The sequence below is a fragment of the Dermacentor variabilis genome, chromosome 6 (assembly GCF_050947875.1).
Source record: "Dermacentor variabilis isolate Ectoservices chromosome 6, ASM5094787v1, whole genome shotgun sequence".
Taxonomy (NCBI): Eukaryota; Metazoa; Arthropoda; class Arachnida; order Ixodida; family Ixodidae; genus Dermacentor; species Dermacentor variabilis.
The window spans coordinates 41463818-41535906 of NC_134573.1; the positions used below are offsets into that span (position 1 = coordinate 41463818).

The 72089-nt window shown below is 46.7% G+C and overlaps 1 protein-coding gene across 1 annotated transcript; it reads left to right on the plus strand.

Moving 5' to 3' along the window:
* Positions 1 to 4155: 4155 nt before the first annotated feature.
* On the plus strand, positions 4156 to 59897 carry LOC142584759 (glutathione S-transferase Mu 1-like). Its single transcript, XM_075694992.1, has 4 exons — positions 4156 to 5085; positions 19415 to 19628; positions 55891 to 56082; positions 59553 to 59897. The coding sequence occupies exons 1-4, from the start codon at positions 4988 to 4990 to the stop codon at positions 59742 to 59744; spliced, it is 696 nt and encodes a 231-aa protein (XP_075551107.1). The 5' UTR covers positions 4156 to 4987; the 3' UTR covers positions 59745 to 59897.
* Positions 59898 to 72089: the final 12192 nt, after the last annotated feature.

A 72089-nucleotide genomic window follows, 5' to 3' on the forward strand; every position in this document is an offset into this window, starting at 1 on the left:
GGAGCGCACATGTAACCAGCAAACTGAAGCCTCAGGAGAGCACCTGAAGTTATATGAAAGCAGGCGGCGCAGGATATCCGGGGCACCCAAGCGGTAGCGGGGGGCTCAAAGCTCGAAGCAGGGCGGCCCGTGGGTTGGGGCCGCAGAGGCCGAGACGTGCCAGGGGGTGCTCGCATAATAAATTTGCTGTCCGCTATCATGGACAGCCGATCTTATACTCCCTTGGAACGCGCAGGCCTCTGAGAGCCCCAACGCACGGACCAGTCCGGGTTCTAGCTTTATGTCCCCGTTGCCGCTTTGGTGTCCTGGAGGCGCCGCCAATAATGCGAAATAATAACACTTCGTTTTAATTAGCAACAAACACGGTTGAATAAATATAATTGCGTCGAGCCACCAACTTGTGGTGCTAACTTCACTACCGCTCCGACAATTCTGCCAGCACGCCTAGGGACAAGCGCATGCAACACGCGCTAAGAAACTCCTCCGTGCCTAGGCACAGTCGTATATTCAAGGAGCAAAAGTCCCCACATTTCCTCTCTCACAACGTCCGTCGTCCCGGAAGTGCCATGCCCCGCTGTACTTACTAGCAATTGGAAATACGCTACTCGGCTCTACTCGGAGGAGGTAACCTCGGCACCGCCCGGCCGCGCACCGCGAGCGGCGCTAGTAGCAGTGGGGCCCCCACCGCAAGACTCAAGTACCACATCGCGGATCAGTCGTCCGAGCGCGGCGAAGACCCCGCCGATGGGGAATTGCTCCCGGCCAGCAGTCCAGCGGCAGGAGGCCGATCAGCAGCCTTACCCCGCTAGTGGTTATGAGCCATCAGCCAAGCTGCCGATCGAAGGCCTGCTGCCAAACACCGATTGTAAACAATAATACCGCCTCTGGGCGCAAAACTCCGCTACGGCCGCGAGCAGGGAACGCTTATGAGGGCCGGCCGATGGAAAAGTGCGCGGCGGAATAGGTAAACCTGGCCTTTTCGATGAAACAGCGAGGAACGAAGCGGCCAACAAAGAGGAGTGCCTCGAGTCGGCTCAAGACATTCGAGGCACCAGATGGTGCGGTGAGCATAAATGTCTCCGCAATGGACGAAGTCTTTGGTGATACGTCGGGCTAGCGGCAGCAGGCACTTGGGATCCCAAGGCCGGCACGTTCGAATATACAATCTCGCCACGGTGGAGTCAGTGCCTCTAAGACACACCCGCACAACAGAGCATTCGAGTGGTCCTCCAGCCAGATCCGCCACGTCGACCTCAGCTTGCAGCACGTACGCCCGCACGTGCACCACGCTACGGGGAAGTACCTGTGGATGTTCTTTGTTGAGACAAGGGGTCGCTGTGCAAACTTAGTCACGCAAACGCAAATCATCGGCAGTTGCATAGACCTCCTGCAAACGAAGTAAGTCGTAGTCGCCCTGCTGGAGGTGCAAGGAGAGGTCTGCTTGACACCGCCGCAACGAATGCGTGTTCCACTCAAGCACGCTTGGCCGCTGGCAATCGTGCCTAGCTGGGATGTTACCCAAGGTGGCTCTGCTGAGCTGGATGCCCACCTGCCTGGAGGCAGACTGAGCACAACCTGTTATCGGCTGGCAGCAGGTCAGCAACAGCCCCCAGAAGGAGCCTTAGGCTAGTGGTCGCAGAGTGCTGCTCAGAAGTGTGGCTAGGCGACGCCATAGTAGTCGGGGACTGGGGGTGCGCCTGGCCGCTGTGGGGGGCCACTTTGCGCCCTAGCTTCTGACCGCGCTGGGTTACTTTCGACGAGCTGATTTTGGCGAAGCCGGTGGCCACAGTTGCATAGCCGGGGTGCGCCACCGTCCCCAGTGCATGGACCACCGAAGTGGTAGAGGAGGCTTGTGTCTTGTTGGAAGCACACATATGTGAGCCGATGTGGGCATGTGGGTCGACGCTGTAGCCTTTATCGTTGGTATATGCCTCTGAGCCTGCGGCAGTGCTCAATCAAGCACTTCGGCTTGGCTGTGCACTGGTGATACCTCGCAGGATGACCACCACAACGCAGGCACGGCTCCGCCCATTTGCACCCCGCACGCCACGTGGCTATAACGACCGCACCGCCGGCACTGCAAGGGCCATGGCCACGACGGGCGCCAATACAAAGGCAACTAGAAATGGAGGATGCAGGCTGGGGGCCTTAGGGCGGCGAAGCGCAGGGTCAGAGCGCGACGGTTCCGCTTCAGCGCCGTCACCGGCAAGCCCGAGGTACCTACGACCAATCGCATCTAGCCGGAGGTCACCGTCAATGCCATGCACCGTGTCCGTGCTCTAGCAACGGTTTGAAGGGAGGCGACCATTGACAGCTATCCCGGCGAGCTCGATCATATCCAGCAGGATCTCTAGCCGCGCGGATGCTGCGGCATTAACTGCCACAATGCTGGCCGCTGGCGTTAGTTTCCTCGACTCCAGGCAGCGCGGAGAGTGCTTCCGCAGTGGCGAGGCAAGAGGTTGGGTGAAATCAAGCTGCCGTGGATGCTGCTGAAAGATGCCGGCTTGAAGTGGACCGTGCCAGCGCGCCAGCTCCTGTGGTCCCAGCAGCAAGAGTAACAGCTGGTGGGCGGGAACCAGCGTTGGCAGCAGGCCCCCTGGTAGCAGCCATCGTTGCAGCAGCTGGTCCCGAGTGGTGTGCGGCAGAGAGCACACCAGCAGCGATCCCTTCTCGTGTTGATGCGAGCAGGCGGCGTTTCTGCTTGCGTTAGATGACGTTTTTGCAGATCTCTTCATCCTGGAGCTCCGTGGCAGGCGGGCTGCTCTGGTTCTGCTTTGTATTGTCCGTGCCGTCGTTGGAATGTTCTACAGAGTCAGCGGCCGACATCACGGCATTTCCGTAGATGGGCGGCACCGGAGGGGGCAATGATTCGTCAGGACCTGTCCCCGCTAGCTTTCGCGGGGCCTCGTCATCGCTGCATGACTCGCTCGAGTGCGAGCGCTTGCGTTAAGGCGAGGTGTTTATCGTGTCATTATCGTCATCCGAATCCAGGATGGGAGCGCTCCTTAGCTCGCTGGCTTCCACAGCTGGGAAAGCGCTAACGGTAGCACTCACGATGGCGGTGGTAGCTACAGAGTTCGTAGAAGTATGGGAGTGCTCGGCGTCTCACGGCAGTGCAAGAACCGACGCCGCAGCAGGTGTGATCAGCGAAGCAGCGTATGTAGTGGCGTCTGCGGCCGCGTTGCGAAAGTTGGCATACAGTGGTGCAGGTAGGCACTCAGTCGGTCAAGGCTTTGTTGACCTTTTTACGTGGCAGTGGCCTCTTAGAAAGACTACAATGAGCCCGTCGCTTTTTAACGCGATAGCGTTAACGAGCTCGTGTCGCAGAAAAGCCGGTGTCGTCGGCGTCGGTGTCGGCGTCCGCGTCCGCGGCGTTGGCCGTGAGCAATAAATCACGGCAGGCACTTCATAAATAAAAAAGCAACTTCCCAGATGGGCTGGGTGGGAATCGAACCAGGGTCTCCGGAGTGTGAGACGGAGACGTTACCACTGAGCCACGAGATTTTTTTTTTCTTTATTGCCTGTTTGCAGCACAAACCAAGAACACATTCAAATGCTAAAACATGTCAACCACACTTTGGCTAACATTATATATTAAAATCGCTTCAGCTTGATCAGTTCATCAAGAATAGCCACCCACTCGGGAGGCTCACTCTGGGCACGATATATTTCCCGAATATACGCGACACTTTCGATGAAGTTTATTCTCGCCTGACGGGTATCGACATCCGAGTGTCGCACTGCCATTCTCGTTTTCCACAGACTGTGGAGGCCAAGGAGCATAAACATATCGTACGGAACTCCTCCTTCGTTATCGGTTGGCAAATATCGAATACCAAGAGGTGTAATCGGTAGTTCTTTCTATGCTACAAAGCGGTACAAAAGCGCCTCTAGTGAACGCGGTGTTGCCTTAGAAACGAGCTGTTTCTAAGGCTCAGGCGTGCGTCGCTTGCTCAGGCGCACATTTCGTTGTCGCGCCGAACGCTGCGTTGCTCGACGCTCACCGCGTCCGGTGCGGGGCGCGTAGTCGCTGCGCCGTAGCCCATTGTCTTACACCCCTTGGCGGGTCGACGGGAACGCTGTCGCGTTCCGCTCTTGAAGGCGAAGCTTAAGCGTCCTCCAATTTTTTTTCACGCCTTTTTTTGTACCCGCTCTTTCCGTCTTCCCCGTTCCCTTCCCCCAATGCACGGTAGCGAATCGGAGGCTTTCACTCCTTTTAACCTCCCTGCCTTTCTCTCATTTGGATCTCTCTCTCTCTTTCTCTCTCAGTCGTGGCAGGCGTCCCTCGTTTCTCGGTCTCGTCGGCCACCGACGCTGCCGGAGCATACTGCGGCATCGTCCAGCTACTCGCGTCGACCGCGGGTGACCCGCCCGAACGTTTGGGCCAGTTGGCGGCCGCGCAACGCCGTCGTGTGTACGCCTGGTGTTGAAGCATGTCGTCGCACTTGGCAATCATGTGCCGAATAGACCACGGGGACGCGACGCTCTCGGAGCGCTTGTGCTGCGATGAACGCGTGCCTGACCGCCATGCTCCTTCGTGTGTGGGGGCGGACGTGTTCGGCTCCACAGTTTTGGCAGAAGGGATGGCGCTAAGTTAGCCCAGGTGTCGCTCGAAGTTAAAACAACAGTATACGTTTGGTCGACTGTATTCCACCACTTCGCAGTCCGAAGAGTGCGGTGAAAACACTGCGCACAGACAGAGCGAGGACGCGACTGGCATTGCGGAAAGGAACGCGAAACAGCAGAGCAGGTTCTGGCGTGACCTCTTCCATCGGTGGCTCAAACAAGACTGTAACGGCTCTCCATACGGACTTTCTGTGACGGTGCCTGCAGAAAGGCGCGTGGGGCCGCTTCCGCCGATCGCTGAAAAGGGGGTGAGCACCCGAGCGCGGCGTTGACAGTCAACGCAACGGGCGTCGGTTACAGTTTTCATCTCGCGCGGAATATTTGCAAAAACCGACGTGACCGCGCCAGCGAGACGGCAGTTATGGCGCCAAAAGTGCTCGGCTACTGGGACATCCGAGGCCTCGGCGAGCCCATCCGCTACTTGCTGGCTCACGCCGGAGTCCCCTACGAGGACAGGAGGTAAGGTACACATGGATGTTTATGGCTTTCTCATTTCGTAGTGGCAGCTGGGAGTGCTTTGTGCTTCGCGCGTTCCTCGCCCGCTTCTCTGCGAACCTGTCGTGAGGTTTGAAACGCTGACGATGTACGCATCGATCATTTCGGAGTGTCATTCTATCTGTGTGTTTTGCGCGATTTTACCATTTTATTGCGTGGTTTCCTGTTTCTCATTTTGCATTCTTCTTTATGGGCTATATGGGCACTTTACCCGCCCCTCCACGCAATAATATTCTCATGTATACCGTGATAGTATTAAAAATAAATTAATTAATAAAAATAACTCGCACCGTGCAGGCGCATAGCCGGAAGCTTTTGAGCAGATTGTGATCCACCACGATGCTGTTTAGGCACACACGTAGCTTCTCTTAAATGAGTACTAAGGATGGCTATCAAGTTCAGCTGCAGTAGCGTTTATCTATAAATCTGATCAGCTCACTCGTATCATTGGCCGAGGATTGACATCCATGACAACAGACAAATACTAATTTACGGAACCTCATTGCATGAAGGCTCTCTAAATAAATACGTGTGGCTAAAGCCTTTGAAGTTACTGAAACATTTTCTGGCGACGTCACGCATTTTGAGAACATCGAATTCGGTTCAGGGAAGTGCGTATATAAAAACGTTACATTCTATTCAAAATGAACCAAGGCAACCTCTTGGGGAGGTCGAGCAACTATTTCCTCGACAATACGGCGTCACTGCAAGTTAATACAATGAATGTCATGACGTCAAACTGATGTACCGGCGCTACGGTTTGCGCCCGCATTTGAAGAAAGGGAAGCCTAGCTTTCGTGTTTTTTTTCTAGTAATCAATGTTCTCGCTCCTAAGAATGAAACATTGTTCTGGAGAACATCTTACCAAGCTAAACTGTCTTATGCACACATTCTTTTTAGTATCCCTAAAAGTACAATTCACGAGACGTACCGAAGTGTGGAATCCCTTCGGAGGTCGAGGTTGACGTTGTTCAGCGGAGCACAAAGTCATACCGAGCATCAGAACGCCTCGGCTTCGCGGAAACAGCGAGCGGTGCTGTGAGATGCCGCTAGGTCCAAGAAGAAATCACACATTAGCTACGTCATATAGTTCGCCTTCTGACATACCATGATCAGGGCTATGCTGCGCGCAAATATGCTGCATGCATGAAGTCTCAGAGACGAAATTTTGTAGGGAACCTCAATTTACAGGTTTTTCACCCACTAGCCGCCATAGAAATTCTATTCATTCCAGATGAATGACACTGGGTTCACTGTAGACCGGTCCTAACGTTTCTGCTTGTTGCAAATTCTCTGACCGTACTGCCGTGTCATAGGCAAGCGTATGTCACCGCCGAACTGCGTGTCAGGGAATAACGGCCCATTCCCAGTTGCAAGTGCCCAGTGCGCCAAGTTGGCGTGAAAGACGGTCATTGTAAAACTGACGCATGTCGAATGGCACGTACTCTCTGACGCAAGTTGGCGTCAAGGAGATTCGTCGAAGATTGCCACATGCCCCGAGTTACATACCCGGTGACCCAAGTTGGTCAGGCGATTGGTTTGGAACCCGATTCCCTCAGTAAAGGTGCCGGATATTATTGCTTTGCCCATTTAAAAGTTGTTTTTTTTGTCGATAGAAGAAGAAGTTTATTTTATTTACCACATAAGTACACTGATTTAACCATGACAATCCGGATAATCGCCACAGACTACACCAACGATAGGAGCCTACCATGAAATTTAGTCTACGACCCAAAATTCAGCGCAGCTGTGCCAGCCTCCTGCACAGATTTAGGCTGGGGGTGGCGTTTATGCACGGGTAGGTGCACCTCATGCAATGCACCCCGTCACCAGTCTGTGAACTGTACAATATGAAAGATACTATAGATCATGTGGCTGTGTGACTGCCCTCAGTACGCGGAAGAGCGTCAAAAATTGAAGAATGTCTTTACGCCCCTCGGCAACCCACCTCTGTCGGAGGCCCTTGGTCAGACGTTAAATCGAGTTTTAAGGTTATCCAGGCCTTACTTGATTTTTGAAAAGCACGGGCCTGTACTGTAGGCTTCAAGTTGTCCAAAGAGCTTACCATATGCTTTACATCTTTCCTTAACATCATCACCCATCATTCGGCTTTCTTCCCTCTTTCTTTCCCTCTTCCCCTTCCCCCAACGCGGAGTGCCTCGTTAGAGGAATTGACCTCAGGCCGACCTCTCCCCATTTCGTATCATTAAACCTTTCTCTCACTCTATGTCATGGATTATTCAGTGATCCAAGTTGGCGGGGAAGAGACTAGGCATGAACATAATAAAAACATACAGCAAACTGAGTGAAGTTTCCAAAGAAGGCTAATACCCTTAATACTCAAACACATTGAACTCCAGTTGACATCTGCGTAATGCGAAACACTCAAGGTTTATTTAGAGAATGACTCTTATGAATCAGATTACTGTTCTGTAGCGAACGGCAAATGCTTTTGCGGCCTGTTGCGAACTGAGGCGGAGGGTTGCACATGGGGTTGTTCATTGTGGTTGTGATACCTAGTGTATGAAGTTGGCGTTGGGACGATTACTTCAAGAGCAGCACATAACCAGTGGCACTTACCCAGGTCTTTCGCGACCGAGCCACGAAAACGTTGAGATGGTTGTTACAAAAAACTGGGTTGAACTCATCAAGAATGCTGCGCATTAACAGATGTATTGAAGGCTGTACATGAGAACGTCCTATTGGGACTTAGCGTGGAGTCTGCTTACCTTCTGCCGCCAAGGTTCTGCGACCAACTTTCGAGCATCACGTTGTGCTTTAGCTCAAGGGCACTCCGTATTCCCGTCTAGTTTCTTACCTTGCCATACTTATGCGTATAACGACAGAAAAAGAATAAACTTTAAGTGAAGGGATAGCTTAGTGCCTTAAGCAGGGGGTGGACAATGTTAACCACATGCGCAGCAGGCTTTCGCCTTGATGGTTTACAGGAGTCCAACATGTGGCCGAACTTTTACAGCGAAGCTGTATATGGCTAAGGCAAATCCGTCGTCCGCGAACAACCCGCGAATATGTCGTCAGCGAGCAACCCGCGAGCTGACTGATTCATGCCCCTCGGCGCAACCGCGCGAACACGCTCATGTCACTGCTCACGCGTTTGTCGTCGTTGTCTTCTTCCTCAGCTGGCTCCGTTGCCGCTCATCATTCCATCGTAGAATTTCATCTTATTCTGTCGTCATAATGGGGAGGTCACCGACCCGCAATACATGTTCTTGCTGGCGGCTCTCAACGTCAGGTCGCTGCGTCTGCACGCAGCGAGCGTGGTCCACGACGCCCTGCCCCGACGGGTATTGCTCTTGTCTCTCCGAGACGTGGTCCAATTTCTTCGTTCTTGTCGACGGCTACACCGGCATCGCGTGCGCCCGTCGAGTTCCCTCGTGAGCTCGCGGAGTTGCGATATACGTGAGGAACGACGTAGCCGCCTCCATGAGGCCGTACGACGTTTCGTCCACCACCCAAGAACTACAAAGCGTGGCGTTATGTGCCGACGTGTGTGCCGTGAAGACCAGTGATCGGACGGTTGTTGCCACCATGTACGTTCAACCTGCCTCTTCCAAGCACGACACAGAGGACTTTATGAACGACCACTTTGGATGGCTCCTCCATCCCACCTATGACAATGAAACTCGAGTCCTCGTCGTTGGCGACTTCAACGTGGACGTTTCGCGGCCAGATGGCAATTGGCTGCCCTCGTTCATGCTTGAACGGTTCGGGCTACAGTGCTGCACTTATCCCAATGTGCCAACGACCACGAGGTGCTCGTGTTTGGACTTAGCATTCGGCAAGAACCTGTCTATCGTCGTCACCGAACCCTTGGCCGTCTACGATATCGACCAGAAAGATATAACATGCGTGAAATAATAAACAACACAAGAATATTTATGTATCTCTGTGCTGTACATTTTGATATACCATCTATTTAGCTTCGCTAGTCATCCACCTTCACAGAGTGGAATGGCTGCCGTATTTTTTTTTCATTGTGAAGAAGACGCCCGTATGGATGCCGAAAAGTACGGTTATTATTAGTGTTTGTGTTCGGCGTCCATTTGATCTTTGACTACGATTAATGGCGACATGATCGACGAGTTCTCGTCACACTTGACGTCAGAATACAACAGATTGTCTGGTTATTCGTCACTGGCGACGATGTGCCAATATCTAGTTTGGCCTAGGTTATGGATATATATCTCTTACTCTCCACAGTGCAAAGTCGTCGATGCTGATAAAAGTTCTCCATGCCATCTGTTGGTTCTTTGTGTCACTACATTTAGAAATCATCCTATTTGGTACAGGAAGTACTCAAGATACGTGCAGTAACAGAATGTTTAACTGGGCTAGTTGATTTACTTGTATCTTGAAACTGTAGAAGCGCATAAAGACGAGAAACGAAGAGAATGGACAGGACGAAGCGCTTTCTCAAAAGCACTTTCTCTCAAATTTGTGAGAAAGTGCTTCGTACTGTCCACTCTCTTCGTTTCTTGTCTGCTTTTGCAGTTTCAAGATGCAAGATATATGTAAAATTATGTTTTTTGACTGCATTGTATTTCATTTTTAAGGAAGCACAGAGACAGCTAAGACAGCATGAAATGGGGACAGTTCGCGAGGCAATATTTGCTACCTTTTGTTTTCAAATGAAGTGCTTTTGCGTGTGTCATGCGCCTGTTCAATTTTTTTTTCGCGGCAAGAGAATGTAGCTGCACAATTGATTTTCTTACGTTAGCGCAAGCTCTTCGGCCCAGTTGGCGTGTGATGAACTTGAAGAAAGGGGATACCAGCGAAACACAAAAGACGCGCACACAAGGAAAAGGCGTTAGACACGGCCGGACGCTGGGCTTTCAACTGTACTTTATTGAAATTTACACTGCCGCAACATAGCCCCCGACGCATGCGCATTTTCAACTCCTCCCAAGACACGTACATAGATTACACCTCGAAGATGCATTACCACGGGAAACATGGCTATGTGCGGCAGTGTAAATTTCAATAAAGTACAGTTGAAAGCCCAGCGTCCGGCCGTGTCTAACGCCTTTTCCTTGTGTGCGCGTCCTTTGTGTTTCGCTGGTACTCCCTTTATTCAAGTTATTTGCTTAGTCGTACAAAAGATATGCACATAACTGCGACGTTATCTGACCACAGTCACAAGAAGACGCAAAGTGTGCTTTTATTGTTTTTTTTTATTTTCCATATCGTTTCTCGTGCCTCAACGGCGTTCGCTTATCGCCTGGAGACCGTCGCATACGGTTTTTGTTAAATGATTTTAGACGGCCCCTTAGTGTGACGGAGCTACTTAGAGAAGAGACCACAAACACAAGTGATAAGCTTCCGACTGGCACTTAAGCTTTCGCGCGTCGAGGGCTTTATCTCGCATGGGCGAGTTTGCAGACACCTGACATTGTTGGTGACGGTGATAAGAGGACATCGGAACGCGAACTTATGCTGGAGGACGGGACGCGGTCGCAGTCCGTGCAAGGGAAATCATTGCAGTGGTGACAAAATGCTTAACCCTTTACTGCACAATTTTTTGTTTCCTCGAAATATTATTCATGGAGTTGTAAAGAAGCATAAAAGTAGCTCTACTCCCATGGAAACTAATTTTAGCGAATTTCTGTGGTTTGAACTTCCAGAAAAAGGGTATGTTGCGTATTTGCAACAACGTGCAGATAAAAAAAAAAGTTGGAGAAGAAACATAGACTTAGTGCGATTCATACTCAGATGTTTATTTGCACGTGACAATCATTGGTGCACCTATGATTTAGCGTGGAACGAAAATAAGCAATTTTACTTGCTTATGCAGCACAGGTGGTTCCCATACTTCGTGCAGTGCGTCATGCAGATTCCCGTGCAGCCAGGAAACAATGCAGCGTTTTCGCGTTATTGTCAAAATTTAGAACATAGAAGCACAGACCTAAGGCTGTGCCCGTTGCGACACGACACGGCAGCGTACGGATGCGCCACTTCCTTTTGAAGAAAAAAAAATTACAGCTGACAACATCTTGCACACATGTTGAATGTGTATTGGACTTACACTTGTGGTTGTCATCACTCCTCGAAAGGTCACTGCCTTCACTATCAGGAGGAATTGCTCGGCCATAAAAGCATTTGGGAGCCATTTCGCTTTTGCGAAGCAAATAAACGATATATGTACATGTTGTTGCATTTTCGCAACATCGCAAGGTTCCGTCACCCGGAACAAACTATTCCGAGATAATGTTTTTTTAATCTACAGAGTCAGGAGGATGTGGAGCTCAGCGTAAGAATTTTTTTTTTACACTTTGTCTTATGGAGAAATAGATTTACAATTGGCAAAACTTACCTGTATCACTGCTCGCAGGCGCGCGCAGCCTCTGGCATGTTTGTTTTGCTAGAAGATGCGAAGGATGAGCGCACACGGCATCACAAGGCGGCGCGTTTTTTAGACGAATGTTCCGGAAATGCATCAACTTGTACAGACAGCTACAAACGGACTTTGCTTCTGTTTTTAAAGCCGTTCATCGGAATGTTGCGTAAATGCAACAAAGTGCAGTAAAGGGTTAAACACCGCAATACAAGTGCTCAGTTGTTTTAGGCTCTCGATACAGGGTAGGCAGTTTGAAGGTTAACTTTTCGGATAAACGTATTTATGAATGTCGCACCATTTTAATACCCGCTGGAAAATTTTTTTAATGCAGTGGCATGTTCCACGTGTGACAGCGAGAATTGGCGAATTTGTCTAGAGAGTTTGAAGGCACTGCGTCATTTAACTTCCATCAAGCACACAAGCTTCACAACATACACATCAAACACAGTTGCTTGGACAGTTCATTTCGAACCCTGTTTGTTCTCTCAGTACAGCAGCCCGGTGTTGCACGTTCTAGACCACGGACTATCTAGTGACTCAGGTTGGTTTGACAGACAGACAGACAGACAGACAGACAGACAGACAGACAGACAGACAGACAGACAGACAGACAGACAGACAGACAGACGGACGGACGGACGGACGGACGGACGGACGGACGGACGGACGGACAGACGGACAGACAGACAGACAGACAGACAGACAGACAGACAGACAGACAGACAGACAGACAGACAGACAGTTGCACTTCCCTCTTCCCGCGTTATTATTGCCATTGGCGATGTGCGAGACTACCGATTGCTTGCATAGTGATTTCTGCAACAGGGGCAAGACGAACCGTTTTATCGCGCCGTATATAACCCAGCTTCTTTTTACGCCGCCCTGCTATGTCACAGGAGAGTTGCTCCGCAATCTATGCCTCGCAGTGCTGCGTGCGTAATCAGGTAGATTTAAATAATTTAAGGCCAATTATTTCAGTTTACTTGGCCGTTTTGAAGTTCTGAAACACAAAACTGAGCTTCTACAATTCTCTTCCATTGTGTAATATAAACATGCTCCGTAGAGTTTACAACTAAGAAGTTGGCGATTGCTTCAATTTTTCTTGCAAATGATACCCATCTGGCACGGCTTGTCACCAGCTCGTCGTCAGCGCGAAGTCGTCAACGGGGAATACAAGCCGGTTGGTCGTTCCGTACTCAAGCGAACACAGTGAAGGTGTCAGAGTCGGGAGAAGGAAAAAATATATTTGTCGACTGACAACGATACACAAATAAAAAAGAAAGGACAGAAAAAACGCTAACACACATGCACCCTAATAGATCAATGATGACAAGAAAAATACAACGAGCGATTACCAGTTGATATAAAAGCTAACACTAACACTAAATCAGAGTTTAAAATAAAAGAAATGATAGCATACAGATGGCCGGGCACCAGAAGCAGAATGCCTACAAACCGTGTAATCGAGGGCAGAACTTTCCCGAAGAACGCTGGCGCGCCGATCTCATTGAGGTGGATGCGAATGCTGTGCTGGGTTTCCCGGGAGTCTAGATCTGACGACTTCCCTCGAGTAGGTTGAGGTTACTTGAGAGGAACTACCGTGAGCTTCATTGAAGACGTTGGTTTGTCGTCTCTTACGTCAACTAGTCACTCGAAGTTCACACGCGGCTAGCTGGCCCAGGCGGTACTGGAGGACACTAGCCCCTCGACTGTTTCTGATCAGATTGTAGGATCGGCTTCTAGACTGCCTGGCTGGGACAAAAACCTGGGTTTAAATAACTTCTGCTTTCCCTAGTTCCCTGGGTCAGGGAAGGGCAGATATTGGTGACTATCCAGTCAAGTTCACCCAATTATATCATGACCTCTCCCAACTCGTGGTTGCGCCCCTTTTAATTAGGGGCGAAGAAACGGGTGATTCTCCGCCGCTGTTAGAGATCGCGCCCTTTCATTGCACCACACAGACACATACGCATACCCTTGAGTCTATGAACCCGCCGTGGTTGCTAAGTGGCGATGGTGTTGGGCTGCTGAGCACGAGGTCGCGGGATCGAATCCCGGCCACGGCGGCCGCATTTCGATGGGGGCGAAATGCGAAAACACCCGTGTGCTTAGATTTAGGTGCACGTTAAAGAACCCCAGGTGGTCAAAATTTCCGGAGTCCTCCACTACGGCGTGCCTCATAATCAGAAAGTGGTTTTGGCACGTAAAACCCCAAATATTATTATTATTGAGTCTATGACAGACCTCTATTGTACGTTGACAAACACAGGAGAAACAACGACAGCCAGCCATATGGCGCCATACCCTCTGATAACACATACAATGTTAGCAATTCGTGGACCCACGGGATTGCACAAAGACACCAAATATTTCGGGTTATTCGCAACCTCTTTCATATTAGCAACCTTCTCAATGCACGCGTGGGACAGAGAATGCACAGGGGTCCCTACAGGAGACTCTCGGGACGTCATGGTCGCGTCAACAATAACAACCAAAATCTCTAACCCGCTTTCGACATTTTCAGCCGCTTGCCCGAGTGGCCAGCAATACCAGTCTTGCTCGCCGGTTCTTGCTCCCACCACTTTTGGCACCCGTTGATCGGTGCTGATTCGAACAATGCCGCCCCGTGGCAGTATCTTATCCCTTAATTATTCTTTAGTGACGTCATTCGAGTAACCTTTGTGGGCTTTAAAAAAAGTCTTCGAAGTAAAAAGAAACACACACGCAGTACACCACGTTATTGCATTGCGCAACACGGACTCCCATATGCGCGGGACCTTCACAGTTTCACATCGAAGCCGTTAAGGGAAGTTTCGGATCAATTTTCGTGCGGCGTTATCAAACGCCGACGGCGGGGTTCAGCGGCGTGATCGGTATCAAATGTCAGTAAGCAGCCAGCAACGCAGGCTACGGCGACGCTTCGAATTTCTTTTGAAATGTAATTATCAATGGCGGTAAAATCAACGTTACCTTAAGTATACTTCCCTCGAACAGACAATTTTTTCTGCGATGTTAATTTTGAACAGCAGTCCGTAAGTTTTACTTTTCACGTCGCGTTTCTGCAATGCCTTGATTTGGGCGAGTTGCTTCATCTTGACAGTGTTTTTGAAACAGTGCTTTGGAAGAGGACGAAAACTACAGATACGGCACGATGGGCACTCAACTTTCACTTAGACGTTAATCCAACTGACCGGCTATTATAATGCGCACTAGGCATATGAGGCACAAATCATCATACAAAACATTGCACAAGTCTATCGGTTCACGTATCGAGATACCTGGAAAGAAATTATACTGCTTTTCGTGCAGCGCCTAAGATGGACAGCTGGCACACTTATCGCCTGCTTAAATGATAACATTCGGTTATTTCACGTTTCGCCTCAGTTTTTCCCTTGCTTAAAGATTGTGCTGGCAAGCACAAGTATACATGTCGACTTTTTGCAGTGTCGAACCAAGTGGCTTCCGTATCCTTTTCGAATGTCATTGTTGTGCTGTCTTGCCCTTTTGTGGAAGCACTTGCCGGTCTTCGCAAGATAAACGCCTCCATATTTCGTACAGAACGTTTGACACGGATCCGATGTATATAGCCGGTTGATTAGTCTAACATTGTGTGCGTTTCCTGTCCTTTTAGAGATTACACACTTTCGATAACTTTCGAAGTGTGGGAGACACTAAAATTACATTTGGTCGGTTTCTAAATCTTTTTGATATTGTGTAAAACCTTATGGAAGTATGAGATCACATGCAGAGGTCTTTGTTTAAATTCTTTTGCATGGCGCTTCCTTCCCCATGTGAAATTTTGAAGTAACGTTTCACTAACAGACGAGGTTACAGACGCTGGAAAACCTGCAAAGTTAAATGTTTCATCTGGGCTGGATAGACTAGGCTCAATCTTGTGATGACTTGACTTTTTTATAACTTCCTGAAGGCCTGTGGTGGTTATGCTCCTTTTTATCATTTTAGAGTGTGCACTATCGAAAGGTAGACCAGTTTTATTTCATTTTAGATCTTATCTCCAGCACACGTGGCCATCTGATCAGAAGTAAGTGTTTAGATATAGAAATTGAATAAAATTATCTTCCGGTATTTCATATGTACACCTGATCACACGAGAAAGGTTAGAGAGCAATTTAAAACAGTCAGCTACAGCACCGATCGAGCTAAAGTGAGACATAGACATGGTGAGCTATTAAGGAATATAAATAATCGTCGACGTACCTATAGACCAGAATAATTCATTTGCGGGTTAGGTTTGCAATAACGTGGTTTTGAAAGGATGCTAAAAAATGTAACATGATATGGGGGTTATTGGTCAACCATTGGGCAGGTTGCTGCACTTTAAATACAATAAGAACCAGGGTGACTAATACCAGTCGAAACAGGTAAAATTGCAATACAGCTATAAATCTGTCTTAGTTCATGACACTAATTCCTGAAATTGTTCTTCGCCCAATTCATAATTTTTTTTTATAAACAGCACGCAGAATGCCTTCACACGTCACAGAATAATGTAAGTCATCAACGTATAGTGAAAGTCACGTGGTGATGGCTCCCGGATAATCTTTTAGTTGTGTAATAAGACTGTCACAGCACTTCTCCACGAACGGGTCATCAGTCGGTAATCACTTGAAGCGTCCTACTTTAAGCTGCCGCGACACGTTTTCTAAGACGATCACGCGCAAAAAGTAATCTGGTTGAGGGTTTTTGACATGAAGAATACCTCTAGGGGATACGATTCAGCTGATTTTTCTCACTTTTTCAGAGTCCATTTACATGCTTTTGAACCATTTGAGAGCTGTTTTCTTTGGTTGCTTTGTGTTAGAAATGGTCGCCTTAAAGTTCTTTTTGATTGCTGCATTAGCCTTCATATTGTTAAGTGGAAACGCAGTAGGTAAAATAGTTACATGTTGTACTTACAACGGTAGCAAGCACTGGCAAATATTATTATTAATATTATTTCTTGCGAAAACATATATACACTTAACAGGAACGGGAAAGTGAGCAGCAGACTCGCAACGGCCCCTGAAAGGGGCTCAACGCCTGCCTACTCTTCAGAAGGGAGGTGGGTGGCCAACATGGAAGTCCAATGTCAAGCATGGCACGTCGTCGTCATCAGATCAGGCAGTAGCCACTTGTGGCTGCGTCCCATTAAATAAAAGAGTCGACATCATCGTCTTCGAGTAGTATGCAGCAATATGCATCATGTTTCCTGGTAGTCCCACAAATCCCACTTTATCCGCTGAGGGGAAAGCCAGTTTTTGTACTTCAAAGGTGCATTGATTTTCTTAAACAGACGTCTTGGCGCTGTTTTACATTAATCTTTCATCAGTACGAAGCCCACTGCATCACTTATGACGTGTTCACGATGGCGTTTTTCAGCTGTCACATATGTTTCTTGATAGTGCTTGAAGCTGATGTCTCCTCATGCCAGACTTGCAACAGCATTTCGCGTCTTTCTCGAGGACCTTACTTACGGCACCCGAAGACAAGCATATACCCAGATGGCCATTGTATTCGCTTGAGAACTTTTCGCCGGCTCTTTAGGTAACGTGAGCGTGGTACGCTGCAATAAGAACTATGTCGTCATTACGGCTGTCTTTATGTAGTACCTCAACTTTATCTTGTCTTAGCTTAGGTCATTGTCTTTTTTCAGAGAGAGAGAGAGATAAAACTTTGTTATGTCCTTGATGGGGTTCAGGGGTGGCGGGGGTCGGGAGACTAACCCCCAATCCCCCCTTCCTCAGACGGCGGCCAGTCCTTGCTTTCTGGCGGCGTCTTCGGCCATCCGGACGGCCCAGAGCTGCTCCTCTGGGTCCAAGCTGAGCAGCAATGTCTCCCACTGCTCGGCCGTAGTTATGCGTGTGTTAGTGTGGGAGGTGTTGGTGGGTGAGGCTTTGGGGCATTGCCAGATAATATGATCGAGGTCAGCGCGGGCCTCGCACGCTTTGCAGAGTGGAGAGTATGCATCGGGGTACATGCGGTTGTAAAGCACGGGGTTCGGAAAGGTGCGTGTCTGAAGGAGTCGCCAAGTGGTAGATTGAGACTTATTCAGTGTTTTGTGTGCTGGGGGGTAGCGTAACCGCTCCCTGCGGTAGTGAAGGAGAATTTCTCTCAACGTGACCATTCGGTCCCGCGCGTGACCGCGATGCAGAACAGAGGGCTGGTCGGGATCGGAAGACGCAGGAGAAGGATGATGCGCCCGGTGTGCGAGAGCTCGGGCGGCATCGTGGGCGGCTTCGTTTCCAGCCAGACCCGAGTGACCAGGGGCCCAGATGATCTGCACGCGGCGTTGCCTTGAGGGAGGAGTGCCAGAGAGAATCTTCTGTGCTTGGGGTGCTATCAGTCCTCTTGTGAAGTTACGAATGGCCGTTTTTGAATCGCTTATGATGCAGTGTGCATTGGTAGCCGCGTAAGCCAAAGCGATGGCCGTTTCTTCTCCTACTTCGGGTTGCGTGGTGAATATTGATGCGGCCGCGGCGAGGCGGTACTGCGAACCCGCTACTGCGACGACCGCCATGGCATTTTGGTTGGGGTATTCTGCTGCGTCGACGTAGGTTACGTCAGCGGCACAAACACAAACACCTTCAGATACCTTCAGCAAGTCACCACCTTCAGCCAGTCATAGTACACATGATTTCATAGATTTTTTTAAGCAAACAAAACGTGAATAGGTTCAGTGGTACTACTTAGGGAAAGCGGGTGATAAGTGTGTCAGCTGTACACCTTTGGAGTTGCATGAAAAGAACTGGCATTTCTTTCGAGGTATAGAGACACGTGAATCGACTGACTCTCTTTATGTACATACACGCCTACCCCAACTGCAGGGTGGCAAACCGGACGTGCGTCTGGCTAACCTACCCGCTTTTCCTCTCTTCCATTCCTCTCTCTCTCTTTCTGTCGTCAGCACTGCTATCTGCATAGAGTATCTCAGCTTTCTCATGGCTTTGCTCGGATTGTTGCCCCCTTCCACCAGCACCTACAGACGCCTTCATCCAGTCAATGTACGCTCGGTTTTTTAAGCAAATGCAACGTGAATTTGGAGAATCGTGCTGCCTAAGGAAAGGAGGTGATAAGTACGTCAGCTGTCCATTTTTGGCGCTGCAGGAGAAAGCAGTGTCATTTCTTTCCACGTATGTACACACGAGAATTGACTGACTGGCCAAATCTTTTGTAGGATAATGTGTGCATCATTTACCTTATTGTATATAAAATGTCCGGTCGTTCGAAATAAACTCTTGGTGAAAGTTCCGCGCCCGTCCTGTCGCATGTGTACTTTTTATTCTCCTCCTTGATGCTGTTTGACGTACTAAGACGCGTTTTACTTTTACCACGAGGGAGGTACTCTATAAAAGACCCAAACATACTAAAATACTGTGGGTGTCGCCTGCATTACGTCTGTACACATTGGATAAATTAAAAACGTTTCGTCTACAAAGTCAATTACATACGTCCACTATCGATATTAAAAGAAATGATGTAATGAAACATTTTGTAAACACTACCTGCTTCACTAAGTACGTTCATGGCATATTGGGCAACTTTTGTGATTTTAAAAGCAAAAAACATTGGTATCTGCAGAAAGCGTCGATATAGTGAAGTATAGGAAAAAATCCAGGCATTCAAAAATATATATATCTGATATGTAGTGATGTGCTTGCAAGATATTCGGCAGATATTCTTCCTCGCACTGAACCTAGCTGACAAACCATAATTTGTAGATGGTCTGCACAACTAGCTGGCAGTCGTACTTAACAATTTGCAGAATTTCCTGCAATACAGTAAGATCCTCATAGAGTAATACAATTTTGATAGCGTAGGTCTTGAACGAATCCGTTCAGTTGAATAAGCGGATACACGTGTTCATCCTGCGTATACCACCTCACTACTTCCTGCGTGCAGAATTTTGCGGCTGGTGCTGCTGCTGCTGTCGCTGTGCAGGTACTCTTACGGCAAAGGCCTGGAGCCCAGTCAAGACGAGTGGCTGGCGGAGAAGCACAAGCTGGATCTTGACTTTCCCGACCTGCCATACCTAATCGACGGCGACGTGCGGATGACGCAGTGCCAGGCCATCCTGCGCTACTTGGGACGTAAGCTAGGCCTGGTACCAAAGGAGGAAAGAACGCTGCAACGGGTTGAAATGCTCGAGCACCAGGTGACGTGGAGAAACCAATCAGGCAAGGCCGAATCATGGCTGTGCTTTTGCCGTTCTGGGTACGAGCTGTATGAGAAACTCGCCAATGCAGGCGACCTTCAAGTGCCAAGGCCTGCATTATGATTAAGGTCTGTTTCACGAGTATATACGCAAAAGACGCACTGGCAAACTAGAAGATATTTATCCCATGTTTATTTCAGACTTGTTGTGGTCGCCTTGACTCTCATGTTTTCATCGACTTCGTACTCATGTTTCAGCATGCAATGTATCGAGGAAGTTATATTTTTGAATAGAAAAAGGTAAATATTAGCATTTGACGGCTTCACAGAAACGCTTCCACTATTTGGGACGTAAAAGATGAGTCGCTTCACCCTTAGACGATATGTCAATGATGGAATATTTCTCTTATTATTTGCCTGCGGCCGAAATGTTGAAAAGGACAGAACATACACCGTCTGTTTAGATTATCTTTCTTGTGTTATTACACCACCTATTGGCAATAATTGTGGAATAGTAGGAAATAAACTTCGCACACAAACGCAAATTTTATCATTTGCTCCACAGAGAGCATCCAACTGACAGGAACTGTGCGGAAGCTGTAGTTTTGAACAGTAGGAAAGAATGTTTCCTGCTGCATTGAATTTTTGTCGGTCTAACTAACCACAACAACGTATAAAACCCCATAAGTTAACTAACTACAAGACGCTGGTGAAGTTTTTGAATTCTACATTTTTCTGAATGTGGAATTGCGATGTGGTGTAACTTTATGTTCGGGCCTATGGCATCGCCTGTGGTGGCCGTGAAAAGCGGCTTAGAAGGGAGGAAGAATCACCTCGAAATTGGGGCAATGCAACTTCCGTTCTTCAGATATATATATATATATATATATATATACAAAAGCAAGTGAAGACGATGCTAGAAGATGACGTTATTCGACCATCTAATAGTCCGTGGGCATCACCTGTAGCTTTAGTGAAGAAGAAGGACGGTAGCCTGCGCTTCTGCGTCGACTATCGGAAGCTCAATCAGGGCACAAAGAAGGACGTTTATCCACTGCCACGTATTGATGATTCCTTGGATAGGTTGCGAAACTCGTGCTACTTTTCCTCAATGGACTTGAAAAGCGGTTATTGGCAGATCGAAGTGGATGAGAGAGACCGTGAGAAAACAGCCTTTGTGACGCCTGATGGACTTTATGAATTTCAGGTACTTCCTTTCGGTTTGTGTTTGGCGCCAGCAACATTTCAGCGTCTAATGGACACTGTGCTCTCCGGACTCAAATGGCAAACATGCCTGGTGTACTTGGATGACGTGATTGTCTTTTCCGCAACGTTCGACGAACACTTACGAAGGCTGAAAACTCTTTTTGAAGCGATACGCTCTGCCGGTCTTACTTTGAAGCCTGAGAAGTGCCATTTTGGTTTTCATGAGCTCCAGTTCCTCGGTCACGTCGTCAGTAGCCAAGGAGTCCGACCTGATCCGGATAAAATTGCCGCCGTCGCTAATTTCCCGATTCCATCAGATAAAAAAGCCGTGCGACGTTTTCTGGGACTCTGTGCATATTACCGGCGATTTATTGCGAATTTCTCGCGTATCGCATGGCCGTTAACACAGCTCACCCGAGAAGATATGCCTTTTACTTGGGGCGAAGACCAGCAGCGGGCATTCCACGAGCTCCGGCAACGCATGCAATCGCCTCCCGTATTAGCACACTTCGATGAGGAAGCCCCGACGATATTGCATACAGACGCTAGTAATGTCGGTCTAGGGGCGGTGCTAGTACAATGGCAGGACGACAGCGAAAAAGTGATTGCTTACGCCAGTAGGACACTATCCTGAGCCGAAGCCAACTACTCCACCACTGAAAAAGAATGCCTCGCAATGGTATGGGCAGTTCTGAAATTTTGTCCGTATTTGTATGGTCGGTCTTTCACCGTCGTTAGTGACCACCATTCCCTCTGCTGGCTCATTAATTTGAAAGATCCTTCCGGCCGGTTCGCACGCTGGAGTCTTCGACTCCAAGAGTTCGACTTTGTTGTTACATACAAGTCGGGAAAACGGCACGCAGACGCCGACTGCCTTTCTCGGTCTCCTGTTGAGCCGGCAGTACAAGACGATGACGACACGGTTTTTCTGTGACTCGTGGATACTGCCGATCTTTCACGCCAGCAACGGGATGACATTGAATTGCTGCCGCTTATTGATTACCTCGAAGCACGAACCAACAGCGTGCCGAGGCTCTTTGCAAGAGGGGTGACATCCTACTGCTTGCGTCGCAACGTCCTCTACAAGAAGAACTTCTCGCCTAGCGGCAGCAACCACTTCCTTGTTGTTCCATCACCGCTTCGACGTGAAATCTTACACGCCTGCCACAACGAGCCGACTGCTGGGCACTTGGGCTATACTCGTACATTGGCACGGATTCGGCAGAATTATTACTGGCCGAGACTTACTGCGGTCGTTAAACGTTACGTTCAGACATGTCTGGATTGACAACGTCGTAAACCGCCATCCGTCAAACCAGCCGGCTTACTGCACCCTGTTGACGTACCGGCCACACCATTTGCACAAGTAGGCATGGACTTTCTCGGCCTTTTCCCAACGTCTACTACTGGTAATAGGTGGATAATCATTGCCATGGATTATCTCACTAGATATGCCGAGACAAGTGCCCTGCAACGGGCAACAGCAGATGAAGCGGCACGATTTTTTCTGGAATCCATCGTTTTAAGGCGTGGCGCTCTCGCAGTAGTCGTCACGGACAGAGGTACTGCGTTCATGGCCCAGTTTTTAGATATCGTTCTACGTCTAAGTGGTACCGCCCACCGGAAGACAACAGCGTATCACCCTCAAACGAACGGACTGACAGAACGACTCAATAGGACATTGGCTGATATGATAAACATGTACGTAGATGTAGAGCATAACAACTGGGACGAGGTTTTACCTTATGTCACCTTCGCGTACAATACGGCTCGCCAAGAGACCACTCGCAAGACGCCCTTGAGTCTCGTATACGGCCGTGAGGTTACAACAACATTAGACGCAATGCTCCCTCATGAATTTGACGACAACGAGACGGGTGCTGAAGAGATAACACACCGAGCAGAGGCAGCTAGGCAGCTTGCGCGTCTGCGAATCCGCGAACAACAGGACATTGACGCCAGAGGCTACAATCTTCGGCACAAAGCCGTAACGTACAACATCGGCGACAAAGTGTGGATCTGGACACCTATTCGACAGCGTGGGTTCTCTGAAAAGCTCCTACGCAAATACTTCGGGCCTTACATAGTTCTCTGACGCATCAGTGACGTCAACTACGAAGTCGTTCCAGACAGCTCGCACTGTTCAAAGCGCCGACGGCATTTACCCGAGGTCGTTCACGTGCTGCGTATGAAGCCGTACTATGAGGACTGCCAAGACTGCGCAGTTCTTTACCGCTGCTTTCCAAGCCCCTAGCATCGGGACGATGATCTTTCCTAAAGGGGGAGCAAATGACACAACTATATTTGGCAGAACTATAATTCAGCGGGTATGCGCCAGTGGGGACGATGCTGAAGTAGCGCGGGTTTTTAGGTGAAGCGGGGGAAACGAAGAAGACGTTGTTGTTGTTCCCTTGGACGACTCATAAAGCGCGTTTCTTGGCGGTGCTGCTACGCATACTCGTCGATCCCACGTCGTTACAATATATATATATATATATATATATATATATATATATATATATATATATATATATATATATATATATATATATATATATATATATAGATAAAGATAGCGCAATAAACTTCCAACGGAACTAGCGTGAAGGAGCATGCTTTCACAGTGTTTAAGAGGGAGCTTTAGCTCGGGTGCTCCTATCTAAATACATGTAAAAGGAGAATTCGTTTCTCGCAGCAACCACTACAAAAAATTAGACGAGGTTTGTTGCATTTAAAAGAAAACCTTAAAATCTAGTGACTCTTGGTTTTGAATTTTCGGGTTACGTCGTCAAATTTTTATTAAAAATTGGCAAAAATCGCAAGCTTTCAAAAAACGAAACTATCAAGTTTACAACTCTGTAACTCAACAAAGAACAATGATAATACCAGTGTGTGAATTGCATCTAATAGTACAACCAAAGCGGACAAAATTGATATGTTCCACATGAATATGAAAAACATTAGTGATATGGAAATACAGCTTTTGCAGAACCCTCGTAAACAACGCAACAAATACACGTAAGATGTAAAATGACATATCAAATTTGTCTGCTTTGAATGGTCTAATGGATGGCGTTTAAAGAACCGCGATATCTGTTCTTGATGCCGAGCCATTTATTTGTGAACCTCGTGCTTCTATTTCTTCCAAACGGTCGAATATATGAAAATCATTTTAACAAAATTCATGCCCTAAATCGAAATTGCGCTTCCAACAGCCACTACAATTTAACTTTGTCTTTCAAATGCAACAAATTTCATTAAAATCGGTCCAGGGGTTATCTCAGAAATACGTTCTTGCATTTTACATGTATTTGAATAGGCCGCGTCGGAGTTGAGCCCGAGATAAAGCTTCCTCTTAAGACATCTGTTGAATATTTCTTTATACTGCAGCATTACATTGTGCCAGGAGAAAAGGGAGCAATTAGTAATGTTGGAACGTTTTAGTGGAACGTTTTAGAAAGTGACGTTCATGCTTTAGCATGACTATCGGAAATTCAAAAGTGTACTTGTATTGGTGAAGGTTGTCAATTACCTCAAGAGAATGCGTCATCATCATCATCATCATCATCATTATATTTACGCTACCATTTAGACAAAAGCTTTGCCGAGTGATCTAGAACGCCCGCTATCCCACGCCAGCTAATCCTCCTGCAAGTTTTCTTCATCATCACCCTAGTTACGCCCACTGCAGGGCAAAGGCCTCTCCCATACTTCTCCAACTACCCCGGTCAAGTACTAATTGTGGCCATGTTGTCCCTGCAAACCTCTTAATGTCATCCGCCCCCCTAACTTTCTGCCGCCCCCTGCTACGCTTCCCTTCCCTTAGAATACATACCGTAACCCTTAATGACCATCGGTTATCTTCCCTCCTCATTACATGTCCGGCCCATGCCCATTTCTTTTTCTTGATTTCAACTAAGATGTCATTTACCCGCGTTTGTTGTCTCACCCAATCTGCTCTTTTCTTATCCCTTAACGTTACACCCATCATTCTTCTTTCCATAGCTCGTTGCGTCGTCCTCAATTTCAGCAGAACCCTTTTCGTAAGCTACCAGGTTTCTGCCCCATATGTGAGTACTGGTAACACACAGCTGTTATACACTTTCCTTTTGAGGGATAGTGGCAACCTGCTGTTCATGATTTGAGAATGCCTGCCAAACGCACCCCAGCCCATTCTTATTCTTCTGGTTATTTCAGTCTCATGATCCGGATCCGTGGTCACTACCTGCCCTAAGTAGATGTATTCCCTTAGCACTTCCAGTGCCCCGCTACCTATCGTAAACTGCTGTTCTCTTCCGAGACTGTTAAACATTACTTTAGTTTTCTGCAGATTAATTTTCAGACCCACCCTTCTGCTTTGCCTCTCCAGGTCAGTGAGCATGCATTGCAATTGGTCTCCTGAGCTACTAAGTAAGGCAATATCATCAGTGAATCGCAAGTTGCTAAGGTATTCTACATCAACTTTTATCCCCAATTCTTCCCACTCGTGGTCTCTGAATACCTCCTGTAAACATGCTGTGAATAGCATTGGAGAGACCTTATCTCCCTGTCTGACGCCTTTCTTTATTGGGATTTTGTTGCTTTCTTTGTGGAGGACTACGGTGGCTGTGGAGCCGCTATAGATATCTTCCAGTATTTTTACATATGGCTCATCTACACCGTGATTCCGTAATGCCTCCATGACTGCTGAGATTTCGACTGAATCAAACGCTTTCTCGTAAAGAGTGAAAGCTATATATAAGGGTTGGTTATATTCGGCACATTTCTCTATCACTTGATTGATAGTGTGAATATGGTCTATTGTTGAGTAGCCTTTACGGAATCCTGCCTGGTCCTTTGGTTGACAGAAGTCTAAGGTGTTCCTGATTCTATTTGCGATTACCTTAGTAAATACTTTGTAGGCAACGGACAGTAAGCTGATCGGTCTATAATTTTTCAAGTCTTTGGCGTCCCCTTTCTTAAGGATTAGGATTATGTTAGCGTTCTTCCAAGATTCCGGTACGCTTGAGGTTATGAGGCATTGCGTATACAGGGTGGCCAGTTTCTCTAGAACAATCTGACCACCATCCTTCAACAAATATGCTGTTACCTGATCCTCGCCAGCTGCCTTCCCCCTTTGCATAGCTCCTAAGGCTTTCTTTACTTCTTCTGGCGTTACCTGTGGGATTTCGAATTCCTCTAGGCTATTCTCTCTTCCGCTATCGTCGTGGGTGCCACTGGTACTGTATAAATCTCTATAGAACTCCTCAGCCACTTCAACTATCTCATCCATATTAGTAACGATATTGCCGGCTTTGTCTTTTAACGCACACATCTGATTCTTGCCTATTCCTAGTTTCTTCTTCACTGTTTTTAGGCTTCCTCCGTTCCTGAGAGCCTGTTCAATTCTATACATATTATAGTTTCTGATGTCCGCAGTCTTACGTTTGTTGATTAGCTTAGAAAGTTCTGCCAGTTATATTCTAGATGTAGGGTTAGATGCTTTTATACATTGGCGTTTCTTGATCAGATCTTTCGTCTCCTGCGATAGCCTACTGGTTTCCTGTCTTACGGCGTTACCACCGACTTCTATTGCGGACTCCTTACTGATGCCCATGAGATTGTCGTTCATTCCTGCAACACTAAGGTCCTCTTCCTGAGTTAAAGCCGAATACCAGGAATAGCAGAGGAGAATTATTAGTAGAGTTTGCAGAACAGAATAATATGCGGATAATGAACACCTTTTTCCGCAAGCGGGTTAGTCGAAAGTGGACGTGGAGGAGCCCGAATGGTGAGACTAGAAATGAAATCGACTTCAAACTCTGCGCGAACCCTGGCATCATACAAGATGTAGACGTGGTGGGAAAGGTACGCTGCAGTGACCATAGGATGGTAAGAACTCGAATTAGCGTAGACTTGAGGAGGGAACGGAAGAAACTGCTACACAAGAAGCCAATCAATGAGTTAGCGGTACGAGGGAAACTAGACGAATTCCGGATCAAGCTACAGAACAGGTATTCGGCTTTAACTCAGGAAGACGACCTTAGTGTTGCAGGAATGAACGACAATCTCATGGGCATCAGTAAGGAGTCCGCAATAGAAGTCGGTGGTAACGCCGTAAGACAGGAAACCAGCAGGCTATCGCAGGAGACGAAAGATCTGATCAAGAAACGCCAATGTATAAAAGCATCTAACCCTACAGCTAGAATAGAACTGGCAGAACTTTCTAAGCTAATCAACAAACGTAAGACTGCGGACATCAGGAACTATAATATGTATAGAATTGAACAGGCTCTCAGGAACGGAGGAAGCCTAAAAACAGTGAAGAAGAAACTAGGAATAGGCAAGAATCAGATGTGTGCGTTAAAAGACAAAGCCGGCAATATCGTTACTAATATGGATGAGATAGTTGAAGTGGCTGAGGAGTTCTATAGAGATTTATACAGTACCAGTGGCACCCACGACGATAGCGGAAGAGAGAATAGCCTAGAGGAATTCGAAATCCCACAGGTAACGCCAGAAGAAGCAAAGAAAGCCTTAGGAGCTATGCAAAGGGGGAAGGCAGCTGGCGAGGATCAGGTAACAGCAGATTTGTTGAAGGATGGTGGTCAGATTGTTCTAGAGAAACTGGCCACCCTGTATACGCAATGCCTCATAACCTCGAGCGTACCGGAATCTTGGAAGAACGCTAACATAATCCTAATCCATAAGAAAGGGGACGCCAAAGACATGAAAAATTATAGACCGATCAGCTTACTGTCCGTTGCCTACAAAGTAATTACTAAGGTAATCGCGAATAGAATCAGGAACACCTTAGACTTCTGTCAACCAAAGGACCAGGCAGGATTCCGTAAAGGCTACTCAACAATAGACCATATTCACACTATCAATCAAGTGATAGAGAAATGTGCAGAATATAACCAACCCCTATATATAGCTTTCATTTATTACGAGAAAGCGTTTGATTCAGTGGAAACCTCAGCAGTCATGGAGGCATTACGGAATCAGCGTGCAGATGAGCCATATGTAAAGATACTGGAAGATATCTATAGCGGCTCCACAGCCACCGTAGTCCTCCACAAAGAAAGCAACAAATCCCTATAAAGAAAGGCGTCACACAGGGAGATACGATATCTCCAATGCTATTCACAGCATGTTTACAGGAGGTATTCAGAGGCCTGGAGTGGGAAGAATTGGGGATAAAAGTTGATGGAGAATACCTTAGCAACTTGCGATTCGCTGATGATATTGCCTTGCTTAGTAACTCAGGAGACCAATTCCAATGCATGCTCACTGACCTGGAGAGGCAAAGCAGAAAGGTGGGTCTGAAAATTAATCTGGAGAAAACTAAAGTATTGTTTAACAGTCTCGGAAGAGAACAGCAGTTTACGATAGGTAGCGAAGAACTGGAAGTGGTAAGGGAATACATCTACTTAGGGCAGGTAGTGACCACGGATCCGGATCATGAGACTGAAATAACCAGAAGAATAAGAATGGGCTGGGGTGCGTTTGGCAGGCATTCTCAAATCATGAACAGCAGGGTGCCACTATCCCTCAAAAGGAAAGTGTATAACAGCTGTGTGTTACCAGTACTCACATATGGGGCAGAAACCTGGAGGCTCACGAAAAGGGTTCTGCTGAAATTGAGGACGACGCAACGAGCTATCGAAAGAAGAATGATGGGTGTAACGTTAAGGGATAAGAGAAGAGCAGATTGGGTGAGGCAACAAACGCGGGTAAACGACATGTTAGTTGAAATCAAGAAAAAGAAATGGGCATGGGCCGGACGTGTAATGAGGAGGGAAGATAACCGATGGTCACTAAGGGTTACGGACTGGATTCCAAGGGAAGGGATGCGTAGCAGGGGGCGGCAGAAAGTTAGGTGGGCGGATGACATTAAGACGTTTGCAGGGACAACATGGCCACAATTAGTACATGACCGGGGTAGTTGGAGAAGTATGGGAGAGGCCTTTGCCCGGCAGTGGGCGTAACTAGGCTGATGATGATGATGACCTGTTCTGTAGCTTGATCCGGAATTCCTCTAGTTTCCCTCTTACAGCTAGCTCATTGATTGGCTTCTTGTGTACCAGTTTCTTCCGTTCCCTCCTCAACTCTAGGCTAATTCGAGTTCTTACCATCCTATGGTCACTGCAGCGTACCTTGCCGAGCACGTCTACATCTTGTATGATGCCAGGGTTCGCGCAGAGTATGAAGTCGATTTCATTTCTTGTCTCACCATTCGGGCTCCTCCACGTCCACTTTCGGCTAACCCGCTTGCGGAAAAAGGTATTCATTATCCGCATATTATTCTGTTCTGCAAACTCTACTAATAACTCTCCTCTGCTATTCCTAGAGCCTATGCCATATTCCCCCACTGACTTGTCTCCAGCCTGCTTCTTGCCTACCCTGGCATTGAAGTCGCCCATCAGTATAGTGTATATTGTTTTGACTTTACCCATCGCCGATTCCACGTCTTCATAAAAGCTTTCGACTTCCTGGTCATCATGACTGCATGTAGGGGCATAGACTTGTAGCACCTTCAATTTGTACCTGTTATTAAGTTTCACAACAAGACCTGCCATTCTCTCGTTAATGCTATAGAATTCCTGTATTTTACCAGCTATTTCCTTATTAATCAGGAATCCGACTCCTAGTTCTCGTCTCTCCGCTAAGCACCGGTAGCACAGTACGTGCCCGCTTTTTAGCACTGTATATGCTTCTTTTGTCCTCCTAACCTCACTGAGCCCTATTATATCCCATTTACTACCTTCTAATTCCTCCAATAACACTGCTAGACTCGCCTCACTAGATAACGTTCTAACGTTAAACGTTGCCAGGTTCAGATTCCAATGGCGGCCTGTCCGTTGCCAGGTATTCTTAGCACCCTCTGCAGCGTCACAGATGTGACCGCCGCCGTGGTCAGTTGCTTCGCGGCTGCTGGGGACTGAGGGCCGGGGTTTGATTGTTGTATTCATATAGGAGGCTTTGGCCAAGTACTGCACCAGGGTGGCCAATTCTGCTCTGGTGAGAGAGTGCGTTACCGGTTCTGGTCGCCGGGATCAGGCCGCACTCCAGGCCTCTTTGTGCAATTTTCTCAACAGACGGTTTTTTTTTGTATTTTCCGGTGGAGAAATGCGCGGCACCGGGATTTGAACCACGGTCCTCTTGCACGGGAGGCGGATACTCTACCGCCCCCGCAGGAGTTAAAAAAATAAATTATGGGGTTTTACGTGACAAAACCACTTTCTGATTATGAGGCACGCCGTAGTGGAGGACTCCGGAAATTTTGACCACCTGGGGTTCTTTAACGTGCACCTCATTCTAAGTACACGGGTGTTTTCGCATTTCGCCCCCATCGGAATGCGGTCGCCGTGGCAGGGATTCGATCCCGCGACCTCGTGCTCAGCAGTCTAACACCATAGCCATTGAGCAACCACGGCGGGTCCCGCAGGAGTTGTGCGCCTGATTTCACCTACAGTGGTGCCCTATTTGATCATTCAAGGTGGAGCAATCTGAGCTCGGCTATACCGCAGGGATGGCACTCGGCTGGAGAACCTGGTATTTATGACCTGCACATGTGTGAGCGTATATAATTGACCATATACATCTTTTTTTTGAAAGAGGGTTCCAGTACAGTGATAAAATAAAGGAAAAGACATTAAAAAGAAAAAAAAGAAAAAAAATTGGGGGAAAAAGGAACATAAGAGGTAATTTGAACTCGAGACCCTTGGATGTTGCCTGGAAAGATAGCTCAGTCGGTTGGTTCGTCAGGCCACAGGTTACTTTCAAGCGCCATAACTCCTGCTCCGAGCCTCATACTTACTTGGAAAGGGACTGATGATGTCCACGATGCTGGATTCCGAGTGGTTGGAAGGTATATTTTCTTGGAGAAATGGCCGCCCGAGGAAAAGAGCGAACTTGAGCGGCTTTAGAGACTAGGAAAACTGCCTCAAAATATTTAGACTTGAGGGAAAGCTTCGTTAACAAACTATAACACGGCAATCAGCACTCGAATACGACGAGAGAAATTATTGAGACGTGGAAAACTCCCTTGAAATAAATATGGTTTGCGAGACAAATGTGTGTAAGTATTGAACCTCTTAAAAGATGAGGGGAAATATGCGCTCACCGAGAGGTCACCGTCCGCACGAGACCACCACCAGGCACCTTACTGAGACGTGGAGGGCTTTGCGGCCGGAAACAAAGCCCCCCATTCCCGTCGGCCAAGAGCAGAAAACATGTTTTCCGATCACTAAAGGTTGCGCGTACATAGTGTAACTCTAGCGTCTAGGAAAAGCTTAAACAGGTGCGAGGGCGGCACGCATAGCGTGGGAAGCTAGCCGCCAGAATAACTATCTCAGGGACTAGAGGTATTAGAGTACAAATCTTAAGCGCCCGTTCGTACGTTGAGCGTCGGCGTGCCTCGTCTTCCCTCGGCGTAACTTAGCGAACGAGCGCAGCGAACGCTGAAATAGCGAACGCGGAGAGTAGTAGTGGAAGAAAGATGGCGAGAGCAAAGAGAGCGCGAGGGGGAAAGCGGTAGAGGAGGGTGAAGCGGAATCATTAGGAGGAAAGCGGACGAAGCCGCCTTGAAGCGCCACCAGATGGCACTCACGTTCACGCATTTTCGTGGGCAGAGAATAACGGGCAGAGAATAATGGCATTTTGGGAGAACTTTAGAATGGCTTGAGAATAGGTAGGCGTTTAGATTATATCTTATTTGTTCTTACTCCGTGTATTGCAATATCAAAAGTAGGAAGCAGACCGTTATATGTGCCCTTTTTATACATTACAGGAGCCTATGACAACGTAGACTTCAACATTTTCTGGGATATTCTGGAAGGGGAAGGCTTAGGCGACGATTGTCTACAGCTTTTGAGAGAAATTTACCTATAAAATACAGTTTCCGTTGAATGGAAAAGGATGAGGAGCGAGGAGAAAGTTTATATCAACAAGGGACTGAGGCAGGGGTGCCCTTTATCCCCAGTGCTGTTTATGATGAACACGGTGAGGATGGAGAGGGCGCTAGAAAGAAGTAATATCGGCTTTAACCTCTCATACAAACAGGTGGGTACAGTAGCATAGCAGAAGCCTCGAGGTTTATATTATGCGGACGGCATTGTGTTGCCAGCTAACATGCAAAGTGATTTGTAACGTCTGGCTAATATCTGTGGACAGGAAGGTAACAATTTAGGTTTCAAATTTAGTGTTAGAAAATCAGATGTTATGATATTCAGTGAAAACAGTGAACAGACAGCGGCGCTACAGGGCCAGGAAATACCTCGGGTAACACAATATAAATACCTTTGTATGTGGAAACGAAGGCAATAGACATATTGAAACACAGGAAAAAACGATAATAGTGAAGGGGAAGAGAAATGCAGCCATAATGAAGCACAGAGCGCTACGGGGATACAATAGATACGAGGTGCTCCGAGGTATGTGGAAAGGAGTAATGGTTCCAGTACTTACTTTTGGAAATGCGATTGTTTGCTTTAGATCAGGGGTACAACTAGGACTCGATAGGAACCAAAGGTCAGTGGGTCGCCTCGCATTGGCCGCTCACGGGAAGACTACAAATGAAGCTGTGCAGGGTGATATGGGCTGGACTAGTTTTGAAGTGAGGGAAGCTCGCAGTAAAATTGAGTATGAAGAACGGCTGAGGAATATGAAAGAAAGTAAATGGGCTGGCACAGTGTTGAGGTATCTGTACATGAAAGACATTGATTCACAGTGGAGGAAAAGAACTAGGAAGCTTACCAGGAAGTATGCGTTGAAGTATGAAGTGAAGTGTGAGGTGAAGATTACGGTTGCATAAGCTGCAGTTGCCGAGGAGCGGCAGCTGCTTGAACAGTCTAAATACAGGGTGTCTCAGCTAAGTTTAGCCAGTGTTTAAAAACATGCGAATGCCACGTAGCTGGACAGAACCAAAGTAATATTGTTTGCCGCCGACTGGAGTTACATAAATTATTGTTTTTAGCCCACCTAATTAGATAATTAGTCTTAATTATTTAATCTACTGCTTGAAATATTATAATTAGATCAAAAGTGTCAAGCAGAAAATTGTAGAGAAACATGATAAACTCATGCTTTTCGAGCGTAGAAGAAGCCCTCAAATGCATGAAAAATTGCCGTTGGACTTCCCGCTCGATGCACTTTGCACGTATTCGCGGGCTTCCTTGCTCGGAAAAACACTTTTATGTAGCACGTACTAAGCAATAGAAAGCTGTATCGGGAGTTTATCATGTCGCTCTACAATTTCCTCATTGACACTTTTCATATAATATTTCACAAGGTGCTCAATTAATTAAAGACTGCTTATCTAATTAGGCGGAATTATAAAAAATCTTTTGAGTAACTGGAAGCGGCGGCAAGCAATATTACCTTGGTTCTGTCTAGCTACGTGGCATTAGCATATTTTTAAACCCTGGCTAAACTTAGCTGGGACATCCTGAATAGCGCCGCGCGTCGCGGCTTTGCCAGTCGGTGCGGTGATCGGAGCGATGCCGCAATAAATCGCTCAAATTAAAACACCGCTCCATTTTGCATTAGGGAGTATCTTAATCGTCGGTGAATTTTTTCATCAGGACACCTGCTTCTCTTCGGTCCTCGACTGCGCTTCTCTTCTCTTGTCCCCTGTGGTCAGCTACCTGCGCTGCGCATTACACGGCCTACACAGCTCCATTTCTGTCAATCAGAACATAGTCTACCTCTATCTGCCCTCTAATCCACATCTCTTGTCTTTGTGTCTCTGAATGTTGATAAGACTGAAAGGCGGGCTAGTTGGTTTGATTTCGTAATAAAACTTCTTGGGCTAGTTGGTTAATGTGTATTTAAGCCATTGTAGCGCAAAGGAACATGGACAAGCACCCGTGGTTTCCTGTCCTCTTCATTGTCCTTGTTGCTTTGCGCTACGATGACTACAATATAAATTCGTTTGACTTCATCATGGAAAATTTTACGCACACTAAACGATGACAACAAGAAAAGGACACATAGACCAGCGCAGTTTGTCTATTATTTCTCGTTCCGTTGCTCATTTAAAAAGTCAGGGTTTTATATGCCAAAAGCGCGATCTTATTAGGAGGCACGCCGTAGTTGGGGACTCCGGACAAAGTTTGACTACTTGGGGTTCTTTACCGTGCGCCCAATGCGTGTGGTTCACAGGCGTTTTCGAATTTCGCGCACATCAGAACGCGACTGGCGCAGCCGGCATTTGATCCGGCGGCCCCGATCTTTGCAAAAATGCGAGAAGTTGTGTCACGTGAACCCTTCGTTGGCGCACCTTCGGTCCCGCGACGTTGAATCCTATCGCGAGAATTTTTTACAGTACGGAGTACGGCTTTTGTCGTAAAGCACGGGGTGGTTCTTGATCTCGTCTGTCAGCGTCGCAGCCGACACTTATGAAGCCATGTTCAATTTTAAGACCGGATGTTTGCATGCTAGAGCAGCTTCCGGTAGAGCCGAACAACTTTCCGCTTCGCTTTGACGAAAAAAAAATTTTCCGAGACCGATAGGGCTCGCCGCCTGGTTTTCTGCTCATTTTTTCCGCCTAGGCGGGCGGATGTTTTGAAGTTTTGCCGCTTCCGCCTGCTTTGACACCAGGTGTGAACCTAGCCTTACTCTTTGTCTGCTCAGGTTCTCAACCATTCTTTAAAAATAACTGATCTCCAGTGTTTCCGAACATGAGCGCACTTCCAGTCCAATAGCTTGAATACTTTTGATCAGTGAATAGCACTGGAGAGCGTTTGTCTCCCTCCATGACATCGTTCTTGGTATTTTTCTGCCTTTATTTTGAACAGTTAACCTAGCTTTAATATCTTTATGAACATTTGTGCAAATATTTGCGAAGATATACAGAAAATTGTGACTACAATATTACCTACAAGAATACGAGTACAATATACAGTAGACAATTGCTGGCATCAGCAACAGTGCAGTATTCGACTATAAGCTTATAGCAATAAATACCATGCTCCCAGAGACACTTATGTACGCGAAAACGTAAATAACTTTATCGCTGAAACAGGATAATCTGGACTACTATATGAGAGCATCAATAATTCTTGTGTTCATAATAATATTGAATAAAAAAATTGTGCACACCTTGTACAGCGGATTTACTAGATCAGACAGTTCTTCAGCATCGTAAATGCTAAGCTCCCATTTCCTATCACTGCTTGTCATGACTAAAACGCTGTACTGGTTCTGCGTGCGTTTTGGCCCTGATGTTTCATAGGGGACACAATAATCGTCTGTGCAGAATACTAAATCTATAATACCATTCTTAGCGTCTACTCTTATGATTCCTGCAATATGTTACACACGACAAGCGAAATGACAAAAAACCGATAGACTTTGGATTTCCTTCCATTCACTTTGGAGACGTCAATATGAAAATAAATGACCAACCGTTTTCCTACCGGAACATGAGGGTATGCGAAGCTAGTCTTGCGTGCACCTAACGTTCGTCACAATTAAGGAACACACAGGTAACGGTGCCGGATTGCTTCGGCCTCCCACTCCCTTATATCAGGATTTTCTTTTCATTGGTGTCGGATTGCCTGGGCTTGGGCAGCTCTAACGTCTGGATCAGCGCGCCGATTAGTCATTCCATGGGCGAGTTCTCGCTGCCATTCGTCGAAGGCTGTCTGTTCCTCAGGGGAACGCACAACGCGTGACCGTCCCATTCGTTTACCGAGGCTGAACTGTACAGAAACGGAAACACTCAGCGCGCGCTAAACGGCTCGAAAAGGGCTGCTAGAAATTCATCGTTTTAATGTGATTACCATTTTCTCGGAAACCTCACCCACATTACGGTATGTGTGATTTCCATATCTGACCTCTTTCCGCCAACTTGGGTCACTCGGCATTTGCCACTGGACATGACAAATACCCGGAGACTCCAGTAAGGGTGAGACAGGCTAAATACGAACATCATGCTGAACCTTTAAAATTTATGCGGTGCTGGGCGGAATCTAACCCGCATCACACGGTTTGCTCAAACACAGCCGCCCAATGTTTTAGCGAGCTGTGCTACGTATGCGCACGACCAGCGAGGGAAAAATTCTCAGCGTACGTGTGGGCCGTCGCGCCATGTATATCGGATGGCACGCGGGGACTTCGTGGTGGCGGCGCTAGAAGGGGCAGAATGCCCAGGGGAAAATCGTGAGAAGGGAGCCCCACCAGTCCACATGCACCGTGAAACTCTTTAATAAGCAATGTGCACTCGTGCACCATCACAACTCTGTCTCAATAATTTCAACATTATTATGATCGCATTAAACTTTACTTTATTCCTCATAACATATAACACATCATCACCAATTACACACCCGCCATAGTAATTATTGCTAATCGCATTGACGTCACCAATCATCTCTAAAGGATGGATGCGCCACCAATTTTATTAAGCTGAATTGACACTCAGGTTACCTTCTGAGAATGTCTTATCAGAAGGTTCCGGTAAGAGGTGCTGATGAGGGAAGGCCAGACTCACAGCTTTCACACAATGTTCCTCGCTGAGCTAAGGAGTCAAAACTTTCTTCTGTGATCTAGATAAGGTTTTGTTTTAATTAAATATCAAATATTCGAAACTTCCACCACCATATCACTACTTAATGTGTTTGAGTAATATTGCGAAATGGATAGCAACTATAAGAGGATGTAGTTGGCAACATATATGTCATGTATTTTAGCCAATGCGGATAACTTTTATTCAGAAATCATTGGGGCTAATAAGATGTTAGTTGTGGCGCACACCCAGATATAAGCCCTCATTACAACAGCTCAGTTTAATCTCTAACCGTATGGGCTTTTCGCAGTCTCTAGTGATAGATATATTCAACTTTGAAGCAGCAGGAAATAAATGTATTGTGGAAAAAAACTGTTCAGTGAACAGTGACAACTCTTATACACGAAGCTCCCCAGGCTTGTTGACTAACCACTAGGAAAAAAAATTCTTCTTATCCTTCTGAGCTGCTGAAATAAGGTACAGACATACTAAGAAATGGACGTTTGTAGATTATTTAACGAAGTTCCTGCTGCACTTCTCGTACTTAGTCAAAAAACATTGTCTGCAGATAGCATGCGCTTCTGTGAACATCTCAGCCTAGTTTTGCTATCGAACAAGGCGCGTGGTGCTCGCAAGTGGGGCGCGAAGTCACGTTTCTATCGAACACTGTTTTTGGAACAGAAGCTGTTCCTCATTCTTTTCTTGGCGCTTTATTTCGTAATAACGTGTGCCATACGCGGCTGGTATTGGCCAATAGCTGACGTCAATCGAGAAGGGTGTTTCGAGCAGCCCTTGGAAAATTTTTATAGAAGGTCTAGAGACAGTCTATGGACATTTGTCTATGACTGTCTTTTTATAGACTAGACTATAAAAAGTGTATCGCCATAAGTCTATAGACTGTCTATAGACAGTCTATAGACACAGACATTTTATAAGCAAGTCTACAAAGACTGCATAAGGCCATAGGTCCATAGCTATCCGCTATCTACAAGTTGCTTTACATTTTGTTTACATATGGTAGCAAAAAAATTTGAATTAATTTATGCATGTGCAGCTGTTGCTTTTCATCTGCATTTATGCATTAACGTTAGTAGATTATTAATGCTCCTGAACGAGCTGTACTCTCATATACGTTGCATAAACAGAAAGAAGGGAAGTGCTGAATCATGCAGTGCAAAAAAGAAAGCAAGTGCACCGGCAATGAATTAACTCTTTTTATTGCACGATATAGTACATGAATTTCTTAAAATACATGTCTTATGCTATCATGAAAAGAGTCTAAATATTCACACTACTTCGCCTTGGCAAGCATGTTCGCCAGACTGGCCTTGACCTCTGTGTGATTAGACCCAAAGGTGATGCAGGTGTATGCTGCAAATAAGCAGATGGAGCAATATGAAGCAAAAATAACAAGTGTGTATTGTATGTTCATTAGGCAGCTTAATATATTTGCTCAAAACAGCTAAATCAATACTTCGTGCGGTTTAACCATGACTAATTGCGGCTTGTCAATACAAATCAGTACCATTATGCAATGTTTTATTTTATGGTATGGTGAACAATTAAACAGTCACAACTGTTGCTCGTGCCAGCAACAGTATGTTTCCTTTTATGACAAGTTCATATGTGATGCATTCATATATTTTTCCCAAATGATCTCTATATTTGTTGCTGAAACGTTACCCAGTTGCACTGTCTGTACATCTTTTGGCTGGTAGTTAAATATGACCGTGCAGAGGGATACGCTCAGAAGACGTAACTGGAGTATTCAGAGTAACATGCGAAATATTGTAATTTATTTTGCTTAATACACATTTAAATGTCTTTCTGATACCATTAAATGAATGGGTCATTGGCCATAACTTCAACAGAAGGCAGATGGTTTGACTGTATTGACATGGTCACTTAGTTTTTTACAGGTAATGAGGCCTCTTGGGCTTGTGAACAGGCTTCCAAGTTACGTACACCACATGAGCATCCGAAATACCACGCGAGCAATTTGTGTCATGGCACGACAGGTAAGCACCTCCTAGGAAACAAAACTGATACTAAAGTTCGAATGAATTCTATCACATTAAAATATTTAAGGTTCTTTCAAAGATGAAAAATTTTTCTAGGATTTCGAGGTCCAGGACTTTAGTTAACGCAAAAAAACAAAACAAATTGAGTAAGAAATGCCATGTCAGTATGCTTGATTTTCTTTTTTATTTTCAAAATATTGGACCAATTTCCCTCAACTTTTTATGAGGTGAAACATTTTAAAATTATGTTTAAAGGAGAGATTGTCTAGAAACTTTGTATGACGTATAACAAGACAGCATACCTATGTGGTCATATTAAAATTCCCCGATCTTTCTTCAAGCCATCCCTGGCTGTTTTCATGAAAGTTATCTGGCAATCTATGACGCCCGCAGCACAAGGGCAATAAAGAAAAAATATTGTGGTTTAAGGCTTCCCAAGTACTGCCAGTCCATAATATTTAGATAAAACGAAGAACACGCCAGTCACTCAATTGACATGCAGTATTAGATTCAACTGAATTGAATCCCGTGTTTACTAAAGCTGACAAGGGCTTGGGCAAGTTCGTAATTGATGGCCATACCAGTACAGCACGGAAGACAAGAACACAGAGACACACACGTAAAGCAAATGCAACAATGTGCGAAAACTATTGGATGAGTTATTTTTAAGGTTCAATAGTAGTTTTATATATCATTTGCTCTCATCACTTATGCCTCTAGTTAACTTTGTTTACTCTGACTAAAGACTAAATGGCAATATGAATCACTACCATTATGATGTTTCGTTATGTTACAGTATGATGAGCAGTTAGACAACTGTAATGGTCCCTGTGCCAGCAACCGTAGGTTTCGTTTCAAAACAGGTGCATGTGACACACAGTGTACTTATAAAAATAAAATAAATGTGAGAATCCCAAACGATTCCTATAATAATTGTTGAAACGATGACACCCGGCTGGACCGTGCATATTTTTCAGGTGTTAACGCAATATGCCTGTGCCGAACGAACATGCTCAGCATAGTGACTGCAGTTTTGAACAATAACGTTCCAAAAAAACGTTTTGACTTGATCGCGCAGATCAGCGGGTATCATGTGCGCTGTAGGCGTGCTCTGTTCTCTAGATCGCGCAGTTCTGTGGGTATTTAAGTAAGTAGTTCTTCAAAAGTAAAACCAGTTGTTAGAAAGCGCTCGTCCTTGTGTTGCCCCTATTCTTCGTCCCTGTTTGTTTGCGCACAAAAAGTATAAATATGAATATGTTCCAACTAGGCCGACTCGCAGTTATGCTTCAAAGGTTAAGAATTGTAATTTATTTCCGCTTAGGACAGTCTGCAATGTCTCTTTTCTCATACTTCCAGATGAATACATTTGCAACACTTTCAGTAGAATGCACATGAATGGGGGCGTACTGATAAGGTTACTTATAAACTAAAACATGTTACGATCTCTTAGGTCTGTTGATAAGAGTAGAACAAATGCAATGTCGACTAAATTATTTTAATAATCTGTGCCTTATCTACTACGAAAACACCACCTAATGGATAATCTGGCTCTTTCTTCTTTTGTACAGCGCCTATAGTATACAGTCTGTCCAAGACAACGGCACTAAATGCAACAGTAATGAAAACCGGAATGACAAGGGCTTCATACCATGCACGAATGGCACAATGCGAATCTACGCCAGCAGCTGCCTATTGATTAACAGCACGTAAACTGCATAACGCCGAAGCATCGAAAGGCGCTTAACGCTTTTTATATAGCCCGAAAGATAACTTCTGCCGCTAAGCAGTTTATAAAAGAAACACAAAAAAACCTTCCAACTACCGTCAAATGCAATGCCCTCAGTTTGAAACGTGTAGAGGTGCTTCATGGAGCAACTAATTTATTGTTCTCTAATTTTTTCGGCTAAGTTGCGAAGCTGCGAGTGAATGAGCTTATCGCCGGTTTCATGCTCCAAAAGCGTTTGTGGCTGCATATATTTAGATTGGGTGAATGTAGATATTTCTTCTAGTTATTTCTTCAAGTCTCGTGTTTTGCTTGCGGTAACTTCCCAAAATTATTTAGATTGGTTGTCAGGAGCCTTAAAAATCCTGCTTCTTTTAAACTGTACGAAAGTGGCAGCACCCACACTGCTGATGCATGGCCCGCAAACACGGCCTCTCATCCGAGTACGCTAGCAGTTATTCAACTATACGTCTCTGTTTCAAAATTCTTCATGCTAACACCATTTCAAGATATATATGTGGAGCGTGTCACAAGAATTTCACTACACATGAGGCCCAGCATTCATCACGGCCGGATCGAGTGCCACGAAATGAGCTCTACCACACTGGCTGCCCAACACACACAATCCAGCTCAGTATCAAGTTAAAACATGGTGTACTTCCTTTTTACGCACATCAACTATGACGCTAAAATCAACAAACGTGAGCGATTGCTTGTCGTAAAACATTCCGTATAGTAGAAGTAAGAACAAGAGTGCGTTACCACATCATGAAAACTACAAACCGATACTATGCCCGAGTCGCCTGCGCTACATGCAGCCGGTTCGCGCTATGAAATGCGCTCACCTAATCATGAGCTATTGACACAAAACATTTTGCTAAAGCGCACCGTTCAGTGTAGTTGACGTGTGATGCCGCAAAGAAGACACGCATACACAGACACTAACGTTCAGGCAGACACCGCACACTGCTACAAGCGTTTACGTGCCTGGCGCACTCGTCGCGAATTCAAATTGACGCGGACAGATGACGCTCCACCATTGCGCAGGCGCAGGAGCTCCGCGCACGAGGGCGCGCGCGCTCCGAGGAGTCTGTTAGGAGTCTGAGCGCCTTTTTCTTTCTCTCTCTCTCTCTCTGCACGCCATGCGAGCCGGAACGGGTCGCTTTTCTTTTCCACTTTTTATTTTTTTTTTCATGGACGAAGGAAATGCGCTGGCAGGTAGTATTACAAACGCTGTGGGCTATCGATGAGACTGGAACGCACACATGGATGAATGCGCTGTTTGCAAGAGCCGTTACAGGGCCTTTCAGGAGCTTGCATTATCTCCAGCGACGATGAGTCATACAGCGCGTTTGTAGCATATCTTCCAGCGTATCGCCAAATGTCATGCCCACCCGTATGTTAGTGCTAATTTTTCGTTCCGATGATAGCCCAAAGCAATCGGTACAGCAATGAGCTACTCATATGCGTGGCTGCGCAGGCATACGGCCTACGAAATACTGGGTGGGCTCAGAGAATCTGACACAGATTTTAAGTGAATGAGAAACTTTGATGAGGTTGTACTGCAGAATATCAGTCAACTAAAACCGCCCGATGTTAGCGACGCAGCTGAGATATGAAGACAATGTGAAAAGTATCTGAGAATCGGACGACACACAACGGACACACCACCCGCGCGACATCGGTTCATCGCACACTCCCGAAATCCGCGTTGTCAGCTGCAGACATTACGAGTATCTGGGCTGTTAGCTTGATGCCTGTTTGGAATCCACTCGTAGCTGAAGTTGGCGTTCATAACATCTATTATCACAATTGGATCGGCGTTTTTCTTTCTTCATTGTACTGCCACAAAAGTCATGCTATGACAACTGTGAAGTCTGTCATGGGATTGCCGAGAGCGGCTACGTAGATCATATCATGTGGTGAACAGATGCGGAGGTAATCACTATGTGTATACTAAAGTCTACAAATAGGCTCTACAGCAATCTCAGCTGTGTACAACTTCAGTGGCTCCGTATTATCCACCAGTACCTGCGCTTCGTTACAGAGTACAAGGGTTGGGCCCAAATTAACGATGTTTGTCTATTGTCAATCTATAGACGGCATGTAAATCTGAAGCAATAAGAATATTACAGTATCGGCTGTTTTATATTTAATCTCACGCCTTAACACAATTGGTATACGGGCCGTTCGCACAAGTTAACGTGACCTTTGGTGACGTGCCACCCTATGGCCTTCACCGGCGGTGATATAGGAAATCATGGAAAATATTTCTAATTGCAGAGAAGTATACAGGGTGTTTCACTTAATTTTAGCCAAATTTTAAAATATACAAATGTACGTAGCTGGAGAGAACCAAGGTAATGTTGTTTGCCATCGCTTGGAGGCAGTCAGATTATTTTTTGCATTCCCCTGATTAGAAAATTAGGGTATATAATTTCTCTATTACTTTACTTAGATGAAAATTGTCAATTAAAGAATTGTAGAGTAACATTAGAACTCCCGATCCAGCTTTCTGTTGCTCAACGCCTGCTCCAAAGAAATGTTTTCTCGAGGGGCCGGTCACGCACCATTATATATATATATATATATGTATATATATATATATATATATATATATATATATATATATATATATATATATATATATATAAATATATATATATATATAGATTGTTACGAAGAGTTGCGTAGGAATGGTTTTATTTACAGGAGATGGACGATGATCGTAGCGTGATCTTTGCGCAGCTCGGCCTCTCAAACTCCTCGTTCTCTTCATCTTCTGTTCTTTCTTCATGTTCGTGCCTTTTGTATCTCTTAAATTTCCCCGCAAGCAGACGAAGCCCGTGGGGCGAGTAAGGATGGACAATCAGGGTAGAAAGGCTTCAGGCGAGCAATATGAGTCAGCTGAGTTCTGCTTAACCGCCGACCATTGCACAGTAGGCGAGCTATGACGTAAGTGAGTTCGCTCAGGCGGTCCACAACTACAAGTGGGCCCGCATATTGTGACAAGAACTCTTGGCACAATCCACGCTTGCGTTGCGGTGTCCAAAGAAGGACCAAGTCACCTTTTTCCAACGATACTTGTACGTGACGGTCGTCGTATCGCTCTTTCGAACGACTTGGGGAGGCCAGAGTACGAAGACGAGTTATTCGACGGGCTTCTTCAGCGAGACAGAAAGTCTTCGATATAGAATCGAATCTGTGCAGAATGAAGGGTAAGAAAGTGTCCAGAGGGCTTCGCGGTAACCTTGCATACGGGAGATAAAATGGGCTATAGTTCGTGTTTCGCCGTGTTGTATGCGTAAGTGACGAAGGGCAGCACGTCGTCCCAGTTTTTATGATTGGAGGAGACGTACGTGGCAATCAGATTGGTCAGCGTTCTGTTTGTCCTCTCAAAGAGGCCATTGGTCTATGGATGATACGGCGTGGAATGATGGAACTGTGAAGTGCACAAACGAAGTAACTCTTCAATTGCATCAGCCTTGAACTGGCGACCACGGTCACTGACGACACGTGGTGGGCCATGACGAAGGACCACGGAACGCAGCAGGAAGACCGCCACACAAGCGGCGGTGGAAGACGGTATGGCTGCAGTTTCTGCTTGCCGTGTAAGATGGTCTACGCAGACAATTGTCCAACGGTTCTGGTTGTTAGATAACGGGAATGGACTCAAAAGGTCAATGCCTACTGTTGGATCTGGAGGACAATCCCAATTGCTGTCCCCCAGATTTTGGACCTTGCCGTTGGGTGCGGGAGTTGGCCGAGGTTGAGGAGGACATTGAGATGAAAATTGGAGGTTTATTTACATTATTTACAGGGAGAGTACAAAGAAATTAGCAGTCATAAAGTCATTACGGGCCCGCAGCAACACGGACGCTTCGGCCCGTGGCCAGAAGCTCGAAAGAGATAAATGAAGGAATGCTCTCTTGCTGCTCCCGGTCTCTGGCTTTTAACCCGTTCGGTGTCTCGAAGTCACGTCATGTTCGGCCAATCGGCGAGCCCGCTCAGGTGGCGTCATCTTCGGCCAATGGTAGGCGCCCGCGCGAATGTACGTCACATTCGGCGCAGAGGGTCGCTCCTGGGAATCCAATTGTCCGAGGGAGAACTTGTCTGCGGTATTGCCTTCCTGGTCTGCAACTGCCGACGCAAAGGCGGACGGGGGGGGATTGCTCCCAGGGCTTGACGGTGCATTACGGTCGTCGTTGCCTTGCGGCTTGGAAGCGCCGTCACAATAGGCGGATGGGGGAAGATGGGTTGTCTTCGAGCGTGCTTTCAGAGCTGCAACGAAGCTTGTGTCGGGACCCACGTTACCTGGAACCGTGCCAGGCTCCCGCTGCACTTTCGGGAAGAGTCAAGCAGTGGGACACTAGCTCCACATGCGGCGCACGAGGTGGGGGACGCCAACTTGTTTGGACGTGCCGCGCCTCGGGAAGAGGGTAGATGTGCTTCTGCACTCCTTAATTAGGTATGACGCCATTCGATGTGGTCTGGTGAACTCGAAGGAGGCTCAGGAAAAGGTCCTCTATCTAACACTACTTGCTGGAACGGCGTACTGGGCGGTGCCAATGGCTGAAGGGGACCCGCGGCTGCGGTGTTCGATCGCTCGTGACGTTGGCACATTTCACAACTAGCGACAAGGCGCGTGTTTGTTTCGTACATCTTGGGCCAGTAAAAGCGCTTGTGCATGTGCATGCAGTATAGCGTTCGTACGAAGCCGAAATGTACGGATGTCACATCGTCATGCATGGCGCGTGGAACGTCGGAGCGGAGACTCTCGGGGAGAACAAGCAGAAAACGCGCTCCATGCCCGGAAGAATTAGTTTTGTAGAGCAATTTATCACGGACAGTAATGCGACTGCTGCCTTGAAAAGTACGGGCGGCGACAAAATGCGGATCGAAGGTAACATCACTCCATTGTTCTCGCTGAAAGTCTGCCGTGTCAGGGAACGTAGAAGTAACAGCAGTGAAACAGTCGTCAAAATTCTCAGCATCGCAGTCGGTAGCCGCAAGAGGAGTCCGAGAGAGGCATTCTGCGTCAGCGTGACGACGGCCACTCTTGTACGACAATACAAAGTCGTATTCCTGGAGGCGCAGCGCCCGATGTGCGAGACGACCAGAGGGATCACGCAAACCGACCAGCCAGCATAAAGAATGGTGGTCGGTGATAACCTCGAATGGTCTACCGTAAAGATAACACCGAAACTTCTCTATGGCGAAAACAGCTGCCAGGCATTCCTGTTCCGTAACCATATAATTGCGTTCAGATTTGCTGAGGCAACGGCTGACATATGCGGCATGTTCTGCGCCACTGTGATGTTGTACAACCACCGCTCCTATCCAAATTTCACTAGCATCAGTGTGAACTTCAGTCGGGCAAGATGGATCGAAGTGACGCAAGAGGGGTGCTGACGTTAGTATAAACTGCAGTTGAGAGAATGATGCGTCACACTCAGGTGTCCAATTGAAGGATGCATTTTGTCGCAGTATACTTGTCCACTGGTAAAAGATGTCGGCAAACCGGGGAACAAAACGACGAAAATACGAACATAGGCCAATGAAAGAGCGAAGTTCTCGTGCTGATTGCGGTGGCTTGAAGAAGCTCACCGCTTCAATCTTGCGAGGATTGAGTCTGATGCCATGCTTGTCGACCAAGTGTCCCAAGACCAGTGTTTGACGTTCGCCAAAGCGACATTTTTTTAGTTTAGAACCAGTCCAGCTTTCTCGATGCAGTCGCGAACAAGGCTGAGGCGTTCGTTATGTTTTTCAAACGTGCGGCCAAATATTACATCATCGAGGTAATACATGCATATCTCCCACTTTAGACCACGTAGTACTGTGTCCATGAATGTTTCGAAGGTGGCAGGAGCATTGCAAAGGCCAAAAGGCATAACATTAAATTCGAATAGGCCATCTGGAGTAAGGCAAGCGGTCTTTTCCTTGTCGATCGGCAGGGTCCATAGGTATTTTGCCAGTACCCCGATCGCAAATCAAGTGTTGAGAAGTAAGAAGCAGCGTGTAAGCAATCAATGATGTCATCGATTCGCGGTAGTGGATAGACATCCTTCTTCGTCACTGCGTTTAGATGTCTGTAATCCGCGCAGAATCTCCAGGAGCCATCTTTTTTTCGGACCAGGATTACGGGAGCTGCCCATGGACTAGACGACTCTTGAACGACACGTTTGTTCATCATCTCCTTGACTTGCTCTGCAATAACTTTGCAGTCGGAGGATGACACTCGGTAGGGCTTCTTGCGGATGGGGTGTGCGGAGCCGGTATCTATTTTGTGACGAGCGCGGGACGACAGTAAATGAAGGGGTGCATCTCGAAGCGTGAATTCGAATGCAGCCTCATGCCTGGCGAGGACACGTACCAGTGCTTGCCGTTCCGATGTACCGAGAGCCTTGCTGATCATGCCAAGCATTAGCTCTTCAAAATGGCCATTATCGCAAGGAAAGCAAGGTGTAGAAACGTCTGTAGTTAGTGCCACTATTGAGCTACATGCGGCTTCATCGAAGAGAGCGATTTTCATTCCGCGAGGAAGGACAACCGGCGTGGCGGAACAGTTCAGCGCCCACAATGTGGCGACTCCTTTCGCCATGCACACGACAGAGCAGGGCACAAGTATATTTTTTTTACCACAGTTATTGCGGAGAGGGCTAACTACAAGGTCAACACACTCAGCGTCAACAGTAGTTGCAGAAACACGAACGGGCGTCAGGTACCACGACGGTGCAATCCCTTCATCAAGAACACTGAGTGTGTCTGTGTCCCTGTCTTCGCCAGGCGAGCTTTGTTCGGAATCTGCTGATATAATCAACTTGTTCAATGACATTTCGCCCTAACCACAGTCCACGAAGGCGGCGCACTGTTCAAGAAAATGGATACCAATAATACCATCGTGCGAACAACGAGAAAGAGCAAGAAGCTCCGGCACAAACACTTTCCCAGCCAACAAAACACTCACAGCACAAACACCAAGGGGATGAAGCCACTCGCTGTCTACTCCACGAAAGGTAATACCGTCGTTCCAAGAAAACATAACTTTGTGGCCTAGACGGTTTTTGAATGCGAGGCTCATCACAGATACAGTCGCCCCAGTATCAACTAACGCCGTGGTCGGTATTCCGTCAATCGAGATATTCACTTTGTTTTTGTGCATCACAACAGGCAGAGATATTTCTTGGAAAGCCCGTCCGGCGACCACACCTCCATTGGCTGCGGATGCTAGTTTCCCGGCGGCGGTGAGGAAGAACGGCGCCGAGGGGACGGAGAGCGACGGGGGCGGTTATTTGGTGGCGTCAAACCCTGCTCAGATGCTGGCGAATCGCTGCGTCTGGGTCCCGTGTGTGAAGTGGTTCCTTGGAAGCAATTCGGTCGTCCACAAGTCATATGAAGTACGGGTTCTGGGTGGCGAGAACATCGGTGGTGTCCTACGTGACTGACGGGCTTGGCGCCAATACCGAGCTATATGGCCTGTGGAACCGAAGTTGTAGCACACGGGAGGGTCACGGTTCACAGCATCTTCCTCGAAACGAATGCTAAGCTGCTGCGGGCGGCGAGAAAGTTCGTTGTCATGTGGATAACGTGTCTCTGCTGCTCGCTGAAATCCATTATATGGTTCATAAATCACGTCGTGGTAGTAGGGTCGGTGCTGTTCTTGTCGCGGCCTGACAGAAGTCACAGGGCTTCGGGGGTAAAAACGTGGCTGCTATCGTTGTGGCCGAGCGTCATAAGTAGGGCCTCTGTCTTAGAGGCGTGGCTGCTGTCGGGATGCGAGTTCATAATCCTCAGTGCCTCTCGCCGCAGGATACGGGGAGAAGGATTCCACGTTTGGCTGGAAATCTGGCGGTAGGCGGAAGCTATGAGTGTTTGGCTGTGTCACTTGCGCGAGCAGGCTGAGCTGCTCCCGAACTATTTGTCCAATCGTTGATACCAGATCGAGGGGCCGGTTGCTGTCCACGCTTGCAACTGTCGTCACATTGGCTAGCCTGCCAAACTTCGGCGTGATGCGCCTCGCCTTCAGTTGCTCGAAAATACGACAGTGCCGAATGATGTCAGCGACGGAAGCCAGGTTGTATTTTGCGATGAGGAAAATCTTAACATCTTTGGCAACTCCTTTCAGGATGTGCCCGACTTTGTCTTCCTCAGACATTCCAGAGTCCACCATCCTACACAGTTTTATTACGGCCTCAGTGCAGGTCGTGCAGGATTCGTCTGGCACTTGCGCACGTTGCAGTAGCGTCTGTTCTGCCCTTTTCTTTTTCATCCCGGAGTCGCCGAATCGCCCTTTGATTTCCGAAATAAATCTTCCCCATGTTGTGAACGTTTCCTCGTGATTGTAGAACCACAACAACGCAGTATCCGTTAGAAAAAACACGATGTACGAAAGCTGAGAAGCGCTGTTCCACTTGTTGGCGGCACTCACCCGGTGATAGTGGATGAGCCATTCCTTGACGTCTTCGTCCGATCTTCGGGCGAAGGGACACGCGTCTCTCAGTTGTAGAACGGAAATTGTCGTCGCAGCAGTTCGAATGAGCCGTTGTTCGTGAGCGTCGTGGGACATATTCAACTCCGGTAGATTCGGTGGGAGTCCGGCAAGGCGACGGCTCCGTCGAAGAACTTCAGGTTCAGCCTCCGTCTTCGGGTGTCGATTACCCCGCACCTTCCACCACAACTGTTACGAAGAGTTGAGAAGAAACGGTTTCATTTACAAGAGATGGACGATGATCGTAGCGTGATCGTAGCGCAGCTCGACCTCTCAAACTCCTCGTTCTCTTCATCTTCTCCAATATATATATATATATATATATATATATATATATATATATATATATATATATATATATATATATATATATATATATATATATATATGTGTGTGTGTGTGTGTGTGTGTGTGTGTGTGTGTGTGTGTGTGTGTGTGTGTGTGTGTGTGTGTGTGTGTGCGTGTGTGAATAGGTGGGCGGGTGGGTGGGGGGGTGAGTGTAAGTTAATGTGTGCATATGCGTGTTTGTGAATAACTACGCAGAGTGGGAATAGACAATAACAAATATACGCTTTATCGACTCGCGTCTATAGACAGTCTAAAGACGAAGAATGAACAATAAATAGAGACTGTATCGACTTTTTTGTAGACCGTCTATAGACTACAAATATACAAAAATAAATAGAAATCTTATCGACTTTCGTCTATAGAAAGTATATAGACAAACAATAGACAAAAATAAATAGAGACTGTATCCACTTTCGTCTATGGGTGTCTGTTGTGGGGAAGTAGAGAAAAAGGAAACGAATACCATGTCGACTCTTTTCTATAGACCGTCTATACAATATGAATAGACAAAAAGAAATAGAAATCTTATCGACTTTCTTCTAGAGAAAGTCTATAGCCAAATATTAGACAAGAATAAATAGACTGTATCGACTTTCGTCTATAGGCAGTCTATAGAGGGGAAGTAGACAAAAAAGAAGCAAACACTATATCGAATTTTTCTAAAGACCTTCTATTGACTGCGAATAGACAAAAAGAAAGAAATCTCATCGGCTTTCGTCTATAGAAAGTCTACAGACAAACAACAGAAAAATAAATAGAGACTGTATCGATTTTCGTCTATAGGTGTCTGTTGTGGGGAAGTAGACAAAAAAGAAACAAACACCATAACGACTTTTGTCTATAGGCTGTCTATAGAGTACGAATAGACAATAAGGAAATATAAACTTTATCGACTTTCGTCTGTAGACAGTCTATAGACTTTGTATCAACAAAAGTCCAAAGCTATAGAAAGGCAAGGTCGTCTATAGAAGGTCCTTTTATAGACAGTCTTAAGTCTTCGTGCTGTTACGTTTATTTAGTGACGAAGTTCAATGAACAGGCTGTAGTAAGGGAAAATGTGCCTTTAAATTTCAATAATAATTGCGTACTTCATTGGGGAGCCGACTGTCATCGGCTCACGCTCGGTCGCGGCCACCAGCGTAGGAATTAAACTTTGGCCATCGTGCTCAGCGATGTCGAAGCCGGCAGGTCTCGCTAATTTCGACCACTTGACTCAACTAGCTTCCAACCAAGCAAAACTTGAGGGCAGGGATGCTATAACGTAAAACTATTTCAAACTTTTCTATTCCAATTCTGCAATCAGCCCACCGCGATTGGTCTAACTTTTTTGGACCACCCCCACTTCACCTGTCTGTCACGCGACGTCACGAAAACTGCGATAGCTCCCCATCTGATATCACGTGTACACGCCGATTATGCATAATTTGACCGGACAAAACAAAAATAATTTTTTCTTCTTCGACACCTTCTTGCCATTAACCCTCGGCTATTGGTCAAAAGTTTTCGGGCTGCGCCCACTTCACCTGCCTCTCACGCGGCGTCTCAAAACTGCAGAAGCTTACCGCGTCAAAGTGACGCGTACACATTAATGATGCATTGTTATGCCGAACAAAACTGAATTTTCTCCTCAATAGCCGCATGCTGCCCCGTTCCGAAATAATAAAAGATGGCTGCCGCCGATCACTCCGCCACTGGCTACTCGCCCCTGCCGGAGAGCATGGGCTTATTTGTGTGTAATAAAACTTTGTTCGGGCCCGTGTAATGTTTTCGAGAACTTTCGGCACGTTTACGACCTCGTTGTGCCAACTCTTCTTTGCTGAGGATCCGTTTTAGCGTCATTCCTAAGCTTCCGTTGCATGACACAGCGATTGTCGACGAGCCACCGCGAGCTAAGTAAGAGAAAGCGGACCAATCGCAGACGCCGGCACCAGCCTCTTCATCAAATTATGGATATTCAGTGCAGTGGCTCGGCCCCATCGAATCCCTCTCCACTTGAGCATGCTCTCGCCCCTTGTGAGCTAATTATATAAGAGAAGCCGCTCAGTGCAGCCAATGTTAATCCTTTTTCAAGCAAGCAACAGTGACCTCCTATAAACGAGGGTCGCATTTGATTCGTTTGTTCAGACAAGCCTGCGGGTGAGCGCTCGGTGCTTGCGTCGGCGGTTACGCAAATTTGACGTCAAGAGGTTGGAATAAAAACATATTGGAATAGTTTTACGTTATACGGCCCAAGATTATACGCGGGCTTGCCAGTTCGCACTCCCTCCTGGCCGCTCCTGGTTAGACGCCTTGGCAGATTCATTGGTAGCACTTCAAAAATGCGCAAGTTGTATGTGGCTATTATCAGTGGGTCGAACTGGCGAAGAGTAAAGCCGGTCCGCACTTCGTAGCGTGGTAAGACTGTAGCGTATGACCGGGAACACGTTGCCAAGCCCTGTCGTGCACAAAGCAAACGTTGCGCATACGCACAACACTTGCATGTAGCGGCTGTCCGCTACGTTGCGTAGGTACCGCGGCCGCCGCGGGGTGCCGCAACGAGTCCAATGGCTCGCTGATGGCAAACGCGTTTGCGTTACGCCCGGCGCGTCGTAGGCGACAAATCGGCATAGTCGCGTCTACGTTAACATCGAAAATAAAATTTAAACTGCGTGCCGCGATGACACTTTAAAGGCGGAGCGTTGTGGTGATGGCCCACTTCGCCGTAGCCTTCGCAGTGCAAGGCACTGAAGAAGGAGTGGAAGCACCGCGAAAGGTGTATGTGCTTGCCAATAACTCTGCTTCTGCTGAACGCATCGAAGTACTTGTTGTGGCAAAGTATTTCCGAAATAGTCTATTTTAATTTCAAATGCATTTCTTCTCTCGAATAAAACCTCGTTCGAGGCCCCTTTCAAAGAAAAACGAACGTTACTGCGACAGTGTAATGAACCGCGGACCAATTCATATCCCCCTCTGGTAGACACAAGCCTGGTGCGAATCTCTAAAAACAAGTTGTTGTTTTTTTCGATTTCCTCGGAGCTTTGCGTTTCTGGTTTCTTTTCTCACCTCGCATGCAGCTTTGCCATTCCATGTGGCCCACGTGACTAGTCGACAGATACCGGTCACCACGGAACTTGCATTTCTGGTCAAGCTCTTTCATTTTTGTAATCTTACTCACGTTCAATTTCTAGCCTTCGAACCAGAAAGAAAACAGTCTCCCTCTCGATATGACGCTGAAGGAGCGCACGATCAAACAAATAACTTCGTAGAGGCAAACATAAAATATTGTGGTGTCTGGCCCCCAACCCTGAGTACAGGACCGCATTACATACTTGTGGACGAGTTACTGCCCCAACAATTTACAAAAAAAATATTGCTCCCGAGTTTTCATAATGTTTGTTCACATTATCACTGAAGTGTAACTTTGAGTACGCTGAAGTCTCGTTTGTGATTTCAAGTAGCGGCGTTAAAAAAGCAGATACAGGGTACTATACACATAGTTGTCATCTCATGGCGCTGAGCGTTGAACGCCAGCGGCGTGCGAGTTCCGCGGCGTGGGTTTTGCGTCATCTTGAGAGATGGCGCCACGCTGCGTGGCGCCTGCTTCAGGTGCTTCTATCCGCCGCGGTGGCTCAGAGGTTATGGTGTTTCTCTGCTAAGCACGATGTCGCGGGATCAAATGCCGGCTGAGCCGGCTGCATGTCGGTGGAAGCGAAATGCAAAAACGCCCACGTCCCGTGCATTGAAAAACGTGAAAGATCCCTGGTGGTCAAAATTAATCCGGAGTCCCCCTACGCGAGCCTCAAAATCAAATCGTGGGGTTGGCACGTAATACCGCTGATTTCAATTCATTCTTATTCTAGCTATGCAGTGCACTCTGTCTCCCTGGCGTCTTTCGCTGCCTGTCGTGCGGCCTTCAGCTGGTTCCTCTACCTCGGCAGCGTCCATATGGACCAGTGCACACTATGGCGTGGGGCGGTGTGGTGGGGTGTGGTGTGCCGTGGCGAATAGGCACTACACCCATTTTAAGATTGTGGCCAGTATCATCTCCAACCAATCTCCTTTGCCGATTGCCATTTCATGCTTACATCTACTCTAGATTAAGGGAGAGCCAGCATTTTTTTTCTTTATTTGCAGGGGTAGTGCATGGCCAGTCACCACTTGTTTTCACCATATACATTCCTACATTCTATCCGAACGTTACGGTGGCGCAAGTAAGGTCAAAGTTCTTGCTCAGGAAGGAAAGGCCGTTTCACATCGTCGATACATAGATAGATAGAAACTTTATTGAAATGGAAAAGATTCGAAAGAGGGGTGGTTGGAGCCTTTCAGTTCAGGGCCCCGCTGGCCTCTGCGAAGAAATCAAAATTTTGCCAACCTTGTCCACGCAAGCCCGAAAGTAAATATTCTTTATACGTGACGGTGAATAATGCGCTCCGCTTTAAATCGGACAACAAGGTATGTGCTAAGCGTTCCTAGACGGCGTGACGCACTAAAGTATATAAACACATTGCCGGCTTTCTATCTACGCGATGACTGACTGAGCGTGAAGCGCTCGAATGCAGGAGTAATTACCTACTGATCCATACCAATGAATGTGCGAACTATGACACTGTCAACAAAGGCGGGCGGCGATGAAGTCGCATGCTTTTTTGTCAGGTATAAATGACTTCGATCAAGGACCCAGAATGGCAAGAACTTTTCGCGCGGCCTATGACCTGCGCGGCGACGATGCCATGAATTCCCCATAAGGACAACAGCCTAGTCGTCGAAACTCCAAGAGCCCGGCGTAGTGAAAACGTATAATTCGACAAAAAGTCTCTGTTTCGCCCGAATGGCGAAGTAGTGATTGCGATAGCAAATTAGCAGACAGCCATACGAAGTACGGATAGTCTTATTATCAGCCGTGTAAACTTGTAAACATTCGCTTGCAAGCTCGATTAAAAGCATGGTGTCAGCGCACACAGCAAACATGAACACATCACACTCAATGGCTGTGGGTATTCGGGGTCAAAACGCTGGAGTGAGGAAACGCGGCAGCGGCAGCGAGCAAAATTATCATGCTGCCTATCGTTTCAACGCAAAGTGAACGCCGAAAGCACACAGTGCGCACGAAGCTACGAGCCGATGACGCACCTAGACTCTGCCCCCAATGCAGATCACTTTCAAGACACGGCCTCGCGTCCGCGCGCAGCCGCCATATGTGCAGTTTCCCACGGAGTAGAACGCCGACCCGCTCCCCTCCCCCCCCCCCCCCCCCCACTCCCTTTGGTGCCACGCAACGTTGGTTACTTCGTGCGCCACGCAAGACTGCGCGCTTCTGCTTCCGCCCCTCTCGTCATCTCTCCTCGCACTCTTTCACTGGCACACAAGGCGGAGGGCATGCGGCGACGGTGTGATTGCCCTTGGGCTTTTTAGGGAACCTGACGGTGACGGTGGCGCCGATGCCAACGGCAGAAATTTGCTTGGAGTGTTCATATAGTTACTACTGCAGTAAAACTTTCTTTTGAGGGAGCGATTGTAAACTGCCGGTGCCCGTGTCACTTCTGGTATTCTATGAGAGCGGGCCTGCGGACAAATTCCAGAGAAACGTGACGACAGAAATTCGAGGCGCCCATGAAGCGAGGAAACGCTATGAGGGTGGGAATAGGAGAAAGAGGGAGCGACGCTGGTAAATAGAGCCGGATGCTTGCCTAAAGTCTAACTCTGCTAAAGATACGCGCAAGCCAGTAGTTCGTGGCTTAAATTCAGTTGTAACCTCATTGGCTGGTGGAATGTGGACGCGTGCCAGCAGCTGCCCCTTCCTCTTTTCATTTCTTTACTGAAATGTATATAAAGGATGTATGGAATGTATTCCTTTTAGTCTCGGCTGCAATAACTAACTGGTAGATCAGTAAGGCTGCGGACCATGCAAAGCAACTCTGGGTCCTAACCAGCTTCTGGTCGAACAGCAAGACGCAGTTGGTTATTTGTAGGACAGTTGTCCTTGTCTCTAACTTAAGAAAAGTAGAAGAGTGAGGCGCTGTTTACTTCCGACTTTGTCATCAGTGTCTTTCTGCAAACTCTTGCATGAACAGTACGTGAGGGGAAATCATGCACTCCGCTATACAGTCGAGAGGAGGGAGATTGGCTGGCTTGGGCAGATATTTATACTCATTCCTCAGTGAGTACGGAGGTACATTAAGTTGGGTGAATGACGACTTACCCACTCGGCACACCTTAAACGAAGACAATATATTCAAAATCGGGAAAGGCCAACGCCAAGGTCGCGTACAGGGAGGCCACGATGCAGTCCAAGTCCCTGCGCCAGAGCCTATCACGCATAGAACAGGCAAAGCTAAATGGGTTGTGGATGAAGTCCCGCTTGACGATGGCCGTGACAGCCATTTGCGATGCAACATGCGCAACTTATCGGGCTTGTCGCTGTTCATCCATTTCGGCAGCGTGTTTGGTACGCTTGTGCAATCTGTCGTTTTCCAATCGATTTTGTCGTTCTTTGGCAGTTTCGTTGGCACGTTTCAGCACCACGAACTGTCTTTTCATTCCAGCAGTCGCAATCGCTTGGCCATATCTCCTTCGACGGTCAGATCGTGCTGCCTCTGTCGCCGAGCTCTTTGTTATTTGCAACGCTTGGCGCAACGAATCTCTTTAGACATTTCCGATAACGGTCCCGATTCACTTTTCATATTTATTTCACACGTACGCACGCGGGTGTATGTGAGAAAAGATGATGAACACGAAGCTGTGCACGCGAAACGCGCGTGAAAGAAACGCGCGTTTGAAGAGGCTTCACGCACACAGAGGCGAAGTACAAGTTGGTAAGGTAGTAGTACATTCGCAATGTGTTCGATTTTCGATAGCTGCACTCAGATTAAAAACTACACCTATATATGTCCGCATTGTCATAGTACCTTCGTGAGAAATTTTTATTATATTGCTGCGTGTCATGGTTAATGGCGCGGGCAAATAGGCAGACTTCGTTACGCTTCTTCTGTCTCCATTTTGCAGGCCTCTGACGTCATGTGGGCTACAATGCACCTATGCTATGATCCTGGATACACCGAGGACAAGCGGCGCCAGTTCTTGGTCGACATTGCAGAGAAGCTTCACGAGTTCGAGGCTTACCTAGACAAGCACAGGCCGTTCGGCGCAGGCAAGAGCATCACCTACGTCGATTTCCTGCTATACGAGAGCCTCCAGGTATACATGTGCACGCAATAAATGCGTCTTAGGCATGGGATTGTACTGTTTATTGAGGCGTGTGCGCGACAAATAGGGCAGGAATATTAAGCATATTTGTTTGTACCTAAAGAGGACAACACATGCAGTAAGATACTAAGTTGTCGGGGTAAACATAAGTGTCTTAAGGTTTAATGAAAACGGAACTGGTGAACTTTGGCAGCAGCTGGTATCAGAAAATCTAGAATACTTTCCTAACACACATGACCTTTGCAATGTTGGTGGCGGTTTTCATGGTGGTACAGCACCTGGGGTTAGCCCTGCATGCTTGGCCTGTAGTTATTCTACCTGAGCGTCTATCACGTTGGTAATAAGAAAGTTTCACGAACTTGCAACAACTGAGCTCCACGGAAGAAGCCAATGAACAAACGTAGACGTTTTTCCTCGCTTACTCCAGGCTCTTGCAAAAACGCCATGGCTTGTGAGCTTGCGTGGCAAAGACCCGTCGTCTGTAGGGTGCAGGGAGTGAAACAACCACTTTCCATGTCAATCTTTGGGTGGATCGAGGGGAAATGTTGCGCATCAATTATACTTCGTCGAATTGCGCAAAAAAGTGGGGTCATATATTATGCCCCCTTAATTACCCAATTATGCGGGTCGGTAGAGCGAATTAGGACGTGTAACAAGAGGCCTGCGGTCACACTGGTTTAATGTGTATAATCCAGTCTGCGTGCGGGTTGTGGTAGCTGTGTTCTTGTGCCACAGAACACAGCTAAACGGGTGATGACTTCAAAAAGACCACGTTAATGGCTAAAGTTATTCTAAAACTTTGGGGGAGCAAAAGTTTCGTGTGCTCATCAGTGAGGGGGCTCTCCTCTAATATGAACGTAACTAGCGGACATGTGTTTTTATAACAAATGTTATTCCCTACTGTGAGATATTTGAGGTATGGAGGACTGTTTCAAATAAGTACTGTCAGCGCGAACAAGATGTAACGTAGCTGGATTGGACTGCTTGGAACTCTCTAGTTACTCTCTAGCAATATGCCGAACAACATGTTGAACTCTCTAGCAATATGTATGTGAAGCGTCAACCACTTGACGAGGCTGAACTTGCGCGATTATTTCGTGAAACTTTACGTGCAAAATTTTACGTGCATAGAAACGGAAGTGATGAGTCTGTGGTTATTGTAATCACCTTCAATATCATGCTTTTCTTTCGCATGACATTGGAGCTCTCGTCCTTCCCACCGGTCGACCAATCAATCGGAGTTTAACCGATACGACCGATAGAATGTTTACAAGCTGCCGAATAGTGCTCCACGGGCTGCAACACAAAGCGTTACCGCTCTACTTAAGAAAGTGAGGAATGATGCGATGCTGATCTTGAAAAAGAGAAGGTCTTGCTATAACTATATGTGGTGAAACAAATGTGACACATAGAGCATGTAAGTGAAAGCACGTGAACTAAGGTTTGACTACTCACAGCTCCATCTTTTTTCCAAAGAAATTGGGTGTGCAACAAGGCTCAAGACCTTTTTCTTACGTTGTGCCAGTTGCGTTTTAATAATCTTTGCACGAGCAGGTAAATCAAGCTAACTCGTAATATTGTCAATAAAGCGGATGAGCGCAGCTGCCCATGATGGAGAATTTACGCAGAAACTGAGCACAATCTTTGCTGCAATGCACAAATATTTCTAAGAGATCCTGATCACTTCACCATAACGGCCTCGCAGAAGCATTACGCTCATCCGCAAATCCACTTTGATGGCGATGGCAATTGCTTGAGTTTAGAAGTGGATATTTCCAGCAGCGACGAATAGCGTCGAAAGCTTCAGAAAAAGGTATAGTTTTGTTTTCCATCGCTTTCTGGGAAGGTCACCTAGAGAAAACAAAAACAGCCGATTCCGGTAACATTTTTCTCGTCGTTGTTTCTATTAAAAAATATTCTGTAACATCAGGCATGCTGCCAAGAAGAACCTACCTAAGTCAAGCTGCAGTGAAAACGAATAAACTTCTGATCTTAAGGTTTGGTTTCACGGTAGCCTCTGATATGATTATTGACGTCTCCCTTGCGGCCGTTGATATTTCAAGAAAAGATCGTGAGAACACGAGAACATGCGAGCATGAAATCTCCTCACTGATATTCGTGATGTCCTTGGAGCTCATGATTATTTTTGAGTATTGAACTAATCAGCGGTGTTCTTGAGCCTTTTTACATTTTATTTCGTCTTAGCTGTACAGCTGGCCCACACTGCGGGCCACACTTATGTTGTCAAGGCACTTGGAACCGTACTGAGCGTTCCACCCATTGGGCCCTCCTTATCCAGTGGAAACGTTGCAGTGCGGCCGTAAAGGGGTGCCACTTGACAGCTGTCACAAAGTCTTGAGTGCCGCATATGGACTGAGACAAAATTGCATTTTACTCCAAGTTGTTGGGTATCTACGAATGGCCTAGCATTTATTTGGGAAATGTATGACCATGCGTGTCACCCGACGGGAAATCAACGTTGGGCAGGAGGCGCTGCTGCAGTTGAAGTGTGCAAGTAAAATATTAGCAGCGTATTTTTTTCAGCTGTTTGGTACATCTTGTCAAAGAGCACATTGTTCGAACAGTGCGAGACACGACGGATAAAAGTGGTTTTGACTTGCAACGAAATGCTTTATATTTTTGTACGAAATAAATAATTTAGCTTTGTGTCAGCGCTTTGACTTGCGATTCTTTTCTTTGTTCTTTGTTACGTTGCTAAAAAAACTGCAGTTTGACAAGTAAAATATGCTGATGCCGTCTGGCATCGAGACCACTGAAAGCGACGACATTTATCTACGATAAGAGACGCGCTCTTCATGAACCTTTGCTTTAGCCTGATGACAAACTTTGTACATGGCTGCTCATATTACGAGAACTCCATGCGCCCCTATATGTGTTCCAGCCCAAGGGTTCACAATCAGATCAGAAGATGGACCTGTTTGTGTCAAGATGAGCGGTGAATTTTCTAACGCACACATGCAAAATGTGCCACGGAAAACTGTTTCCTCCCCTAGCCAGGCTGTGTGCCACGGTGATGCTGTCGATATGCGAAGTTCTAGCGCTGATCGCTCGTACAACATTTCGACGGAACGTCTCGACATTCGTAACCACTCCTTGAAGCAGGCACGTGGTCCTTAGTTTACTGTTCGGCCATACATAACTTCGCATATTGTCATGCATGCGTCATATCGCAGGATGCCTGCTTAACAGCGCATGTTGCAGTTTTCATGCCAGTTGGACAGGGCACGAAACAGAAAAGGTCTTGTCATTAACAGCTTGTTCATTTCGGCTGGTTGGTAAATCTTGTAAAACGACACATGTTTAATAGCAATGTTCCTTTTACTATACGGCGCTTACAAACAAAGTGAGATGCCAGTTTTATTGAAGGACCAAAAATGATATGCATTGCACAAATAGGGGACATCTAGTGCAGCGCAGCCTACCACTTTTGGTTTACTTAGGTGGTCAAAACGCTCGGGCCGAGCACATTTCGGAAGGGCTACCCTGCTCTCCAGGAATATTGCCAGCGCGTCGCAGCTCTGCCGGGTCTCAAGGAGTACCTGGCTTCGGATCGCTTCAAGCCCTGGCCAATCTGGAGTCCCTACGCCAAGGCACTGTCCGCACAGAGCAAGCCCCCTGCCGATGATTGTTGAGGCACAGCAGAGGATGCGATAGCATGAACACCGTCCGCCCAGAATGGCACTGTCTCATGCTGAAAACTATAGTGTATGAACATTGAACCAATGTATGTGAGCTCATTGTTCCTTCATTTTTCAATAAAAGCTACTTAGAACTTGCGGAATGAAGACCCGCGTCCTGCATTGATTCAGTTTAATTTCGTCTTGCCTATCTTAATTATTTGAGTGTAAGCCGAGGAGTCTGAACATAAGAAAACAAAAACACGCGCTGAGCATAGAGGATGGTAAAAGGGAGATTGGTGAATATTGTAATTTCTACACGATTAATAGCGCTAACCACATGACCTAGAAGTCTATGACACGTATGCGCGTTTAAACATACCAAGCACCAAACTTACCCTCCAAAAGCCATTTCTGTGCACGTGTACCATCTAAATGCAACTGGGTTTCATATTGAGCCCATGGGCCGCTTCGCCTATTTAAAAAAAAAATAATGCCTCAGGATTTTTGTATTAATCTCAGTGTTAAATGTGACACACAAATGAGCGTTGTTCTATACTCGATATGTTTTCTTTTGCAAGGACCCTCGCGAAGTATATCTCTCCTTTTTCTTTGTCTCCTGCGCTTCCATTATGATATTTAACGCTCAAAACTGCCTACAATTTGCCGACATTAGTAATACACTTAGCGAAGGAGCCATGGTAAATAATTACCGCTGGACAACATTGGCAGCAGACTTCTTTGTGTGAAACTAAGTGGCGGCACGAAATGCTATGGGACTGCCAGATCTCTCGACGCATGTTTTACTGCTTAGCATTCACTCTCACACCTGTCAATTTTTTCTCATAGTTGCATGTGGTTTCAACGAGAAAAGCTTAACTTTAGCTACCATTGCGAGAGCCTACGTTCGCGGAAGGAGGGGCATGCGCAGACTTTGCGAGGCAACCATTGAGCATTAAGATAGTATAACATTGAATCTACTAAGGCTATACGCCTTTAAGCACTCTAAGCGAAAAGAAGAGTTGCAGACAAGATCAAATTGTGCGAGGTCTGCCTAAAGCATTACAAGTTACTTGTAAAATCCGGACTAATACTCAAGAATCGTGCTAGCGATGTACATGTTAGCATATATATGGAGAGATCTTACGTGGTACAATTCATCAGCAAGAAGAACCAGCATTGCAGACATTGGCGAAAAAATTTTTGTGCCTTGTGCTAAAGATAGAAAACGAAGCTTAAAGAACCAAAATTTCACCTCCAAGATCTTCAAAAAAGTGCCGTGTCATCATTTGAGACGACGATTGGTACAACCCGCATCGCTAGTTTAGTGGCTATAGCGTTGTGCTGCTAAGCACGAGGTTGCAGGTTTTATTCCCGGCCGAAGCGGCGGTATTTCGATGGGGTTGAGTGCGAAAACGCTCGTGAACTTCGACTTAGGTTCATGTTAAAGACCTTGAAATTGCCCAAATAATTTCGCTGCCATGATAAACTACAGTACCGTATGAGAATAGGCTTGTTGTTTGTACATCTTCTCAACAGTGCGAAACCAGACAAATGAAAAAAAAAGAAAAACGGAGGCGACGTAGACAATTAAGCGCTGACTTCCAACTTTCTGACGTCCAACCACTGATTTCAACGACCGGAAGGGAGTGCTTGCTTACGTCCCCCTCTTACCGTCCCTTGTCTTGTGCCACGCCCTTTGACAAAAAGTCTACATCATGTCATGTTTTTTGAACATAAGAACGGATAACTTAATTTATTGATTGGTCCAAATCTTAAGACAACCACTCGTTCATTTCTATATACCCGCATTTAGAAGCAAAGGCCTCAGCCTCACTGATGAGTAGATTGACTCAGACCAAGCCGTCAATGTGACTTTCACTCAAAGGTGAGCCAGAGCCATTTTGGTGAGTCCGAGTAAACATGATGTTTGAAAAATCTGAGTGAATGTGAGTGAATTCCGCTCAATTTATCGACCTCTGCTTAGGAGCGACATTTTAAGGATGTCCGCGGCAGATTCTGCACTGGCTGCCAATATATATATTCAGGAATACAGAAGAAATAATCTACTTAAACGCTGTGTAAATTGCGGCTAAAGTACCACCGGGAAACAGATGTTTCATAAAAACGCAGGTAATTAGTGGTTAACTCCAAAATACTGAGCTGACGCAGTAACCAAACCGCTAATTACTGGACGTTTATCTGTTTACGGGTAATTAAAGAAAGTGCTTTAGGCAATTAATGATTCAAAAATGCTTGAAAGGTTTTGCGTTAGGTATCCGGAGGCCATTCTGCAAGAACGTTATGAATCAGTCAAATACGGTCTTCAATTCGGTAATGGAGTGCCATATACCGAACAAGTCTTTCGATTTCTCTACCGTGTTCACCAGATAAAGCCTTGCTGATTAGATTGTCAGTGAGCCAAGTGGGGGGATTGCGTGAACGAACCTAGGCAACCGTGCCACTGTACTTGCGCTTGCCAGACACTGATACCGTATACGGGCCAACACTTTATACCCCATAAAGACTATCGATCTTTCTAATCTATGATTAAGCCGATGTGTTAAAGTAGTGACTAAAGCGAAATTCAAGCAATAGATTGACTCTGACACAATGGTGAGCCAGAGTCTATATATATATATATATATATGACGTGTGTCGAGTGAGCCATAGAGAGGCGAGCTCAAAGCGGTGTGATGTAATGCTCACGGATTTCTCTGGCACTTGCTGCTAAATCTGCACTTATATTTTTGATCAAGTCCCGATAGTCAACAAGGATTTTAAGTGGAAGTGCCCATGCGATTGTGCAATGCAGTTCAAACACGTCACAGTGTGTGGAGTCAAGGCGAGTGGTTTGTGCAGAGCGACAGCGCTTCCGTCTACACAGCACTGAGCGGTGATGACTTTCTAGCGAAAATAGTCATTTTCGAACGAAAACAAAAGACCTGAGAAAAGAAAGAATTCGTCGACCCGGGTTCGAACCAGTGACCTATGGATGCTGGTGGCGGGCAAGCCTCTTCAGTCCACCGCTGTACCAACTGAGCTACCGACGGAAATAGTAACGCGGCTCTTTAAGACCATGCAGTGGCTGCCATCTGTGTGACCAAGTCAACTCGATGAAAGTGTGGCTAACTATTGGCGCGTAACTGCTTTAGTGGACATGCGACTTGTCCACTGAATATTCGCCGACGGTAACAAAGATGCTGTTGCAAAGGGCACTTGTGCATGTGCAGCCAATTTGTTAGGGGCTTCCCTTGCTGAAATGCTGTTTGTAGTTACAATCCTATGATGTCTACAAAACAAGTCGACCATAACACTTGCCGCCATCTACAAACACCCCCCGTTGCCAGATTCACAGTATAACTCAAAAGAATTGGAAGTGGGATTGCTCGGCTTCCACAAAACTTTTTTTCCGATGTCCGAATCAACAATGGATGAGAGTAAGCTGCGCATCTCTTGGCAAATACATCATTTTATTTTGCCAGTTCACCGGAGCGAGCGCTGTGCATGAGTTTAAAGCTAATGTTTGGAGGAGCGTCGGAGGTCAGCGGAATAAACGAGTGCGGGAGAAGGCGCGAATGCCGAGCCGGTGTCGTTATTGTCGTCCGCTGTCGTGGTTCCGTTGTCACTGCGCCATTTTGATCATACTGGCTTCGTCTTTGCGTCGTCATTATCTTTCCAGCTGTCATTCCATCGTCATCACGCAGCTACTGTCGTCGTCAGCATGGTACAGTCACGTGTACCAAACAAATTCGACCATAACTCTTGTCGCGGTCATCAAATACCGTTCTCAACTGACAAAGTTTTACTTCAGAATCATAAAGAATATTAAAGTATGGTTTGTTACGTGCCGAAACCATGATCTCATTATGAGGCACGCCATAGTAGGGGACTCCGGAAATTTAGACCACCTGGGTTTCTTTAACATGTCCCTCAATGTAAGTAAACGGGTGATTTTGCGTTTCGCCCGCATCTAAATGTGGTCGCCGTGACAGGAATTCGATCTCGCGACCTCGTGCTTAGCAGCCGAACACCATAGCAACTAAGCAACCACGCCGGCTGCTTCAGAAGTACTGCAAGTGGCCCGGATCGCTAGGTTCCCGCAACAACGTTTTCGCGATGTCTCACCATCCGCTTGTACTTAGAGTGCATTAATATGGTTGAACCACATTTACAGGCACTCCCCAACCATTTTAACAATTGCGTACAAATGTACTGAGTCGGCAGGGTAAGTATTTCGTCTCATTAAGAGACATTTAGACATTCCGCCGAACGCATGCCACTTTTTGTAAATATTGAAGAATGTGCATTACTAACGATCGCAGAAGTGGCGCTTCCTTGAGTTTTTAGCCACCCTCTACAAGCTACTTAGCGTCCGTAAGCGATGCCACTCGGCCGAGTGATCCCATTGGCTGCCCACGCTGCGTAATTGGGAATGTTGCTGCATTACGCTTAGTTTTATTACCATGCATATCCATAGTACTCTGTGTTACCTTAAAAATAATTACACGAATGCAATAAATGTAGGCGTTCTTTTTTTCAAAGAGATGGCCCACTGGCTCCTGAAAACAGCTCTGGCGACGGCAGCCAATTGACGTGGCGGAGTTGTCATTGAAAATAGGTGCAGCGAAGTCTTTTTGTCATCAGGAGCATGAATGGTATTCGCGCTGTACTGTGCTCGTGTTGCACTTTAAATGCGTAAATAATATAAACTTCAGCCATAGAATGCTGTACAATACGCGAGCGCTGCACGTCAATGTCTCGTCACCAACCTCCTTGATCAACACAGTGGTTACCCGCAGTGTTGAGAGTGAAGATGCATGAGGCGGCATACACAGGTTCCGCATTTGTCAGACAGCCATGTGTTGTGAATAATGGGCTCATAATGGCCGCAGGAAAATATCCTAACAAGTCGAGATCGGGAAAAAGAAAGCACTGCGAAGGATGCCTTACAAAGGAAGAAAACATCGGTCAGATAGCCGTCATGCTGAGTTGTACTTCAGTGTAGTGGTATGGCCTCTGCCTTGCACTCAGTGGGAGTTCGCTTACCGGGGTCAGTGTAGATTTTCGTTTTTCTAAATCATTTTTGTTTATTTTTGGAGTAAAGGAAAGGTTATGAAGAGCGCATTTGAACACATTTACTCGCTGGCCGCAGCTCTAACCTAGCTGTGGTAGCGTTTTATTTTGTTTCTGACGGCTACCAAGAAATCTTGTGACCGTAACGCAGAAAGAATCGGAAACCTACGTGCTAGATATTTACATGTCATCGGGCTGTTATCAAACTGAAATAACATAGGCAACACGTAACCTCTCCATAGCATATTCGGGCATTCGCTGCAGCAGCGCGGTGAATTGTCGGCCTACAGTCTGCCTCATTTGGCTTCACTTTGCGCATGCAAGGAACATTGTGCCTCGGGCCGCCACATCACCGTTCGCCGTGCGAAGTTCATCTTGAAAGTTCGCGCCATGTAGCTTAGCGTTAACGAGAATAACTGTGTGGGAAAGAGACGCTCGAACAGATTTGGTTTAAATAAACCGGAAATAGACAAAGCTTGCGTCACTGCCCGAAGAACGCCGGACATAGCTGATGGGGAATACCATGGGTCGAGAGGAGGATTACGTTTACCCACACGTACTTGTTCTATCATAGTTTGCGGACGCGAAGCTCCTGTGAGGAAGCATCTCTTGACCTTCTGTGTCATTTCGCGCGACAAAACGGTTTCAGAGACCCTTAAAGACAATAATGCTGCATTCAATACCCATAGCTATTACCTTTTGGCGAAATCGTTAGCATAGGTGATGAGGCGTAGAGTAACAAATTCAAAATACAGAGGGTGCGCCGTCACCGCTACCGTGCCCAGTATCTCCAGCTGCAGTTACCAGACAAAGTTGCCAAGCAAGTACAGGGTAGTTGAAAATGAAACTGCGCAACCTGGAGTCAACAGGATGAAAGTGAGGAAAACAGAGTTAGTAAATTGTATGCACAGAACTGAAACGGAAAAAAATACCTTACAGATCTACAAGAACGAAAAGAAACCAATTAGAAGGAAAAGTGTACACGATAACTCAAAGTGCAGTGCCTTGCTGTTTGATGATCCAGCAGGTTGCTTAAGCAAAAAAAGATATCGGAAAATATATTTGCAACGAAGTTAGACATGTGTCTTCTGCAGGAAAAATCAGGCGACAATAAGCACACCCTAATGGAATGCGCTGGTATTCACCAGCGAGACCCGTATGTTACATACACGAAGTGCTTGGATTTACAGTATATGGAAGCATCCACCAGTAAGCAGAGACGCTTAGAGCCTTGGCGAAAGAGAACAGGGAGGAGATTTATAGGACAGGATACGTAACAGGCGTAGGTAGCGGTACAATGTATATAGGCTGTAGAAGTTCTAAGGAAGGGAAAGAAAAGAAGGAGATGTGCACAAAATGCTCAAATGAAAAAAAAAACATCGTTAGCATACCGGATAAAATGAAGCCCGTTAGGTGACTATTTTTCATTGCACCGTTTCTAATGGGATGCCAATATATCATCATCATCATCGTCGTCGTCGTCGTCGCCAGCACTGGTCCCATCGGAAAATCTCAAGAGGAGCTGCTTTCGGAGACTTTAATCCCTCTTGATTGCTTATGGCTAGGAATATTTCTAACAACGCAGATTGTGATATGGCCTCGAATTGCTTACATACACAGAGCAGTGAAACCAACTCTTACGAGAATTTCTGCAGTGACCTTTTCTAAACACCTTATGTTGTTTCACGCAGGCATCAGATAAAAAAGCATGGTGTGTACACTATCCAGACGAACAAAATGTTTATATGAATCGGAGAATTATATGTGACAGAATTATATGTACACATATGACGCACATACGTACACATATGTACACCTATGAGGAGCTATTCCTTGAATAGTTCCTCATATGTGTACCCTATGTACCCTGTGTGCCCTGTGTATAGAAAAAAACTAGGGGCTCTTTTGGATGGTGCGTTCATTTGCAGATGGCGCAGGATTTTTACTACACGCGCTGCATCGGAGTTCTTGGCGTCATCGATTAGCCCAACCTGCGGTCTCGGAAAGGAAGTGATTTGTCCTTCTAATCTTCGGTCACGCAGGTCGTTCTAAAGAGATTGATCCAAAAGTAGGCGAAAGGAAAACTTAGCTTGCGAAAGGCACTGCCGCTTGCGCTCTTGGCTTCGTTTAAATTTGGCCATTGATTGTTGTTTCGCTCTTTATACACAGTTGCTTTCTCACGAACGGTCATATATTTGGCAAATTAGTTTAATGATGAAGTAATGCGCAAGCGGTGCTTACTCCTTTAATGCACAACTAAGTAATGGCAGTGGTTGGCTTGAACGAACGGGCATGAAGCGTAAGAAGACATTACATGTCACTCTATGGCAATGAAGTTTTGGTCGCAACAGTTTTCCTTCGAAGAAAATGATGAACAAGACCGATAAGTGTGATGTACTCTCCTCAAAGTATATAGAGTGGGTAGTCTGCGATAGAGCCGATTTTGATATCAACTATTCATTGTAACCTGATATTAATGACTGTATTACTATTTTGGCATTTCGAAGCTTTTATTCTACACATCAATTTAAGTTTGTGCGACTGTATTACGAACAAATTGAGTTTATTTTCGCCAAAGCTGTGACCCATCTAGTTTTGCTCACGGGGTACCATGTTTTGACACTTGCGTCGTATAAGTTTCTCACCTTAGCTCGACCAGAGTGCCTACGCTCAGCATTGAAAAAGTCGGTTGGGCCTTCTGGTAATGTCACGAAGTCATCCCTTTACCGAATTTGTCTCTTTTTTTATTCAGCAGTTTTGTCAAAGTCTAGCTGCCTGTCCTGCAGGTATGTCGTGAGCTATGTAGGAGGCGTGCGGGGTTCAACGTTTCGCAATAAATGACTTGCTGACACGGGGTAGTTAGGAAAAATGTGATTGCGGCTGCTTTCAGCGGGTCCCGAACCAAACTTAAGAACCACGAAATCAAGCACGATTCTTGACTGATTCTTGATTCTCCCGCGCGCGTTTACTCCGCTGCCCTCCGACGCTCCTCCAAACATTAGCTTTAAACTCATGCAGAGCGCTCGCTCCGGTGCACTGGCAAAATGAAATGATGTATTTGCCAAGAGATGCGCAGCCTACTTTCATCCATTGTTGATTCGGACATCGGAAAAAAAGTTTTGTGGAAGCCGAGCAATCCCACTTCCAATTCTTTTGAGTTATACTGTGAAGCTGGCAACAGGGGGTGTTTGTAGATGGCGGCAAGTGTTATGGTCGACTTGTTTTCTAGACATCATAGGAGTGTAACTACAAACAACATTTCGGCAAGGAAAGCCCCTCACAAATCGGCTGCACATGCACAAGTGCCCTTTGCAACAGCATCTTTGTTACCGTCAGAGAATATTCAGTGGACAAGTCGCATGTCCACTGAACCGGTTACGCGCCGATAGTTAGCCACACTTTCATCGAGTTGACTGGGTCACACAGATGGCAGCCACTGCATGGTCTTAAAGACCCAAGTTGCTATTTCCGTCGATTGCTTAGCTGGTAGAGCGGTGGACTGAAGAGTCTTGCCCGCCACCGACATCCATACGTCACTGGTTCGAACCCGGATCGACGAATTCTTTCTTTTCTCAGGTGTTTTGTTTCCGTTCCGGCAATGACTATTTTCGCTAGAAGGTGATCACCGCTCAGTGCTGTGTGGACGGAAGCGCTGTCGCTCTGCACGAACCACTCGCCTTGACTCCACACAATGTGACTTGTCTGAACTGCATTTCACAATCCCATGGGCACTTCCACTTAAAATGCTTGTTCACTATCAGGCCTTGATCAAAAATATAGGTGCAGATTTAGCAGCAAATGCTAGAGAAATCCGTGAGCATTAGATCACACCGCTTTGAGGTGCCGTATCTTTGGCTCACTCGACACACGCCATATATATATATATATATATAGGCTCTGACTTACCATTGTGTCGGAGTCAATCTATAGCTTCAATCTCGCTTTAGCCACTAAAAGCATGGGCTTAATAATATATTAAAAAGCTCGATAACCTCTATAGGGTATAACGTGTTGGCCCACATGCGGTATTAATGTCTGGCAAGCGCAAGCACTGTGGCACGGGTGCCTAGTTTCGTTCACACGAGAACCCCACATAGCTCACTGACACAGGGCCGACCCTCGGCGGAGGTGAAGCAGGCGGTAAGCACCCCGCATACGTGGGCCAATCCCGAAAGTAGTGCAACGCCGGGCTGACCCGCGGCAAAGCTGAAGCAGGCGTTAAGCCCTCCCCATACGTGGGCCACTCCCGAAGATCGTGAAACACCGGACCGACGCTCGGCAGAGGTGAAATAGGCGGTAAGCCCCTCGCATACGTAGGCCAATCCCGAAACTAGTGCAATGCCGGGCCGACCCGCGGCAAAGGTGAAGCAGGCGCTAAGCATACGCGGGCCGCTCCTGAAGATAGGCCCCATACGTGGGCCGCTCCCCAATGTGGTGCAACACCGGGCCGACCCTCGGCGGAGGTGAAGCAGGCGGTAAGCCCCGCATACGTGGGCCAATCCCGAAAGTAGTACAACGCCGGGACGACTCGCGGCAAAGGTAAAGCAGGCGTTAAGCACTCCGCATACGTGGTCCATCCCGAAGGTAGTGCAATGTTGGGCTGACCCGCGGTGGTGGGGAGGCAGGCGTTAAGCGCTCCCCATACGTGGGCCCGTCCCGAAGATGCCGAAGGGCACATTTTAGGTTCCCAAGTCCACAGGGGTATATGCCATTGATCTTCGACCCTTTTTGCACTATCACCAGGATCGGCCCACATGATAATTTTTCCTGTTAACGGACGCCGAAACAAACTACGGAAGGTCATCATACACTGCTTTCGCTGTAAAAGGCAGCAAAAGGTTGACCGCCGAGTTGATTGTTTTTTCGGCGCTTTAGGATTCTGTATGAGGAGTGGTGGCGTGGGCGGATAGAGCAGGGGATAGAAGCGGGCGCCCCGGGCGCACCCCGCCCCCACCCCCTGGGTACGTGCCCGGATTGCATGAATGCTTGTGACAGTGCAAATTCTTCTGCGACTGGCTTTCATTGACTGACGAATACGTTTTATTTTGTCTTTTTATCTGTAAATCCCTTTTCCCAATCCCCAAGTTTAGGTTAGCCAACCCGGCACTTCCTTGGTTAACCTCCTTATGGATTCCTATTAGTTTCTCTCTCTCTCTCGTTATTTACAACAGCATTCGGGGCTCCATCAGGTGAAAAGTGGTTGAAAACTACATGAAATCCCTGAGGGCTCATGTACATGCATGACAGCAGGTTTCCAGATCGGATTCATACCAATGTACACTGGGGGAATACACTAATTAGGAGAGTTAATATAAAGAACTACGTAATAAAATTAAAACTTATAACGAGTAAAACGAGGGCAGGTATTCAATCAATACGTACATTCAAGAAATGTTTATCACATTAAGCTAACGCGAAATATTCAACGTGAACACAATTCACAAAATAACGCAAAGAACAATAAACACAATGCAACACAAGCTAACAACAATAATTTTAGTGATAATAAAACCACATAAAATACGAACAATAACCAACAGTAAAAAATTTGCCTCATTTGTCTTCTGGTGTATGTATCGAAGCCAGCGTTCCTCTGTTAGCATTTGTTGAGCAAGGATGACAACATAAACAGGACAAAATGAACTAAACAGCCTGTGCACGAGAGCATAATCATCCACCCACCAATTTCAACTCTCTTGAACACTGGCTCACTCCACCACACGCTGTGGCAAAATAGCTCCTATAGGCTGCGCCGTGTGGCACGTGCAATAAGTGTTCAAAAGAGCCAGCGAGTCCCGTATAGCCCTTAATTAGGGAATGTGCAAAATAATTTTTTTCTCACTAGTCAGGTATGTGGTGTCGTCATGTCGCTGTCGTCGTTTCATCTCAATCGTGCGTTCACTGCCGTGGTCGTCGCTTTCATTCAAGCGTTGTCGATCTGTAGTCGTTGCGTAGCGTTAAACAACACTGCACTATGGTGGGGACACATAAGGTCGACACTTTGGCCATCTTGTAACCAATCAACCTTAAGAGGGCGGCCTCTTTTAAAGAAGATACGTGTGGTACATTGAGCGAAGTTCCGAAGCAAATTCGTCCGACGGAAATTCGTTCCGAAGCAAATTCGTCCGTCCGTTTGTCCGCACATCCATGTGTCGGTCGCCTGTAGCCCCAAAACTCATCGGGCGTAACCCCATGCGCATGGAGGGAAGAAAGAGCGAACGGAGGAGCGCGATTATCCAACGCCACCTAGATACCCCAAGGCCTGTTTACTTTGATCCATGACGTCAGGCTACCTGGCTCGCAATTTCCATTTACAAGGCTGGCGTAATGACAGCAATGACGTCAAAATCACTGTTGCCTAATGAGGAGCATCCTGATTAGATTATATCTTGGTGGTGCTGGATGAGTTGCGCCAGTAGTGAGGTCGTTGCCCTTTGTCGCATCCGAGCGCGGGCGAAGCAGTTTATCTTCGGCTCCGAAATGGGTACGGCACGTGTCATACGTAGTCCTCAGGAGCAGACAGCCTTCGATCAGCAACGCCGCGGCCAGAAGCGGGAGCGAGCTCGTCCACGTTGTTCCAATGCTGCAGCCCGGCCACAACAACAGGCTGATTTAACAAGAGGACTGTCATCACAGTTAAGGTTCTCACTGTATGCAGATTATGTGTGCATTTTGTCATCTGGGACTAATGTTCACTTACTTCGGATGACATTGCAAGATGGCAAAAATATTATTAACCATTATTGGGATAGAGAAAGAGAGAGAGAGAAATCGTTCTATTACATGCAAAGAAAGCTGCATTGACCTTCGTTCAGAGCCAGTTAAAAACTTTCACCCTTAATCTGGAAGGACAACCTCTAATGATTGTCACACAGCATCAATTTCTTGGAATAATTCTTAATAGGCAGCAATACTGCGCACCTCGTATAAAAAACTCGAAAACGAGATCAATGCGATAGCGAGTGTACTTCACACACTTGCAGGCACATCATTCGGTGGATCAGCGTCGTTCATTCTGACTGTTTACTGTGCATTAATACGACAAAAATTGCGTATTGTGCGCCCATCTTGCACGGACTTTACTACGCATCCGAAGAGCGACTTTAAATACTTTTAGCTAGAGAACTACGCATATGTCTAGGAGTTCCACGAGCGACTTCTAGCTTTCTTGTCATAGTTGAGGCGCGGCTGTTACCGTTTCCAGTTATGAGAACTACAGAAACATGTCGACATTGTTTTCTCTTCAAACGCAGCCTAAAAGCCTCCCATTGGCTCTAGACATAA

Bases quoted from the DNA above. Each gene is read 5' to 3' on its own strand.
- LOC142584759 (XM_075694992.1), top strand. From the start codon at position 4,988: ATGGCGCCAAAAGTGCTCGGCTACTGGGACATCCGAGGCCTCGGCGAG. The intron at 19,629-55,890 runs GTGACGTGGAGA...TCCATTTTGCAG, and splicing joins TTGAAATGCTCGAGCACCAG to GCCTCTGACGTCATGTGGGC. The intron at 56,083-59,552 runs GTATACATGTGC...TGGTTTACTTAG, and splicing joins TGCTATACGAGAGCCTCCAG to GTGGTCAAAACGCTCGGGCC.